General features: G+C 42.0%; 3 pseudogenes; all 3 read right to left on the reverse strand.

The window, feature by feature from the left end:
• Positions 1–23,080: 23,080 nt before the first annotated feature.
• LOC147455765 (G-type lectin S-receptor-like serine/threonine-protein kinase SD2-5) lies at positions 23,081–31,683 on the reverse strand (annotated as a pseudogene).
• A 708-nt stretch (positions 31,684–32,391) lies between these two features.
• On the reverse strand, positions 32,392–34,102 carry LOC147455766 (G-type lectin S-receptor-like serine/threonine-protein kinase SD2-5; annotated as a pseudogene).
• A 1,360-nt stretch (positions 34,103–35,462) lies between these two features.
• LOC147455767 (G-type lectin S-receptor-like serine/threonine-protein kinase SD2-5) lies at positions 35,463–38,142 on the reverse strand (annotated as a pseudogene).
• Between the last annotated feature and the right edge of the window lie 33,947 nt (positions 38,143–72,089).

Consider the following 72,089-nt stretch of genomic DNA (forward strand, 5'->3'; position numbering starts at 1 on the left):
AGAGACTTTTATCAAACGTTGAACAAGGAAAATATCTACGGTTTTTCAAGATAAATAGTGTGAACACCATTATCTCTTACAATGGCACACGTGTGGAAAGACAAAGAATTACTGATTTGTGTTAGGTACGTTACGCATTTCAGTAGAAATAAAAAACATGATATTGTTTCTTACTTCTGATAGCTCTAATACTTTTCTTGTTTCGGGTTTTTTGCCATGCGCTCATATGACTAGGAGAGATACCATACATATAGCAACATCTTATAAAGGAGCTCAACATCTTATCTTGTCATACCTTCAACACACAATTTTTTCATACATACAATTTTGTTGCGTTCCCATTGATATAGTCCTCATTTAGTTCATTGAGCTTTTTCAGAAATGGCATTTAGAGTAAGCAACGAAGAAGAAGATCATAGGAGGCGTACATATGTTGAAAATGAACTTCACGCCGCAGAAAAACGCTGCAGAAGAATTTGTTTTCACTGCAGGAGACTGTTTTTTTGATTTCTTGAAATATTTACTAAATTACCATCACACAACATTGGACCTAAGAAAACACATAATAAACAACTTCGTCGACTCATTCAATACAAATGACCTAGATGCATTACAATGCTTGCGAACATTCTTTAACTTGGATTTGCTTTCAACTTTGCACAATGTTCAAACAATTAATGAATATCTTTTTTGAATGCAATTACTAGCTTCCAAGAGAGGACTTTGGGGAGACCATTTTTGTATACATTGGTCAGCAAAAACATTCAAATGGAGTATCTCATTGTGGTCAAAACAAATGGGAACAAAATATATCACTTACTTTTCGCATTTAAAAGACACACTGTACATTCTCTTCGATGACTATCCAAATCATGTTGGCCACTTTGAACCTTTAACTCCATTTGAGAAACATATAACCATAGACAAAAAAACTCATTGCACACTAGACACTGCAACTAAACATGAGATGATTTTTGATGATCTCAAAACAACGCATAATTTTCTTACAATATTGGAGACTGTCTATTCGATAGCATTGCACACTCCTTGACACATACCATTTCCAGTCAAGAACTACGACAAATTGGAGTCACACAACTCCTACAAGAGCTTCAAAATAGTGACTCACAGGCATTGGAATGTGTACAGTTACACCGAACAACAACATTCCTTGAAGACACTCACATTATTAAAACATTTTCTCAATATATCGAACTCGTGTCAACATCCTCAAGACATGGTGGGCTCTGGGGCAATGCAGTGATTTTGTAATGGATAGCAAGAGCATTGAAATTGAATATCAATGTATGGAGCTCCTCGCTACATAGAGTTAGCTATAGTACAAAGTTCTCTCAAGAACATAAAACAATTCATTTACTGTTTCACGATGAAAATGGGAACAATGGCCATTACGAGCCTTTGCAACCAAGACAAAGCAGAGAAGGTATTGTCAAACATGTCGAACCCACAAAACATTTCCATAAATAATCTACTTTGCAGAAAAGAAAACATCAGGAAGAGGGTGCCCTATCAAGAGCAAAAACCAACCCAAACAAACCATTTAAACAAAAAAAGAACATATTTTAGATGGAACAAACAAGTCCAGAATCAATTAATACAACTCTTGCAAACTTTCAAAGACTTGGAAATTTCAATTATTTGTGATATTTCTTTGCAAGAGCATAAGGACATCCCCAGGAAAAGTGTGAAATACAAACTCTCATCTCTCATAAGAAAGGACATCACAAAAGAAAATAAAAAAATAACATTCCCAGAAATAGCTCCAAAAAATAAAACTACTATATGGATAGAAGAGCTAGAGAGTACCCTATACTCACTACAAATAGCACATCCTAGTATTTTGCACTCTATAAGCATTTCTTGAAAAACAACAAGTTGACATCAACACTTCTTGAGAGAACATGCACCCATCTCTACCGTCTCATTAAAAAAAAAAGAGGAACAAAATCTTCACCAAAACACAACACACACAACACATGACGATCACATAGAGAGGTGCCTACAAAAATTCCTCTCGAGCATACAAGAGAAACCAATTTCTCCGTACAGTTGTTGTAAACAATTGTACTTTCCATCACAATTTTCAAGATATTGCAAACATGCAATAGGACTAATCGAGAACTATACCAAAATACCATTGCAAATAGATTCTAATGGTAAAAAACCAATCTGTAATACTTGCATTTACTACTGTAATAAAGGTAAGGTTCCAAAATACTGCTCTCCCACTTTCATAAGAATGAACTCAACAAATGAGGAAGTGCAATCGTTGACAAACCTTGAAAATTTTCATGGCCATTCGCTCCCATCTCATCGGTCTAGGGTGGCACAATCGCCAATTTTTCCGTTTTGGCTTCACTAAGGGCCCAATTGTAAAACACTGGCGATTGTGCCACCGTAGACCGTCAAGATGGATTGCAATGGCCATGAAACTTTGTAGGGGTAGGGATTTTGGTTCTTTCCCTACCCTTGCAATGTTTCATGGCCATCCGCTCCCGTCTCGTCGGTCTAGGATGGCACAATCGCCAATTTTTCCGTTTTGGCTTTGCTAAGGGCCCAATGGTCAAAAACTGGCGATTGTGCCTCCGTAGCCCGTTGAGACGGATTGCAATGGCCATGAAACTTTGTAGGGGTAGGGATATAGGTGCTTTCCTTGCCCCTGCAATGTTTCATGGCCATCCGCTTCTGTCTCATCGATCTAGGGTGGCACAATCGCCAATTTTTTCGTTTGGCTTCGCTAAGGGCCCAATGGTAAAAAATTGGCAATTGTGCCACTGTAGGCTGTCAAGACGGATTGCGATGCTCCTGAAACTTTACAGGGGTGGGGATTTAGATGCTTTCCCTACTCATGCAATGTTTCATGCCCATCCGCTGTCGTGAAGCTCCGCTTCCATGATAAGAAAAAGAGCAGAGAAATGCAAGCTAAGCTTCTTTGAAGCCTACTTGATTAATGGTCAGTGATGAGGGCTTGTTAACGGGCCAAGTCTAATGATTAATGTATGCCAGACGTGGCTTTAAAGGGCCAATTGATGCCTTAATGATGCCAAAAATGGACTATACTTAAAGTGAGCACAGATAGAATATTATGATCTAGAATTGTAGTGCTTGAAGAGCTCTACCAGCATGTCTTTACAACTCGTCGATTGGAGCTACAGTGAAGAAGTTATGGCAGTTTAAAGTTCAAGTCGATTGCAGATCCGTACCAAATTGGGCAACTGCAGCTGAAGTGACAAAAATAAAATGAATGCATGGGCCTGAAGTGCTCACTTTGTGGAGCACGTCGGTCTTTTCAGATCAGCAATCGGAGTTACGATTGCCAAGATATGGGCAGTTAAAGATTCATCGGGGGCCGGTTTCGTGCCAGTCCGGTCCGCTCGGTCGGAGTGCCATCTGAGAATTTTGACTACCTCAGTAGGGTTCGTATGCGTTCTATGCAGTTTGAGAAGTCTAAAGGAATTAACGGCTCGCCAAACCGAGTCCGGGTTCATGAGATAATATGGATTGAGGCCGGTGTCAACTGCCGGCACTGTGTTGAGCTGGATAATTTTGGCATTATCTGAGAAGCTAATACAAGTAATAAACAACCGAGTGCAAAGGAAATGTCTTTCACCAAATGCAATCACTTATATTTCCATCTTGGGGACATGTGGCACTATTCTCAGGACCTTGTTACAGGTAAGTAAATTCACGATGATATTGTTAGCTGAGAGCTGCTGAGAGAAAAATTTGTGCTTAGCAGCACTGAGTTGGCCGGAATGTATACAAGATGTTGAGCTTGGCAATGCTTTAGCCGGCATGTATGCAATGTGGTGCCCACTAGGGCCGCCCGTCCAATATATTCGATGGCCGCCCGCCCAATATATTCAATGGCCGCCCACTAAGCCCACTTGGAAAATAAAAGGGCTTTGGTGTGTAAAGAAAAGGAGAAGAAAGCGTGCAGCAGCCAGGGGCGACGAGCAGAAGGAAGAAGGCTCTCGCAGCGGGCTCCAGGATGCCGGGATGGCTTCGGAGCAGAAGCGAAAAATGACGGGCAAGGCAGGGCGATTCTATTTGGTCCCATCGGCGCGCGATTCCGTGCCGGTCGAAATCTCGGCCTGCCACATCATGGGCTCGGTTCCCATGCCACGTCATTAGCGCCAGGCGCCAGTGCATATGAAAGGCACGTTATTATTAGGGTGTGGTGTGGTCTCTTTTGCAGGCGTATTGGGAAGATAACGAGGGAAGGGCAAGCCAAGGAGGGCTATGAAGGTTGGCAAGAAAACGAAGAGCAAGGAATCAACGAAGGCAAGAAGAGGAGGTGAGGGAAGCTCGAAGGCAAGGGAGGAGGAAGCCAAGGCGGATAGGCTTTCTCTCCTGAGGAAGGAGCCAAGGCGAGGTCTCTCTCTCTCTCCATCTCTAATCAAAGCAAGAGAGGATTCTCTATCTCTCTCTCTCGGCTTAAGGGAACAAGCTCGAAGAAAGGCAAAGCTTCTTTCTCTCTCGCGCGATCTCCAATCCAAGCAAGCAAGAGCAAAGAAGCTTGTCGAGGTTAAATCGTGCAAGCAAAGCGTGCAGTGATTAAAGCAAATCAAGGACAAAGAAGCAAGGCGGGACAAGCAAACCAAGGGAATTCAAAACTCGCTCTCGAGTAAGCAAGGAGAGAGGATAAACTCTCTCTACTGTATTTGGAAGATACAAGGGTATCAAGCAAGGAATTTTGTCGGATACTTACCTCCTAATCAGCTTATAAAGACTCTAATGGCGAGCATCAGTGGAAATTTTACAGTCTTGATCTAATTTGAGAGCATTAAACTCTCCTAACTCCATCAGTGCCGTTAACGGCAACCATTTGTAATCGGATTCCAATTCGGCTAATCATTAGCAGTTTAAACCATTTCGATTGTCGAGTTTTAAGCATTTAAAGTGTTGACAGGATCTGTTGCCTTGTGACGTGCGTCTTGTCTCTCCTATTTCCCACAGTAAGCAGCCCGGTGCTAACCCGGATCACCTCACGAACCCATATCCCCCGACACCTGGTGAACCCAACGCGAAACCGAGCCGGGGTGGGAAAATTGTTGAAGCATATGTCTACACCACAAGAAGCAGCCATGCAGCAGATGATGCAGTAGTTTGCAGCATACATGCAACAGCAACAGGCTGCCCAGCAGCAACATAATTTGCAGGAGCGGATTCGTAAAGCTCGTCAAAATGTTACGGAAAAGCTGCAACGGTTTGAAGGCCGAGATATTTCAAAATTTTGCAATTTGTATGAGCAGTCTATGGAAGATAATGGTATTGAAGACTAGGATTCAGTGGAAGGATTTCTTTTGATTGCAGTGCTAGAACTTAGGGCCCGGATTAAAGAAATTCAAGCGGCTGAAGGGCCGAACTGACAGGATTCTCAACGGGTGACTAGACAGAGTTTTATGAAGTGGGTGCAGAAGAAGGGTAAAAATTTATATGTACGAGAACTGTTGCGAGAGTTTGAAAAGAAGTTTGATCATTTATCGTCAGCAGAACAGCGTTCTTTGAAGGATCAAAAGGTGGAATTGTTTATTCAAGCTGCTGATCCGCGACTACAAAAGAATTTGGTGCAATTATTGGAGGATCCGGCGGGAGAATTGGGATTGACATTAGATTGGAAAATAGCATCTGAAGCGGTGAACATGATTGTAAAATGACAGAGGCGAGCTGATAAGCAAATCGTGATCGAGGTACTGGATGATGATGAAGAAGAGCTTAAAGAGAAGCCGCCCTCTACATTACCCAAAGTGGAGGGGCCTGTTCTTGACGATCTCGTTAAAGGTATTCAAGAACTAAATTTGAATTTTAAAACTATTAAATTTGAAGGGTTAGCTGCAAAGGCGTCTACTTCTGAACCTAAGCAGCAGCAGCCACCATGTAAAAATTGGGATCGATACATGTGGTGCGATAGTGAAGACCACAGGTTTGTGAGAGAGTGTCATGAGTTTGATGAAGCTTATAAGAAGGATGTGGTTTTCTGGAAAGACAAGAAGATTCATCTCAGGGCGACAAGGGAACTGCTCTGCTTGAACTTTGGCAGAGGCAGAATGAAGAAGATAGTGGAGGAAATACAGCATAATGTTGCCCTTGTGGAAGCAGCTGCATATGGGCTGCAAGTTTATGGTAAGGAAGATGACGATGGTACAGGTGCAAAGGGCCAGTTTTGGCCATATGCTCTAAAGACAGCAGAAGCAGGAAAGGTAACATACGGGAAGCTACGACAGGTGGGGAATTCAATTCGAGAAACCACTGGGTGGACCGATCCAGTGGATTCTCTTTCGGTATATGCTTATATTGCTAAAGCTCAAGCCAATGAAGCTATGGTGGAAGAGAAGCGGAAAAGAGATGAAGAGGTGGCTGGGGCATCAAAAAGGTTGATGAGATCCAGCAATAAGAAAGAAGAAGTGCCGACTCCTAAACCTGCTCCAGAGGTGGTTATGGAAGAGGCTCCGAAGGATAAGAAGCAAGGTAAGCCTAAAGGGCCCTCGTATAAACTTAAGTCTAATATTGAACTGGCTACAGATTTGAAGAAAGTTTTTGAAGAACGTATCCTAAATAGTAAAGTGGAGCTCACCTTGGGGGATATTCTTGGAATTGCTAAGCGCGAGTTCCACGAAGAGATCATCGACATTATAAAAAGAAAGCGGCAAGTACCGAGTGATCAAGAGTCAGATCCAGTTAAAAGCCAAGTGGTTCGTCACATTGAAGCAATTTTGGAAGACTATGAAGAGTACTTAGCAGATCTTGAAGAAGAAGAGCCAAAGCCTGTGGTGGTTCCCAGCCCAATTATACCTGAGGTAAGAAACATGCATTTTAATGACGGTGAAGATGAAGAAGTTATACCCAAGAGTCACTTTTCGAGGACTCATTGGGCAAGAGCAGTGGTAAATCTTGGCGACATTAAGGAGCCGGTCTTAGCCCTCATAGACCATGGTTCAGAAATCGATCTCATGGCAAAGAATTTGCACCAAAAGGGGAAGTGGCCTATTGATGTAGATCACGGGTGGCGGATTCGAGCTGCCAACATGCTTCCTGGAGATCTTTACGGTGCATGTGCAAATGTTAAGGTAACTATTGGGGATGTCTGTGATGAGCAAAACTTTTTTATACAGGAGCATTCCTCCTACCCGTTGATTCTAGGACAACCCTACATTACGGCTGTGCGGATGGAAACTAAGGTGCTGGATGATGGCTCGGCCTATGCCAGGGTTCGAAGCCGAGATGGTAAGAAAGTGGTTCAATTTCGAACTGTATGTGTTGATCATGTTAGAAACAAAGACAGTTTACGTGATCGTCCAATGCCAAAGATACGTAAGGAGTTTAAAGAACAAATATTTGCTCAGGATTTTCTTGGGGTGCCACTATAAAGTGGGACTATGGTGGTGCAAGTGAGGAGACGTTCTCGCAAAGAGAAACCTTCTCTTCAGGATTTCTAGGGTTGACATCTGAGGGTTCAGTATCTTACGGGAAATTTAATGATTTAACTAAGTGGGAGAAACAATATGTTTCAAGCATTCAAAGTGAATTGCAGGGATGTGATGTGCTAGAACTGGATGATGTGATATCAGGAATCTTCGAAGAGATCTCTTATGTTAATACTATGTCAGAGCTTGAGAATATCAAGCAGAACAGGTTAGAAAGTGGAACTGAAGTTGTTAAAGTGCACTCAATGGACATATACGAGGTACTTATGCATACTGAGGATGACTTGGATAAAGAAGTTGAAGCACAGGTAGAGACGAAGTACAAGACAGTTGCAAAGAAAGTAAGACCTGTGGCTACACCTCTACCAGAGGGAAGTGATGAAGTAATTAAAGAAGCTTCTCGACAGCCTATGCTCAGAAATCCTAAGAACATTGGGCACAAATTCACTAAAGAGACATTGCAACAGCGTAAGGTGGGAGAAGATGGTTTTCTTAACGAAGAGGAAATCAAGTGTTTTCAAGGTATGCTCGAAAAACATGGTAAAGCTTTTGCCTTTGAGCCAAGTGAGATTGGGTGTGTAGATCCAAGTGTTGTTGCACCTATGGTTATATTCACTGTTCCTCACATGCCATGGAGCTTACGTCCTATTCCAGTTCCTAAAGCTCACTTGCCAAAGCTTATCAATTTGCTTAATGAGAAGATACAAATGGAAATCTTGGAGCCATCATGTGCGCCATACTCTAACCGATGGTTCGTTGCTCCAAAGAAAAATGGTACTTTAAGGTTCATACAGGATATGCAGCCTGTTAATAAGGTAACAATCCGCAATGTGGGTACCGGACCAATTGTGGATGAATTTGCTGAGGCTTTTGCAGGTAGGTCAATTTACTCTATGGGTGACCTTTATTCTGGATATGATCAATTTCAGTTAGCTTTGGAGAGCAGGGATCTTACTACGATGCGTACACCTCTCGGATTGGTAAGGATGTGCACTCTACCACAGGGTGCTACTAATTTTGTAGCCCATATGATGAACGGCATGAATAAGGTATTAAGGGACTTTATCCCACATGTTACTATGCCTTTCATTGATGATCTACCAATTAAGGGCTGTGAGGAAGGCTCAAAAGATGAAGTAAAAGATCAGAGGGGGTGCCGACAGTTTGTTGCTCAACATATTGCTGACTGTGATGCTATTTTATCCAGGCTTGAAGAAGTTAATTTAACAATTTCAGGGCAAAAATCAACTTTTGGTGCCAAAGAGGTTCTAATTGTAGGGAACATGTGCAGTCCAGAAGGTAGAAGGCCAAGTCCGCCGCTTAAAGTTGAAGCTATTCAAAAGATGAAGGAAACATGCTCTTCGGTTACTGAAGTTCGTCGATTTCTAGGTGCATGTGTATTCTATCTTTTTTGGCTGCCACATTTTGCTCATGTTGCAGAAGTGCTTTATCAAATGTTGAGGAAAGGTAAAAGATTTGTTTGGGAAGAAGTTCACACACGAGCTATGAGGAAATTGAAGAAGATGCTCCTTGAGGCTCTGACCTTGAGGAAAGTTGACTAAAAATGCAAAAGGCCAGTAATCTTAACAGTTGACACTAGCCCGACAGGTATTGGTTGGGCTATAGGTCAAGATGATGAAGAAGGTAACAGGTATGCGGTTCGATTTGGAGCAAAAGTGCTCAATGCTCGCCAAAGAGGCTACCCACAGGTTAAGAGAGAACTTTGGGTCGTTGCTACTGCTCTAAGGTCTGATAAATAATACTTTATTGGAGCTTCAATCATGGTAGAGACAGATTGCTTGCCACTGATAGGGATGATTGCAAATTGCTCTACTCCGGATATTGCTATGCTGCGATGGATAGCCTACATTAAATCTCTTAATCCTGAATTTTGTCATATTGCAGGTAGAGATAATCCTGTTGCAGATATATTATCAAGAGCTATATTTGAAGATGAAGAAGAGATGCTGACCACAAGTGATGATGTTGGCTTGAAGTTCTATTTGTCTTCTTATCTGCATGCAAATTGTGGCAATATTGCTCATACTTTTGAGGTATTTTCTGAAGAGTTCTATGAAGGAGAATGGCTTTTGATTGGTCGCTACCTTAACACTCTTACTAAGCATGAAGGGTGGACGGATCAAGAGTACAAAAAGATAAGGAAGAAAGCTTACGGCTATTTTCTGAAGGATGGCCATTTATGGAAGTAGCCAAAATGCTCTAAAGGAGTACCACAGCGCGTTGTTTGTGATAAAGCGACTCAACAGCAGGATATCAAAGAGTTTCATGAAAGTTTATGGGTTGGACATAGAGGGGTCTGGGAAACTTTTGTCAAGATTAAGGATCGTTATTGGTGGAAAGGTATGTATAAAGATGTGGCTCAGTTTGTGGAGATATGCCTAATATTCCAACAATATTCTAATGTGCGACATCGAGATGGATTGCATCCCACCTATCGACTGGCTATGCACTACAAGTGGGTGGTAGACCTGATTACCATGCCAGTAGGTGTCTGGCAGATGAGGTATATTGTTCTTGCAAGAGAGGATCTTACTAATCAGGTGGAAGGCAGAGCTTTGCGTACCAAAGCTACCAGTTCCGTATGCAAGTTCTTGCTTGAGGATGTTATTTCCAGGTATGGATGTGTTGGTAGAATTACTGCTGATAGAGGAGAGCTGGATGCAGATGAAGCTCGGGATTTCTTTGCTTGCTTGGGCATTAAATTGGCTCTCACTACAGCATACAATCCAGAGGGTAATGGTAAAAGTGAAAGAGGGCATCCGCCTATTGTTAAAGATTTAGCAAAGGCATGCCAGGGACATATTGGTGATTGGCCTAAACTCCTACCATTTGCTTTATGGGCTGATCGAACTACACATAGTTCTGTTACAGGTTTTATGCCATTTGAGCTAATGTACGGGCAAAAACCCATTATGCCTACAAAGGAAGCAGTTATCTCTTGGACCATAATGCCATGGGAAGAAGGTATGTCTACAGAATATTTGCTTGCATTGTGCATACGCCTACTTGAGAGACGTCAAGAAGATATTGAGCAGGCTAAAGTAATGCTTAAGGAAGCAAGGTTGAAGAACAAGGCAGCGTTTGATGATAAGCATAGACTACGAACTCGTGCTATTAAAGATGGGGATTGGGTCCTTGTATATGACAGTAGCCTAGAGAACCAGTACACTGCTATGCGGAAGATGGTTAAACGATGGTTTGGACCATATGTTGTACTTCATGTTTATAATAATGCGACCTACAAGTTATGCGAGCTTGATGGCACTGAGCTCAAGGTGCCTATTGCAGGGAAAAGAGTTAAGTTGTTTAAGCAATGAGATGCATGGTGAGATTAATATTGGAGACTTCAACACAGATCAACCTCCTGAAGATAATGTTATGTATGCATCAGACGACGAGTCTGATGATGCTCTAGATTTACGCTAAGTCAAAAGAGTGTTTGGTTATGCATTCAATAAGATAACATGGCTGGCTTCCAGCTAACTTCTTTGGACAATTAATGAAGTATCTTCACATCTTTTGAGTTGGTTCTGCTAACAGAACTTGAGGTAAAGGACTTGACGGCCATTCCGTGTGCAGACAGAGTAAGGCATACTTGAGCTTGACAGGGTTCCTTAAAGAGAGCTTAATAGTCAAGTCTTGTGCATCATTAACTGGAGCACTTGAGTCTGGCGGGGTTCACTAAACAAGTTATCCATGATTAAATGCTTTGAAGATACGGCAGATACAGTTCAGAGATTTTTGATGGACAACTACCTACTGATTAAGCTAATACATTGATGATAGGGTATAAGCCTTATTTTATTTTTCATATGTTTAACAATTAAGTGAGTCTGATGATGGTAAGGAGCTTAAAGTACCTATAGCAGATGCAGATTGAAGTGTTGTTGGCACAGACAGGAGGCTGTGCAGGTTCAGAGGGGGTGGATATTGTGCAGCTGCGCTTCCATGATAAGAAAACGAGCAGAGAAATGCAAGCTAAGCTTCTTTGAAGCCTACTTGATTAATGGTCAGTGATGAGGGCTTGTTAACAGACCAAGTCTAATGATTAATGTATGCCAGACGCGGCTTTAAAGGGCCAATTGATGCCTTAATGAGGCCAAAAATGGACTATACTTAAAGTGAGCACAAATAGAATATTATGATCCAGAACTGTAGTGCTTGAAGAGCTCTACCGGCCTGTCTTTACAACTCGTCGATTGGAGCTACGGTGAAGAAGTTATGGCAGTTTAAAGTTCAAGTTAATTGCAGATCCGTACCAGATTGGGCAACTACAGCTGAGGTGACAAAAATAAAATGAATGCATGGGCCTGAAGTGATCACTTTGTGGAGCACGTCGGTCTTTTCAGATCAGCAATCGGAGTTACGGTTGCCAAGATATGGGCAGTTAAAGATTCACCGGGGGACGGTTCCATGCCAGTCCGGTCCGCTCGGTCGGAGTGCCATCTGAGAATTTTGGCTACCTCAGTAGGGTTCGTATGCGTTCCATGCAGTTTGAGAAGTCTAAAGGAATTAACGGCTCGCCAAACCGAGTCCGGGTTCATGAGATAATATGGATTGAGGCCGGTGTCAGCTGCCGGCATTGTGTTGAGCTGGATAATTTTGGCATTATTTGAGAAGCTGATACAAGTAATAAACAACCGAGTGCAAAGGAAATTTCTTTCACCAAATGCAATCACTTATATTTCCATCTTGGGGACATGTGGCACTATTCTCAGGACCTTGGTTCGGGTAAGTAAATTCACGATGATATTGTTAGCTGAGAGCTGCTGAGAAAAAACTTTGTGCTTAGCAGCACTGAGTTGGCTAGAATGTATACAAGATGTTGAACTTGGCAGTGCTTTAGCCGGCATGTATGCAATGTGGTGCCCACTAGGGCCGCCCGTCCAATATATTCGATGGCCGCCCGCCCAATATATTCAATGGCCGCCCACTAAGCCCACTTGGAAAATAAAAGGGCTTTGGTGTGTCAGAAGAAAGCGTGCAGCAGCCAGGGGCGACGAGCAGAAGGAAGAAGGCTCTCCCAGCGGGCTCCAGGATGCCGGGATGGCTTTGGAGCAGAAGCAAAAAATGACGGGCAAGGCAGGGCGATTGTGTTTGGTCCAAGCGGCGCGCGATTTCGTGATGGTCGAAATCTCGGCCTGCCACATCATGGGTTCGGTTCCCACGCCACGTCATTAGCACCAGGCGCCCTTGCATATGAAAGGCACGCTATTATTAGGGTGTGGTGTGGTCTCTTTTGCAGGCGTATTGGGAAGATAACGAGGGAAGGGCAAGCCAAGGAGGGCTATGAAGGTTGGCAAGAAAACGAAGAGCAAGGAATCAACGAAGGCAAGAAGAGGAGGTGAGGGAAGCTTGCTCGAAGGCAAGAAGAGGAGGTGAGGGAAGCTCGAAGGCAAGGGAGGAGGAAGCCAAGGCGGATAGGCTTTCTCTCCTTGAGGAAGGAGCCAAGGCGAGGTCTCTCTCTCTCTCTCTCCATCTCTAATCAAAGCAAGAGAAGATTCTCTATCTCTCTCTCTCGGCTTAAGGGAACAAGCTCGAAGAAAGGCAAAGCTTCTTTCTCTCTCTCTCTCCATCTCCAATCCAAGCAAGCAAGAGCAGAGAAGCTTGTCGAGGTTAAATCGTGCAAGCAAAGCGTGCAGTGATTAAAGCAAATCAAGGACAAAGAAGCAAGGCGGGACAAGCAAACCAAGGGAATTCAAAACTCGCTCTCGAGTAAGCAAGGAGAGAGGATAAACTCTCTCTACTGTATTTGGAAAATACAAGGGTATCAAGCAAGGAATTTTGTCGGATACTTACCTCCTAATCAGCTTATAAAGACTCTAATGGCGAGCATAAGTGGAAATTTTACAGTCTTGATCTAATTTGAGAGCATTAAACTCTCCTAACTCCATCAGTGCCGTTAACAGAAACCATTTGTAATCGGATTCCACTTCGGCTAATCATTAGCAGTTTAAACCATTTCGATTGTCGAGTTTTAAGTATTTAAAGTGTTGACAGGATCTGTTCCCTTGTGGCGTGCGTCTTGTCTCTCCTATTTCCCACAGCAAGCAGCCCGGTGCTGACCCGGCTCACCTCGCGAACCCATATCCCCCGACACCGCTCCTCTCTCGTCCCTCTAGGGTGGCACAATCGGCAATTTCTTTGTTTTGGCTTCTTTAAGGACCCAATGGTCAAAAACTGACGATTATGCTATAGTAGACCATCGAGACGGATTGCGTTTCCCATGAAAATTTGCAGGTACAGGGATATAAGTTCTTTCCCTACCCTTGCAAAGTTTCATGGCCATCCGCTCCCGTGTCGTCGGTGTAGGGTGGCACAATCGCCAATTTTTTCGTTTTGGCTTCACTAAGGGCCCAATGGTCCAAAACTGGTGATTGTGCCATTGTAGCCTATCCAGACGGATTGCGGCCCATGAAACTTTGCAAGGGTGGGGGTTTATGTGCTTTCCCTACCCTTACACAGATTCATGGTCATTTGCTCCCGTCTCGTCGGTCTAGGGTGGCATAATTGCCATTTTTTTCGTTTTGGCTTCGCTAAGGGCCCAATGGTCAAAAACTGGCAGTTGTGCCACCATAGATCATTGAGAGGATTCCGAGGCCCATGAAACTTTGTAGAGGTGAGGATTTAGGTGCTTTCCCTACCCCTTCAATGTTTCATGGCCATCTGCTCCCGTCTCGTCGGTCTAGGGTGGCACAATCGCCAATTTTTTCGTTTTGGCTTCGTTAAGGGCCACCTGGAGATTGTGCCACCGTAGACGATGGAGACGGATTTCGATGCCCATGAAACTTTACAAGGATGGGTATTTAGGTGCGTTCCCTGCCCCTGCAATGTTTCATGGCCATCCGCTCTTGTCTCATTAGTCTAGGATGGCACAATCGCCAATTTGTTCATTTGGGTTTCGCTAAGGGCTCAATGGTAAAAGAACTGGCGATTGTGCCACAATAGACCATCGAGATGGATTGCGTTGCCCATGAAACTTTACAGGGGTGGGGATTTAAGTGCACGTAATGGCACCTAGTATTCAAAAAAAGGTATTACCCACCGCTCTACCAATTAAATATTTGTAGGTGAAGACTACAAAAATGTACCTGAGAAGGGCCTCCTATATTGGATGGCCACAAGACTTTGCACGATTGGGGGAGAGTATAATTTGTTTACCCTTAAAAATTTTCCCTGCCATCCGATATGGTATGGGCAGTCAAGGCCCATACTATGTGCTAAAATGAAACATATGATTCATACAACAAATTTTAGCACATAGTATGGGTCGAGACCTCTGAAATCATATTGGATGGCCATAAGACTTTGCATGGACAGGGTTGAGTACTATTTCCTCACTCATGAAAAGTCTCACAACTATTTGATATGGTTTGCATGGTAAAAGCCCATAATATGCGCTGAAATGGACCGTATGAGCCATATGACCGAGACCACCTAAACCATATTGAATGGACATAAGAATTTATAAGGGTGGGTATGATAGTCATGTACTAGAGACAATAATGTAAGCTCATAAGACATTTATGACACTTTGCTGCCTCTTTTCAGTGGTGGAAATGCGAATGTAAACTCCAATGAGGGAACTGTCCATCCTATGTGGGTTTCTGAAAATGTTACAAATCAGCCTATTACTGATGCAGATGTACTTGATGAGAGGAAAGGGTTGAGAATGAGCAGGCTAGAGGTATGCCTGAATGGCTGGTGCATACTTTGTGTGACAGTAAATTGGATGCACCCATTATGAGAAAGTTGGACTCACTTTTGGGCCTTTTAGTTCAAGAGAGAGAGAGAGTGGCGCTCGACCAATGAGGAAGAGGCTAACGTTACATTGAAAATCGGTATTTTAGAGCGAAACTCATTGAGAAAATAAGGAAAAGAAATATTTGTTATTCAAATTATACAATGTCACACTCTCAAAGCGTAAATTCCATAAAGAGTACTAACTTTGTATCGAAGAATTTCAAAACTTGCATTGAAGGCTCCATCCAGTATCTATGTTCCCGCCCAAATGTTACTTTGAATAACTCTACTTCCCTCTCAAAACTATCTTTCTTTTTTCATATTTTCGCTAACTCTACCGTGTGTTCTATTGCACACCATGACTACCTCTCAAAGGCCTAGCACTCCAATTGACTCTGTTACCATTTTTAATAGTTATACTATAGATGATCATTCCTGGATACCATCTAGAATAACTATTGGGAGTTGGGTACTATTGTAGATGAGGAGGAGGAAGAGGAGGCAGCACAATGATTTTGTGGAGGCTTTTAAGGGTCAAGTTAAAGAGTTTAAAGTGTGTGCAAAAAGAAAGCGGTGGTGCAACTAAAGTTGGTCCAAGCTAGAAAGTGGTCTATGCCAAGCGCGACTGCAGGCAGGTGCAATGTAGAAGGCTAGAGCAGGTACCAAGTTCCTAGGTAGCCAAAGGGTAGTGGAAATATATGCTTAATGCAGCTTTTTAGGCCAAAAAGCCTTTAAGAAGGGTCAATATGGGATAGCAGGTAAAGGTTCTTGAAGTGCCAAGTCAGTGCTCTAGAATGTAGTTTTCAATGTGCTCTAGAAGCCAGTCCAGACAGCTTGTCAAATGGAGCCCTGGTGTGCAAGAAATTTCAGTTTAAAGTTAGAAGATTTAGTAGGTTTGAGATGGCCAAGGTAGCTGGGGGCAGGTGGCCCGGGCTGATGTTAGTGGATACATGTGTACTACTCAAATTATGGAGCATGATTGTCTTTCCGGATTGCGGATGGGAGCTCTAGATAGCAAGTTATGGCTAGTTGAAATTTTACCGGGGGCCGGGTCGTGCCCACTTGACCGCATGGGGAGTCATGCCATTTGCCATCTTTTGGTCTTCAATATAAATCAAGAAGGTAGTGCATACTGTGTGGAGTTGATAGCAAGTGACGGTGCATCAATCGGGTTTCCAGATGGAAAGATGTGCTAGTTTGAAAGTTGAAGTCGCCCGGGGGAGAGTGGCATATGTTTTCTTTACCTTTTTTGCGGCCTCGGATGGAAGTCTTGGAAAGTTCAAAATGTGGCAAGAAGTAGGATATTTGAAGACGGAAACGGGGAGTTTCAATGAGTCTTTATGGCTAGGAGATCGAGTCCATAGGCAAGAAATGGGAGCCTGACCAAGGGGGACAAAAAACCTGGCAAAGTGGGAGGTTTTTTAAAGTTTTCTCATGGAGAAGGGGGTCCCTGAAGGGCGTTCCATGTGAAAATGGGAGGCGGTAGCCCAGCCTATATAGGCTATAGTGCGGTACATTTGTGATGTAACAAGCTGGAGAGTGAGAGCTCCCTCCTATTGACGATGGCGGTTGCCTTCGGGCACTGCGTTGGTTGTGTGTTTAGCCGCGCTGGGTAGAGCTTGGCGACGTCTTGGCCAGAGAAGGCGACGACGCCCAGTGCTAGTGGTGGCGCGCTGACTGTGGGTGTTCGGTGGCTCTGAGGCGACATAACGGTGATGATGTGGCATGGCGCTCGCTGCTGGCCGGATTTACACACCGCCAAGTTTTTGAAGTAAGGGCCAGGGCACCACTAGCGATATCGCTAGTGATCTTGGGCACATATAGGAGGTGGTTCCCATGCGATAGAGAGAGAGAGAGAGAGAGAGAGAGAGAGAGAGAGAGAGAGAGAGAGAGAGAGAGTCCCATGAGGTCCAAAGCAAAGCCAAACTGGCCAGACAAAGCAAGCTGAAAGAGGGCATTCAGTCCAAGCATGAGTCAAAGTGAGGGAAGGGCCAAGGAGAGCAGAGCATAGGAGAGGGCCACCCAAAGGCCAGGACCAAGCGAGAGAGTGAGAAGAGAGAAGGCTGGTGGAGGATCAAGCAAAGGACAAAAAAGTCAAAGGGAAAATTCAAAGGGGTAGTGCAAGAGGAGGCCTCTCAAAGGGTGGAAATGAAGGAGAAAAAATAAAAAAATAAAGTAATGCCAAGGGGCAGTAGCGATGTTGCTAGTGCGCCCCCCTCAAGTGCAAAAGAAGAGAGAGCAAGAGTAGATGAGGCTAGAGGCGGCTACCTCCTCCCAAAATTTCTAAATGAGAGTGCAAGATGGACCAATCAATGCCCAGATGCCCAAATTGAAAGGGGCACCCCTATATCAGCCATTTTTTAGCCATTTTTCATGATTTTTGCCACATTAGGCTTCTTGTCAGGGCCTTGAGCCGGTGAGTCTACAGAGAGCCAAGATAGAGGGTGTGTGTGAGTTCTTGGGTTGGCTTTTTTGTGCAAAAGTGTGTGCCTGCAAAGCCCCAAGTGTGCATTTTCTTGCCTGGTCACCATGTGGGTGCACTGTTTGATGTAAATGAGTTGTAAAGAGTGTTTGAGCAATGGTGAAGCCTCCATTGTGTTTCTCTCACGTTGTTTCCCTTGCCCCCCTTCTCTACTTCTTCTGCTTGTGTGTGCGGTGCCAGTGTGGAAGTGTGTGCCCCCCGGGCCCCTTCTTTGTATGTGGAATGGAAGTGAGAATGTGGTTTCGTGTGCAGCAGCGGTGTGTTGCTCGAAACGAGTGGTGAAATGCTTGGGTGGCTGAGTGTGTGTGCATTTGTGCATCAATGTGTGTGCAGGCGGTGGCCTACCAGTGCATGTCATGAGTTTCGAAGGTGAACTCTAGTGGATTGGGGTGTTGTGTATGCCCTGGGCTATAGAGAGGTAGTCTTTTTTGTGCTGGGTGTGTTCCCCCATTCCCCCTCTCCATCTTCTGGTGCCTCCACTGAGGCGCTGTCTGATGCTCCTAGTGAATGTCGAAGTGATGATTTTGGTGATGCCAAAGGTGCGGCCTTTGAAGAGCAGGTACTGCTAGAGATGGCGTGGTCCGGATTTCCCATTTTCACTGGGGTCGAATATGCGAAAACCTGGCTCCAAGACTACATGTTGTTCGTACTGAAAAGCGGTTTATCAAGAGAAGACAGTGCGGTACAAGTGTTCCTGCTCCTGGTTCGTGGTAAAGCGAGGCTATAGTTCGATGGCCTATGTGATGAAGTAAAGATAGATTGTGAAGCTCTGGAGGAGGCTTTTTGAAGCAGATATGTGGCAGATGTGGAGCTAGACAAAGTGAAGCAAAAGATGGACGGTTTGAAGCAAAGCTTGGAAGGTGATTTTCAAGCGTTCTAGTGTGAGTTCGAAGACCTTTGGGGGAGATTGATCAAGGTAACTGCTGCAGAAAATGCCAATTCTTTGAAGCTGAGTAAATTCATGGATTGCCTGCATAAGGAAGTTCATGACAAGGTGGAGATAGATAGCCTGGTGTCATATGAAGAGCCAGTAGCTATAGCGATAGGGCGGACCAAAAAGGTATTAAAGAAGCGTGAAGCTAGGCAGGGTTTTCCAGGCACTATAATGCCAAGGCAGTGTGATGCGTTGGTAGCCGAGCCACAGGCGATGCAAAGGGAAGTGCAGGTGCGAGAAGAACCTAGGGTTCTTTGGCTATAGAGAGACAAGGGCCATCCAATAGGATTTAGGCTTCATTAGGGGCAACCTGTAGGAGCCTGACATGTGTCCTATATGCCCTATGTGAAAAAGGGGAGCTCTTATAGTTTGTGTGTGTGTGTGTGTGTTCTCTTTCATCCCTTATAATGAGGGCTCACCCCATGCAAGTGAGAGTGTCCACTTGAACACTTGCATCCACTTGGTGACCATAGTCCAAATTTACAAAGGTTTAAAATACCTACCCTAGGCAATAGCCACCCCTTTGGTCCTAGGACTAAAGGATTTTAACACTAACCTTTGGCTTTAATGAATCTTAACCCAAGGTCTCTTAAAGCTCCATCAAGTGCACATTGATCTTTGGTAGATCTCTCTCGAGTCTCCATTTGGATCCTTTTTTAGATAAGCTTTATCTCTCTTCTCGATTGCCGTTGAGAATAGATCTAATAGCACATCAATTTAGTATGAGAAAATCGTTTGGGATAGCTAGATATTAGATTTTATGAGAAATCATGAGAAGCAAAGGAGCCTAGAAGGTGACTTGTAAATGAATGGAATGAGTAGGTTGTTTGAGACCGGCATGGATGAAAAGAGAGGCAACCCATGCAAGGCGTGCAAGGAAGCAAGGGTGGAGATTTTTATGTGGGATCCATCATTGTAGACTCTTCATTTGAAGCTAATCAAATTAGGATATTCTCTATGCTTGAGTGAATTTTCTTAGTGTTTCTCTCTCATTCTTGTGTCTACTTGTGTGTCACATATGTGGTTTTTTTTTTTGTGTGGGACCAATCCATGCAAAGGGGATGTGAGTTTGCAAGAGAATTTGTGTATGCAAAAAATCCTGAAAGTGTTCAACGGTATTAAATAAAGTTGATTTGCATATATATGGTTGAAGGTTCTCTAGAGGGTTAAGGATTGAAGCCATGATTACACGTTTTGTGGGTGGATATGCATTAAAGTGTGTTTCACGTCAATAGTGTCTGAATTTGGATGTGTGAGAAGGAATTGGTTGAGGGTAGGTGTATTTTGGGATGCTGGGGTGTAAACATATGCAGCAGAGGCTTATCAATTGTGTACTTGTGTGTATGTTGACTAGAGGATAGGGGTATTTTGAATTTCCAGGCTATACAAAGGCAACTCTGTGTGTTCCTCATTCCCCCTCTATAGTGTTATACATACGTAATTTGGAGTAAAGAATAAATGAACCAACTGTTTTTCCTTCTCTGTGTACTTTATGTGGGTGTGTGTCTGAGAGAGAGAGAGAGAGAGAGAGAGAGAGAGAGAGGTGATGCATGTGAGAGCATATAAGACACAAAGTTGTGATTTTTATAAGAAGTACATGATACAAAACATGATTAAACCAAAGAGATCAATATACTTAGAAGTCACTCTAGCAACAAAAATCATTTTCTTATTAGACGTACAGGATACAAACATGATAAACCAAATGGATAAATATATACTTAGACAACACTCTATCAACAAAAGTCAAATTTGTAAAGTCACACTAGAACCTCTCCCTCTATCTCACATTGAAAGATACACACAAGAAACTCACACAAAGAGCTGAACACACATATCACTCTCACTCTCTCTCTCTCTCTCTCTCTCTCTCTCTCTCTCGCTAGTGGAGCCATTTTTTGACCTAGTACGATAGTAGTTTACTCTTTTGATCACAATTTCTTTCGAACTCCGATTTGGGTGATCTATAGCCTCAATCGAAGAGCACAAAACCCTCTATGCATTGATGTAAAGACATAAATTTTCAGAGTTATGGAAGGCATTTTTGTAGCAGCATTTCTGAAGTGAATAGGTTTATAAAAGTTGACTTTCATCTCTTATTTTACATACAATGTCTTCTGACACTCGCAAGGGTTCTTCTTCTTCAACAAGATCCACAACCATTGTGAAAATGTTCCAAAATCTCTTGAGTGTGGAGATAGCAACACAACCACCCCACAAAAAACATCGGAAACCATGATCATGGCATACTTGGTATCGTTGCAAAAGACTGTAAATAAACAAGGTGAATACTTACGAGTACTTGCAATGGAGAATGGCACGCTAAGGGTACTTGTGGTTGTGAATCTCAAGAGGACACTTGAGATGCTAGTTGAAGAGGAAGCCAAGGAATGTAAATGCTCTCTTGTGGACTTGAATGCTTTGAAGGAGCCCATGAGCAAAGTAGAGCATGACCAAGTATTGAAAAAGGAAAAATTTGACACCATGAGCCGGGATGTATGCGACATGAAAAATGTATACACAAAAAAGTATTGGGCTGATGTATATAGTAACAATGTGGTTCCTAATTCCTCACTCATGCAAGCTATGGCTCAAACAAAGAACATTGAAAATATGGATGTGAAGGAGTTGAAGGAACGAGAGCGATGTTCCAAGAACATTGTTATTTGTGGAATTCCAGAAGAGAAGTTAGAGACACCCCCTTCTCTTGCCATTGTTATTGAAGATTTCTTCAAGACCCACTTTGGCATGTCCGGAGTTATGGTCTATGAAGCACATAGAATGGGTAAGCCTCGGGGGGGTCCATCTCTATGTATGTAAGTGTACCATGAGAGTTCAACCAGAGGGGGTTTTTAATTCAATTTTTTTTGGTAAATTTACATAAAAATATTCAAATAAGGGGTTTTTTTATTTCACTTTGGAAAGAAACCCGTAAGTTCATAAAGAAAGAGGGGTTGTTTTATTAGTTCAAAATTCATAGATAAGGGGTTTTTCAAATACCCTTTGAATGCACGTGGTATATGTGGTTTACATATAGTGAACCCCCCAAGGCGTAAGCAAGGAGCTCCTTGCTCGGAAGAACGACCAATTGTATGCACCGTGCTGGATGAGACCAAACGAAAGATTATCCTTGATTATAGTTGGATCTATTTGAGGGATACAAAATGTTTTGTATGTGAAGATCACACTATTAAGCAACAAAATATGCGCCGCAGGGCATATGAGGAAAAGAATTAGAAAAACAAGGAGATCTCTCACGAAGAAAATGTACCCAAGGAGGAGGTAAGTCCCTTGAGCAAATAGGGATGCGTGACCTATGATACCGAATTACAACTGAAAATATGCTTTTGGAATTGTAATGGATACCCATGGAATGTGGGGGCTGGCATTGATGAACTAACAAGCAAAGCCGATGTTATACTTCTTGTTGAAGCTTGGGAGCATCATATACAAAGGATTAATGGGAAGCAAGAAAAAACGTTCAAAAGATGCATAAAAGCAAGATCTTGACGACGGGATGGATGCAAGACATAAATAAGTGGTTTGGGAGATGGGATGCATTACACTTTCTACATGATGCTTCAATTGACTCCCAAGTGAATAAAGCTTTCCTACAGCGCCAATGTATTACGGCTTGGGAGAAATCCGGTGTGTCACGTTTCATACATTACACCACCCCTCTTGCCCCCAACTACAAAACCATGTTCTTCGCTTAAAGAGGAAATTGTACTCACACTTACATGCTTGAGCATATCCCCTTGTCGGCGATACGCACTATCCCAACCATTTAGCTTAGCGCTCTCACTTCCCTCGATGCGAGACAGGGCGTTGGGGCAATGGAGAAGAGTCAAATTGAATGTGCACATTATGCTCACTGCAAGTTCGAGAGTCTGAGTACCACACGCTACTAGAGTGCTCAGCTTTCGATCACATACAAACTTGCTTCTTTCACATTTTCAGCCTTGACTTAGACCTATACACTTTTCTCTCCCAACCACAGTGTGGGCTCTCCATTGTGACTCTCATCACCACAATTTTGGAGCATCGAGAATCATTCTTCAGCCATACACATACTACATCACATGTAACTTTGGTCCTATAGGTCATATTTGACCTCCGAGGACAATAATAAAATCTCTCTCTCTCTCTCTCTCTCTCTCTCTCTCTAAAAAAAACACACACGCGCGCGCACACACACACACAAAAAAAAAAACATTCTAGAGTAGCAATTTGCTAGCTAACGTCACCCAATTTTACATAGCACTTAAAAGGTTTATCAATATGTTTTAGTAACATAGTGGGCTTCAAAGTCCAAGTATATCACATTAACTTAGCTTAGCAAACCATACGTTGAATGTAAAGAAACTAGTTGCTTTTTTGATCAAAATAGTATACATGAAAGCATCAGCTTAAAAATTTATTGTATAAGAAATAGATACATGAGATTCTTGGTTAAAGATAATTAATGGTATGATAGCTCCTCAACCATGTTTTTGAGTCCCACAAAGTTGTTTGTTTTGTAGAATTGGAGGCCTAAGGGGGTTGTGGAACATTGGGCTCATAGCCTTTGAGCCACTTCACCGTTGTGGCAGCATGGGGCCTTAGTGCAGGGTTTTCCTGGATGCACCAAATTGCTATGTCGACAAGCCTTTGTGCTTCAATCTTGTCAAAGCCACCTGCAACTAACGTTTGAACATGTCACGAGATCCTCATGAAGGCGCGGGTCCACAATATCCATCAAGCACCCTTCCTCCCCACTTCTTTTCTATCAACTTGGAAAGTGCCATGCCTCTTCTACAGATGAATTGGTGGCGCTTAATGCAATTGTTGCCACGGTGCTGAGCCTTGAGAACTCCAAAACTTTCCTACCTACCAAGTCTATCTCTAGCATGACTATCCCCAAGCTATAAATGTCACTCTTCTTGCTTACACTTCCATGAAGAAATCACTCGGGAGCTATGTATCCCGGTGTCCCCCTCAGTCCTGTCATCACACATGACTGCATGTCCCTCTGCATTTGTGAGGTCCCCACCCCGCCGTATCAAACAGCGGATCTGATGGTGAACCTGGTGGCCACTAGATCTATAGCGAAAGCAAAAAATGTGGTTCAGGGTTCAACTAGTGGACGATCTCTTATCACAAAGTGAGTCGAGCTCGAGCCTAGTAGTAATGAGATCTAGCTCCACCTCGCAGAGGAAGCATACTTAAACTATTTAGCGATCCTAAGACCCACCTTCCAAGAGGAGAGAAACCCCGAGTGCCTTTTCCCCCATGTTTCAGAGGCACGTACTCTCGAGATTTCACCGCTCTAGGGGCAATGAGTATTACTAGTATCGATTTAAACACTATGGGGACAGAGAGTTCCCGACCAATCGGGACCACCCATCTCGTAGGCATTGGCAACGTGAGCCAAGCCCCCACTTTCCACCCCCACACTCACACTTCCTTGTGTGACCTAATTACTACCACAAAGGTTGTTCAACATAGACATTCCTTGTTTTAATTCCGAAGCACATTGTTCGTTAAGACAGCCCTTCAACCAGTATTGCAAACAACACCAAGACAGTATTCTAGTAAAAATTCTACTCAAACTTATTCATTAAAATTCCAATGTTCTGGAGGTACAACATCCCCCCTCCAGCGAGAGTTTACTCCTCCCGTTGTCGCCTAGCTGCCCATACAACTAGGTATGTCCACCGCATAGAAAGCACGACATGGACATTCCCACCGCTTAACCTACAGACGTGGGTTCCCACCGCTTAACCAGCAGACGTGGGTATCCACCGCTTAACCAGCAGTCGTGGATTCAAGAGCCTTTAACCAGGAACTCTGCCCCCTGTGATCAGGAGGGGGTTCATGACTAATTCAACATTGGAAATAGAAGGAACATGCCGAGCTAAATTTTCCTTAGCAGACATTCTTTCCTATTGCAAACAGCATACCCATCGATCATTTCCTTCCTACTTTAGAACTTAATGTACAATGCTTCCAATGCCGAGGTTTCCGTTGGATTTCTCCAACATGTTTGGGGATATGAGCATTCTTAACTAGCGTATGAAATGTTAGTTTAAACAACTTGAATAAAAATATGATCTACCTCTTCCCCTTCTTCATCGATGGCCCGTGAGATGGCCGGTATTTGTTCCTCCATGGGAGCCTTCCCCTTCCCGTTGACATTGCTCGTTCCTGCCTCGCGATCGTGGGCACCACCGAAGCGAGTCCTCTTAACCGGGGCCATTTCTCACTACTTTAAATGATTAGCTTGGAGAAAGAGCTAAGGTTCGCAAACATCATAACAGTCCAATGGGTAGATTAATGACATTAATTAATCCCTCCTATATGATAGATCTAGATTTTTCATAAAGCAATCATTAAGGATGGCACATAATCCTATGGGAACCGGCTCTAAAGATAATTACTCGGCTTACATGATTAAGAATAATAGGATTTCACTAATGGAATTACCAGAGAGATGAATTAAGCACGATTAATCTCTTTCCTAGCAATTAGAGGGTGCAGAATCACCGCATGCATAGGTGTGAGAAAAACCACCTCTTAGAGACTTAATGACAGATTAATCTTACCTTAATTATATCTTAATGCATAACAAAGATGGATCTAAATCAGCTACAATATCAATGCGTGATAGAAAGGGTGATTCTCATCAATTTACACAATTACCAGCTTATCGATTAATTTCTATGCTACCTAGAGAGAGAAAATTCTAATAATCGTGCACTAATCATTAATTAAGAGTGATGAATGGCTGATAATTCAGCTATGGAATGATGATTACATAATAGAATATGGTTAAGGAGAATTTAGAGAGTGATTATAGAGAATTGCGACTAGGAATAAGCATAATAGACGAGAAATTTAGATGGTAATGAAAAGGATTTGCAGAAAGCATTAATTAAACCGTGGTTACCGTGATTAAGGGCTGATAATCCACTCGATTCTCTGATCTAATCGAGCTTCTTGAGGCGAGAATTCGACAGCACCTCCCTCCTTGCTTCTCCTTCAAAAGGTGTGTGTTCCGGCAGCACCTTCCCAGAGTGTGTGTAGGTGTGTGTGTGTGCACTGTGTGTGTATGTGAGCATATATGTCTCTGTGTGTGTGTGTGTGTAGGCCTTTAAATAGGCTCCTACAGGCTGAAAATCGATTTGTGCTGCTAATTGCATCTGGATTAGCACTCAGTCCTTGCATGGCAAGTCCAGTTGCCTACCCACCAAGTGTCCAGTTGGCTCAGTAAACTGACTCTCACACTGAGTTGCAGGCTTGGCAGCTTCCCCAAGACTCCCACAAAGCAAGAGGGCGCCCCCTAGCTGCTAAAGCAGGTCTGGTGTGGGCTGGGACCTATTCCCACACAGCCTCGAGCCCCCGGTGCCTCCCGGACAATTTTGTGAAAAATTGGTTTTAGGCTAAAACGGGTCATACGAGTCGGATTTTGATGCCGAAAATTGCTATACGAAGCTCTAACTAAGACATACGGGTCTGAGTACCTGCCATATATAGCAGCCCTCGGGGTCCGAAAATGCATTGTTTTCAAATTCGGGTACGGGTGCAGATTTTCGAGACGATCAAAACTAGACGGGTCGGGTGACCAAAAACTTACTATATTTGGAAAATTTTCACAAAAATTATTTTAATTCACATTTCGAAGCTTTATGACATTTTAAACATCATGGCACTGACAGAATTCGGAAAACTGCTAAAAATAGTAACTTTTTTCCATTATGATCATTTCATGGTACGAGGGTGCTCTTTTTGGTTGGGGTCAGAGACCTTACAACCTCCCCAATGTGAAAAATTGAGATGTCCTCATCTCAAAAATACATCTGGATAAACTCTATGCTAACTACTTAGGTACATATATCCTTTGTCTAAAGTAAAGATATCCTTTTATAATAGAGTAGTCTTTAGCTTTATGCGTCTTATTCTGCTGAACTTTGATGAGATTCTGGTGCTTGATTTATTGCTCACTAGGATTAGCAGTTGCATCATACATTGCTGCTCTCTCATCAGCTTCATCACCCACAGTTTGTTGTCTCACTGCGGCATTAGCGAAAGCTCTACTTCCTTGTCCTATGTTTCCTCTTCCTCGGCCTCCTCTTCCGTTTGGTTGACCTCGCCTGTTGACGTTCAGAGGTACATTATTAGCATCGGATGTTTGAAAAATCCTTTTTGGACATCGACTTTTGTAATGTCCATACTCCTGGCACTCAAAGCATCTTATATTGGAAAACTCGGTAGCTGTCGTGGTAGCTATTACCGGACGATGGTTGTATGCAGGGTTGATTGGTCTGTTACTCCAGTTGTCTGTCCTGGCCCTCTTTGACAAATAGTATTCACTATCTTGGGTAGTCCTCTGAATCTCTTTAGCTAACGGTTTGGCCCTTAGCAAGGCATCTTGCAAAGTTGCTGGCCTGAGAGCTTCTAGTCAGTTGTTCAGGGGGTCGATGAGTCCTTGGCAGAACCGTGCTACCTGTTGTTCCAATGTCATCTTAGGAGCATATCTCCGAAGAGTGACAAACTTTGAATAATATTCTTCGACAGATGAAGTCAGCTTCCGAAGGGAAAAGAACTCGTTCATCTTCAAGGTTTTATAGGCGGGTGGTAAGTAACGCTCCATCATAGCAACCTTGATGTCTTCCCATGACTGGGAAGATCCCTTGATATCCAAGTCCCTGCAATGTTGTTTCCACCAGATCTTGGCATCGCCAGACAAGCGGAACATTGCAAGCATGGTTTGGTTCACGGGTTGGGTTCCCGCAGCTTCGAAATAGTCATCCATTGCTTCCATCCATACTTCCGCATCTCTCTCCACATTAACCCCTTCGCCTTTAAAGGTTGGAGGCTGAGCTTGTTTAAGGAGGAGCTTCTTCTCTTGCGCTGCTGAGTAGAGAGCAGCAGGCGGTGCCTATCCAATGGTATAAAACTCATTACTATAGCACTCGTCTCAAATGAACCTAAGCTTTTCCATACTCAAGAAGAAATTTAACTTTTGGGCTTAACCAGCCTACTTAATCTGTACATCTATCACAAAGGATTTTAACCATTCCACCATTTAAATTCCATTGAATACATCCAAAATTGTTCGATAAATAATGGTAAAAACTTTACTCGAGAGCTTTGATTCATACTTATAACTTTATGTGGGCATCAACAGGCCACCTGCCCGCAGCACTAGTCGCACCAACAACTTCTCAAAAAAAAAACATCATGTGGATCCCACTGAATCCCAAGAAGCTCAACGAGTAAAACTCTTTAACATCACTCAGGAGACAATCCACTAAACAAATCCAATGTCATTATTCTGGGAAACATCATGCTCAAGCTTTGAGTACGAGCTATCCTACAATCCCTTAGTTTTCAAACAACATCATTTTCCCAGTTCGTAAACCTATAGCTCTAATACCAGGTGTGAGGTCCCCACCCCGCCGTATCAAACAGCGGATCTGATGGTGAACCTGGTGGCCACTAGATCTATAGCGGAAGCAAACAATGTGGTTCAGGGTTCAACTAGTGGACGATCTCTCATCACAAAGTGAGTCGAGTTCGAGCCTACTAGTAATGAGATCTAGCTCCACCTCACAGGGGAAGCGTACTTAAACTATTTAGCGATCCTAAGACCCACCTTCCAAGAGGAGAGAAACCCCGAGTGCCTTTTCCCCCATGTTTCAGAGGCACGTACTCTCGAGATTTCACCGCTCTAGGGGCAATGAGTATTACTAGTATCGATTTAAACACTATGGGGACAGAGAGTTCCCGACCAATCGGGACCACCCATCTCGTAGGCATTGGCAACCTGAGCCAAGCCCCCACTTTCCACCCCCACACTCACACTTCCTTGTGTGACCTAATTACTACCACAAAGGTTGTTCAACATAGACATTCCTTGTTTTAATTCCGAAGCACATTGTTCGTTAAGACAGCCCTTCAACCAGTATTGCAGACAACACCAAGACAGTATTCTAGTAAAAATTCTACTCAAACTTATTCATTAAAATTCCAATGTTCTGGAGGTACAACATCCCCCCTCCAGCGAGAGTTTACTCCTCCCGTTGTCGCCTAGCTGCCCATACAACTAGGTATGTCCACCGCATAGAAAGCACGACATGGACATTCCCACCGCTTAACCTACAGACGTGGGTTCCCACCGCTTAACCAGCAGACGTGGGTATCCACCGCTTAACCAGCAGTCGTGGATTCAAGAGCCTTTAACCAGGAACTCTGCCCCCTGTGATCAGGAGGGGGTTCATGACTAATTCAACATTGGAAATAGAAGGAACATGCCGAGCTAAATTTTCCCTAGCAGACATTCTTTCCTATTGCAAACAGCATACCCATCAATCATTTCCTTCCTACTTTAGAACTTAATGTACAATGCTTCCAATGCCGAGGTTTCCGTCGGATTTCTCCAACATGTTTGGGGATATGAGCATTCCTAACTAGCGTATGCAATGTTAGTTTAAACAACTTGAATAAAAATATGATCTACCTCTTCCCCTTCTTCATCGATGGCCCGTGAGATGGCCGGTATTTGTTCCTCCATGGGAGCCTTCCCCTTCCCGTTGACATTGCTCGTTCCTGCCTCGCGATCGTGGGCACCACCGAAGCGAGTCCTCTTAACCGGGGCCATTTCTCACTACTTTAAATGATTAGCTTGGAGAAAGAGCTAAGGTTCGCAAGCATCATAACAGTCCAATGGGTAGATTAATGACATTAATTAATCCCTCCTATATGATAGATCTAGATTTTTCATAAAGCAATCATTAAGGATGGCACATAATCCTATGGGAACCGGCTCTAAAGATAATTACTCGGCCTACATGATTAAGAATAATAGGATTTCACTAATGGAATTACCAGAGAGATGAATTAAGCACGATTAATCTCTTTCCTAGCAATTAGAGGGTGCAGAATCACCGCATGCATAGGTGTGAGAAAAACCACCTCTTAGAGACTTAATGACAGATTAATCTTACCTTAATTATATCTTAATGCATAACAAAGGTGGATCTAAATCAGCTACAATATCAATGCGTGATAGAAAGAGTGATTCTCATCAATTTACACAATTACCAGCTTATCGATTAATTTCTATGCTACCTAGAGAGAGAAAATTCTAATAATCGTGCACTAATCATTAATTAAGAGTGATGAATGGCTGATAATTCAGCTATGGAATAATGATTACATAATAGAATATGGTTAAGGAGAATTTAGAGAGTGATTATAGAGAATTGCGACTAGGAATAAGCATAATAGACGAGAAATTTAGATGGTAATGAAAAGGATTTGCAGAAAGCATTAATTAAACCGTGGTTACCGTGATTAAGGGCTGATAATCCACTCGATTCTCTGATCTAATCGAGCTTCTTGAGGCGAGAATTCGACAGCACCTCCCTCCTTGCTTCTCCTTCAAAAGGTGTGTGTTCCGGCAGCACCTTCCCAGAGTGTGTGTAGGTGTGTGTGTGTGCACTGTGTGTATGTGAGCATATATGTCTGTGTGTGTGTGTGTGTAGGCCTTTAAATAGGCTCCTACAGGCTGAAAATCGATTTGTGCTGCTAATTGCATCTGGATCAGCACTCAGTCCTTGCATGGCAAGTCCAGTTGCCTACCCACCAAGTGTCCAGTTGGCTCAGTAAACTGACTCTCACACTGAGTTGCAGGCTTGGCAGCTTCCCCAAGACTCCCACAAAGCAAGAGGGCGCCCCCTAGCTGCTAAAGCAGAACTGGAGTGGGTTGGGACCTGTTCCCACATAGCCTCGGGCCCCCGGTGCCTCCCGGACAATTTTGTGAAAAATTGGTTTTAGGCTAAAACGGGTCATACGAGTCGGATTTTGATGCCGAAAATTGCTATACGAAACTCTAACTAAGACGTACGGGTCTGAGTACCTACCATATATAGCAGCCCCCGGGGTCCGAAAATGCATTTTTTTCAAATTCGGATACGGGTGCAGATTTTCGAGACGATCGAAACTAGACGGGTCGGGTGACCAAAAACTTACTATATTTGGAAAATTTTCACAAAAATTATTTTAATTCACATTTCGAAGCTTTATGACATTTTAAACATCATGGCACTGACAGAATTCGGAAAACTACTAAAAATAGTAACTTTTTTCCATTATGATCATTTCATGGTACAAGGGTGCTCTTTTTGGTTGGGGTCAGAGACCTTACAGCATCAACCTTGACATCCCAAAATCAGATATCTTTTCCACAAATTGCTCACTCAATAGTATGGTTTGCGGCTTGATGTCGGAGTGCAAGATTGGTTGCTTGCAGTCCTAGTGCAACCCCAAGTGCGACATTATAGCATTTTCGCCAATCAAGGGATGGTGCACATGAACCATCTCCCACAGGCCCAAAAAGCAAGCGGTCTAGCGATCCTTTCACCATAAACTCATAGGTGAGAATATGATGTGATCTTGCCAACAAAAGCCACCAAGGCAGACTATGTTATGGTGACCTATATGTCCTACAATGGCTATTTTTGCCAAAAACTCTTTGGCTTGATGTGCTCTTTATAGGACGCCCTTGAGTACTTTCATTGTCACTCTCCTCCCATCCAGGAGTGTGCCTTCACACATAGAGCCACCTGCACCCCAACCAAGGAGCTTGCTGAATCTCTTTGTTTCTTCTTGAAGCTCTTTAATGAAAACCTGGTGGGCAAGAGAGGAAAGATGTCATGAAGCTCCGCCACAATTCCCAAGCGGTTGACTCCCTCTTATTTCTCAACACATGGGTCCTGCACACATTGTTGCGCTTCCACCTCACTGCTCCTCCCTCCACACGCTCTTGTCCATGATCCGATCTCCATGGAGCTCCGAGAGAGAGAGAGAGAGAGAGAGAGAGAGAGAGAGAGAGAGAGAGAGAGAGAGAGAGAGAGCATGCAATGCCATGAAACTCACTCCTCCATAGCTCCTCCCTTCCCCTAAGCTCTAATACCAGCATGAGACTGAGGGGACTGAAGCTTGCAACTCTTCACTCACCCATGCCCTATATAGGTCCTACCTTGCGAATAATAGGGTCCCCTTGACTGCATGGCTCCGACTTGGCCCTTGGCCTGCCCAGTCTTACCCTAGACCTGAAACTCTATAGCATTATACATATGTAATTTGGCCTAAGCATAAATGGACCAACTGTTTTTGCCTTCTCTGTGTATTTTGTGTGTGTGTGTGTGTGTGTGTGTGTGTGTGTGTGTGTGTGTGTGAGAGAGAGAGAGAGAGAGAGAGAGAGAGAGAGAGAGAGGTGATGCATGTGAGAGCATATAAGGAAGGGAGTTGTGATTTTTATTTGACGTACATGATACAAAACATGTCAATTAAACCAAAGGGATGAATGTATACTTATAAGTCATTCTATCAACAAAAATCAAATTTTTAGTAGATGAACATGATAAAAACATGATTAAACCAAAGGGATCAATATATGTACTTAGAAGAAACTCTATCAACAAAAGTCAAGTTAACTCACACTAGAACCTCTCCCTCTATCTCACACTTAAAGATACACACAAAGAGATGCACACATCTCTCTCCTCTTCCCCTCCCCTTCCCCCCTTCTCTCTTTGTCTCTCTCTCACTCACTCACACACACACAAACACACACACACACACACACAAACATTCTAGAGTAGCGATTTGATAGTGTCACCAATTTTAAATAGCACTTAAATAGGTTAATTGATATGCTTTAGTTACATAGTGGGCTTCAAAGTACAAGGATATCACATTAACCTAGTAGGCCATGAGTTGAACATAAAGAGACTAGTTTCACTTTTTAGCAAAATAATATACATAAAAGCATCAGATTAACAAATTATTATATAATTATATAGCTCAAGTGATGAGAGAAATACATGGGATTCTTGGTTATTAAAGATAATTACTGGTACTATAGCTCACGAGCCATGTTTTTGAGTCTCTCAAAGTTGTTTGTTTTATGGAATTGGAGGCTTGAGGGGGTTGTGGAACATTGGGCTTGCAACCTTCGAGCCACTTCACCACCGTGGCAGCATCGGGCCTCAGTGTAGGGTCTTCTTGAATGCACTAGAGGGCTATGTAGAGTCGCCTTTGTGCTTCCACCTTGTCAAAGCCACATGCACTAACATTTGAACAAGTCACAGGCTCCTCATGAAGGAGCAGGTCCACAATATCCATTAGGCACCCTTGCTCCCACTTCTTTTCTGCCCAGCTAGGCAAGTGCCATGCCTCTTCTGCAGATGAACCATCGGCACTTAATGCAGTTGTTGCCGTGGTGTTGAGCCTTGAGAACTCCAAAACTTTCCTGCCCACCACTATCTCTAGCATTACTATCCCTAAGCTATATATGTCACTTTTCTTGCTTACACTTCCATGGAGAAACCACTCAGGAGCTATGTATCGGAGCGTCCCCATCAATCCCGTCATCACACATGACTGCATGTCCCTCTGCATCAATCTTGACATTCCAAAATCAGATATCTTTTCCACAAATTGCTTACTCAGCAGTATGTTCTGTGGCTTGGTGTCAGAATGCAAGGTCGGTTGCTCACAGCCCTTGTGCAGGTAAGCTAATCCTCGTGCAACCCCAAGTGCACCATTATAGCGTTGGGACCAATCAAGGGCTTATGCACGTGAGCCATCTATCGGCGGCCCAAAAAGCCAATGGTGTAGCGATCCTCTCACCATAAACTCATAAACGAGGATATGATGCGATCCTTGCCAACAAAAGCCAACAAGATGCACTATGTTATGATGACATGTGCGCCCTATAGTGGCTATTTCTACCAAAAAATCTTTGGCTTGATGTGCTCTTTGTAGGACACCCTCCATTACTTTCACTGCCACTTTCCTCCCATCTAGGAGTATGCCTTCATACACTGAGCCACATGCGCCCAAACCGAGGAGCTTGTTGAATTTCTTTGTTGCTTCTTGAAGATCTTTAAATGAAAACCTGGTGGGCAAGAGAGGCAAGATGTCACGAAGCTCCTCCTCTTCTTTAGCTTGTTGCAGAAGCCTGCTCCTCCTTTTCCTGAAATGATATAATCCTAGTCCAAGCAAGAAACACTTCACAATGCCGAAGGGAATGATTCTAGTGAGGGTGATTAGAGGAAATGGAGTAGGTGTATAATTAGACATAGGCGTAGACACATGCAAGGCTACTTTCAAGAGTGTGAGAAAGTCATTTTTACGGACAATAGCCCTTTCCCGTACTAATGTGTCTTCTGACGTTGCTGTGTAGTTGAAGACAAAGTAATTATTGGAGACATTCGTGATGGTCAATAAGCTGATGTTTTGGGTGATGAGGAAGCAATTGGATGTGCTGTGTTGGTAGGAAATGCCTTGGCAAGAGCAGTTCAAGGAGCAAGCCTGCTTGCAAGCCAAGAGATTCATGTTAGTGAAGAAGGTCCAGCCAGTGAGGAGGAAGATGTGGAGACCATCTTCGACCTTCTTCCACCTCCAACTTTGGATGAGGTGGAGAAAGAGGAGAGGGAGGTCGATGAATCAAGTCCGGCGGCGGCAAGTCTTAGCGAGGATGATTGTCATGAGATGAAGATGATGAGATGGAGGATTACAAATTCAAAGATGATGAAGCCAACTCATTCACAAACGACAATTTCGTTTCTCCCTTTCTTGATTTAGGAGCAATGGGCTTAGAATTGGATGATGCCTCATGTAGGATTGTTTTGGAAGATGATTCATAAACATCTTGCATACTTTAAGTTATGAAGTTTTTTGGTCGTGTAATCCATTCATCTCTCTCTCCCCCCTCTTCCTCTCTCTAATTTTGTGAACATGCTCAATTATGTTGATCAAGTGACAGTGATTATTTTAATTGTAACTAAATGTAATCTTATTATCCCCCGCCCCCCCCTCTCTTCCCCTTTCTCTTTCTTTCTCTTTTCTTTTTTAAACTTTAAAAATTTCATACAATATTTTTTAACTTTTATTGAGAGGAAAGAAACACCAAAATTTGAACATGGGGAGGGGAGGGGGGGGGGGGGGGGGGGGGGGGGGAGGGGATGTTTAAGCCAAAATTTGAAAGTTTAGGCACTAAATTTCCCCTCGAAAATAAATGCGGTAATATCAGTGATAATAATTGAGGTAATAAACGAGGTAATAATAGAAAAACAATCGTGCTAATAGTTTAAATACGAGAAAATCCCCCTGCCCTCCTCTCTCTTCCCTCTCCAGCTGAGTTTGAAACTTCTCTCTACAAAATGCGGTAAAAGACTGCGGTAAACAATTAGAGATTTTCATGGTGGTCCATGACCCGTCTCCATGGGATTGTGTGTGTGTGTGTGTGTGTGTGTGTGTGTGAGAGAGAGAGAGAGAGAGAGAGAGAGAGAGAGAGAGATCATGCAACACCATGAAACTCCCTCCTCCATAGCTCCTCCCTTCCCCTAAGCTCTAATACCAGCGTGAGACTGAGGTAACTGGAGCTTGCAACTCTCCACTCACCCATGCCTATATAGGTCATGCCTTGCTATAGGGTCCCCTTGACCGCATGGCTCCGTCTTGGCCCTTGGCTTGCCCGGTCTTACCCTAGGCCTCACACTCTATAGCGTTATACATATGTAATTTGGCCTAGGAATAAATGGACCAACTGTTTTTCCTTCTCTGTGTATTTTGTGTGTGTGTGTGTGTGTGTGTGTGTGTGTGTGTGTGAGAGAGAGAGAGAGAGAGAGAGAGAGAGAGAGAGAGAGAGAGAGGTGATGCTTTAGTTACATAGTGGGCTTCAAAGTACAAGGATATCACATTAACCTAGTAGGCCATGAGTTGAACATAAAGAGACTACTTTCACTTTTTATAAAAATAATATGTACATAAAAGCATCATCTTAACAAATTATTATATAATTATATAGCTCAAGCGATGAGAAAAATACATGCGATTCTTGGTTAAAGTTAATTACTAGTACGATAGCTCACGAGCCATGTTTCTGAGTGCCTCAAAGTTGTTGGTTTTGTGGAATTGGAGGCGTGAGGGGGTTGTGGAACATTGGGCTCGCAACCTTCGAGCCACTTCACCACCCTGGAAGCATGGGGCCTCTGTGCAGGCTCTTCTTGAATGCACCAGAGCGCTATGTAGAGTAGCCTTTGTGCTTCCACCTTGTCAAAGCCATATGCACTAACGTTTGAACAAGTGACAGACTCCTCAAGAAGGACTGGGTCCACAATATCCATTAGACACCCTTGCTCCCACTTCTTTTCTGCCCAGCTAGGCAAGTGCCATGCTTCTTCTGCAGATGAACCGTCGGCACTTAATGCAGCTATTGCCGTGGTGTTGAGCCTTGAGAACTCCAAAACTTTCCTGCCCGCCACTATCTCTAGCATTACTATCCCTAAGCTATATATATCACTTTTCTTGCTTACACTTCCATGGAGAAAGCACTCAGGAGCTATGTATCCGGGTGTCCCCCTCACTCCTGCCATCACACATGAGTGCATGTCCCTCTGCATCAATCTTGACATCCCAAAATCGGATATCTTTGCCACAAATTGCTCACTCAGTAGTATGTTTTGTGGCTTGATGTCAGAATGCAAGATCGGTTGCTCACAGCCCTCGTGCAAGTAATCTAATCCTTGTGCAACCCCAAGTGCGACATTATATCGTTGCCGCCAATCAAGGGCTGATGCATGTGAGCCATCCGCCGGCGGCCCAAAAATCCAACGGTCTAGCGATCCTCTCACCATAAACTGATAGATGAGGATACGATGCGATCCTTGCAACCAAAAGCCAACAAGACGGACTATGTTATGATGACCTGTGTGTTCTACAGTGGCTATTTCTGCCAAAAAATCTTTGGCTTGATGTGCTCTTTGTAGGAAGCCCTCCAGTACTTTCACTGCCACTTTCCTCCCGTCGAGGAGTGTGCCTTCATACACTGAGCCACACGCGCCCGAACCCAGGAGCTTGCTGAATCTATTTGTTTCTTCTTGAAGCTCTTTGAATGAAAACCTGGTCGGCAAGTGAGGCAAGATGTCATGAAGCTCCTCCTCTTCTTTGGCTTGTTGCAGAAGCCTGCTCCTCCTTTTCCTGAAATGAAATAATCCTAGCCCAAGCAAGAAACACATCACAATGCAGAACGGAATGATTCCAGTGAGGGTGATCAGAGGAAGTCGAGCAGACACGGGCGTAGACACAAATGGAGTAGGCACAGGCAAGGCTACTTTCAAGTGTGTGACGAAATCTTTTTTACGGACAATAGCACTTTTCTGAATTGTCTCTTCTGAAGTTGCTGTGTAGTTCCAGGCCCAGTCATTGGAGTCATGCGTGATGGCCAATAAGCTGATGTTTTGGGTGATGAGGAAGCAATTGGATGTGCTGTGTGCTGGTAGGAAATGCCTTGGCAAGAGCAGTTCAAGGAGCAAGATCAGGTCCAGCCAGTGAGCAGGAAGATGTTTGCGACGAACTTCAACTCCACAAATGTGGTGTTGCCGCATAGATCAATTAAAGCCTGCCTGCGCTTGCAGCCAATTGAGAGATCTGATGCGTTGCGAGGCTCGAAGGATGACTCCAAGCATGAGCACATGGTTGGGGCATTAGGTGTACAAACGCCAAGAGGTCCACACCGCACTGGAACATCACATAGCTGTCGCCCTACTACGCCCGGAAACGAACCATTATCAGAGTCCAATGGGACTCGATAATATAAGGGAGGGTGATAATTAGGGTCAATGTTGACTGTATAGAGGTAAAGCTTACCATCGTTTTCTAGCCTTAGAAAGCCGAAATTCTGGGAAGCATTGATATTCACAGGGCCACTATATAAACTATTCACAGGGCCACTATAGCTGCAATTAGACCCTGAGCTAATCAAAAGAGATGCCGCCCCCGTGTCATCAGAGATGCTCTGACCAGGTACTACAGAAATGTAAGGTGGAATATATAATTGATGGCTGCGGATGCATGAATCATTGGGAGGTGAAGAATGCAGCAGCTGATTAAGGGTTATAGGTCGATGTGCAGGAGAGTTAATGGGGTCAGGATTTCTGAAGAAGGGGAAGACCCAGTAGGGAGCAGCTGGGGCATGTCCCTGGCGCATGCTGTTGAGATAGAGAGCTAGACCCCCCTTTTCTACTCTGGCGGAGTAGGCAGAGTCATTGCTTGTGAGCTGCATGCCCACAGAAAGCCTCTGCCCCTGCACCAGAGTGTCTGTGAGCCTCTGCCCCTGCATCGCACTGAACAGGGGTGCCCCCGCCGAGTTGTAGATGCGGAAGTCTCCCGAATTCGACAACTCCATCTGAGCAGCATCTCCACACCACCTCACCATGGCCATCCTTCAATTGCAAGCTCTGCCCTACATTAGTTGTGTTGTCGTGCGTGACCAACACTAGGGATGCCTTTGAGAAGGCCTTGATGGGGCGATCCAAATTCGCAAACCACACAGGAACCACGAAGCCATCGTCATAAACTGGGCCATCATACTCTACGCCTCTACCATCGAAAATTTGATAATATGTTAAGGCGCCGTTACTCTTACCCGACGAGCCTGGGCACACCGCCAAATACATTAATGGATGAAATATGTCTGATATAGAGTGGTACCAGAAGTAGAAAGCAAGAAGCCGGGGTTGTCAGCCGAGGAATTCCATGTTTTGAAGGAAGGAGAGCTGAGGATGGGGAAAAAATAGCTAGAGTCAAGGTTGCGAATGGCGATGTTGGAGACGTTCATGTTGACGGGGGGAAGAGGTGAGAAGTTGAAGGCAGGCGAGTGGCTGAGGCGCATGAAGGAGCTGTTATGATGAGCTGCAGACTGCTGCTGCTGGGCTTGCACGGCTAAAGAGGCAATACAATATATAAGGAACTGGGCTATGCAACACTGCAAGCGGAGAGGAGCCATTAGCGGGGCAATATGCTAGTAGGCAATGGTTATTTGCAGCAAGATTTTTCAAGTATTGAAATTGAAGTTAGAGAACTGTTTATGTATTGGCAATGGCGAGCTGTGAAGAATGCAGCTGAAAAGTGGTTTTTGGGGGGCGGGCCGCGGGGGCCGGGAGGACGGGTGGAGTGGATCATCTCACGGCAGTGGATCCTCGCACCTTCCCCTCTCTCTTCCGGTGCCCCGTCTGAAGTTCTGAACCGTCACTTGGGGCGTCAACAAAGGGTCTACCGTATTCCGTCTTCTTTAAATAAAATCCACATATTTTCCAAGATTATCAAAGGTTCTAAGGCTCTTTAAGGTTCAACCTTCAGCCCGCTCAATATCGCAAGGAGCGAGACACCGAGATAGGCTAGGCAATCGCACACATTCCACAGAATGCACAAGTTATGGGTTGAGGGCACATAAGTGCACACAAAATGAGCTGAGTGTCGATGGATTGAGTGCATGCCTATTAGGAATTCTAGAGAGTTGTGGAATATGTCAAAGGTGCAACAGAAAAGTGTGAATCGAGTGATGATCTCATTTGCAACCGCAAGAAAACCTCCTCTCTCGATCAGACAACCAATGGAGCTTCGATCTAATGCGATAGATCTCCTCGTACAGAAGCTCCTTGCAGGAACTGTCGCCCACCGTACAAGCACCACAACCAAATGACTGCGATAGTGCATATCACCGACAAGGGGATAGTGCATGTAAGTGTGAGTACGGTTTCCTCTTTCAGCAAAGAACATGGTTTTGTAGTTGGGGGCAATATGAGTGGTATAATGTATGAAGTGTGACCCACCGGATTTCTCCCAAGCCGTAATACATTGGCGTTGTAGAAAAGCTTCATTCACTTGGGAATCAATTGAAGCATCATCTAGCAATTGTAATGCATCCCATCTCCCAAACCACTTCTTTATGTTTTGCATCCATCCCGTGCTCAAGATCTTGCTTATTTGCGTCTTTTGAATTTTTTTGCTTGCTTCCCATGCAATTATAAGAAGTGGATGTGATGGGTATTGATGAATCTTTATCATGTACTCCACAACTCTTTAACCTCAATTGGAGGAGATCTAGACTCAAGAAGTAGGAGCATATAAGGTGTTTGTGTCCTAACTTGGATAAAGTTGTAAGAAAATGCTTTTGGACATTCTTAAACTCTTTCCAAGTAGACTTTTAGATGCTCCCTCCCCACACTTAAACTCCATAAAGAAGAAACGGTGTCACCAATGCATCAAAAAGGTACTTCTTGAGAACCCAACACTTGATGTTTCCCCCATTACACATGTTTTCAAATGCATAATATGCTCTCTTTCCCGCTTCCAAACGATGCATAGCACATTCATGCCACTTGTAATTCGACGGAACCTCAAGGCCAAGGTACTTAAAGCTCTCAGCAACTTCAAGTATCTCATTGTTGTACAAAATGCATGGCTTCTCTTTATGGTTGGTTTTCACAAGCATAACCTTTGTTTTAGAGTCATTCACAATCAGCCCACTATGCAAGCAAAAGTTATCAAGGACAATCGTAAGCTTGTGTGCATCTTCTAAAGTGTGTGCTAGAAGCACTACGTCATCCATATACAATAAAAGCATGATTACCGCATTGCAAATACTAACCTCTTCAATGCCTTCTCTTCAATCATTTGTTCCAATTGATCAATGCATAGACCAAAGAGAGTTGGTGACAACGAACATCCTTGTTTAACCCCAATAGTACTTACAATTTGTTTTGAAATTTCTCTTTCCATGCGTAATTGACACATCACCTTCTCATAGATTCGAGAAACGCAAGCGTAAACTCACTTGGCACTTGGAGTTCTTCAATCGGCCTTATCCACAAATTTTTATGTGGAATCATATCAAAGGCTTTCCTAAAGTCCACAAAACAACAATACAATCGCTTGCGTTTCAACCAACTTTCCTCCATGAGAACACGAAGAGTGATAAGATGATCAATGGTGCTATGGTATCAACAAAAACCTCCTTTTTTTCTTTTGCACGCTTTTCATTCTCTTCAGCCCAATCACTCAATTTCATCTCCATTACGCACCCAAACAACTTTGCCATAAGAGACCCAATCATTATAGTCTGGTAGTTGTTTACATTCTTTACATCCCCTCCTTTATGCAAAGGCTTAACTTAATTAGTACTCCAATCATAAGGCATACCATGTTGAAGTGCAAGGTTGAACATATCACACATCCAATCTCCCATCCATTTGATCATCTCCGGCTTGATACCTTGAAAATATCTCGCTTTGCGAGTGGCCAGCTTTTCAAGCTCACTGCATACATCGTCAATAGTAATAAAAGAGGGTATACATGGGAGTGAACCACAAAATGGTATTTTTTTCAGTATTTGGTTGTTTATATGATTGCTTAGGATGTGTGTACATATCCACAAGACTAAAGCTACCTAAATTCTCAACCCACTTGTCCCTCAAGTTTCTCCAAAATCTTCCACATGCACGTGCCTTTTCTTGGACTTGAGAAAGTTGTTACTTTACTTTCCATCTTCTTCTCTTCTTTTGAATCAATGCCTTGTATATATGCAAATGACTTTGATAGTTGAGTTTGTCCATAGTTGCATTAAGCTTTATCAAGAAATTTTGAGCAACTTGATATTCTTTATTAAACCACCTTTTGCGTGATCTATTTTTGTTGATACCATGGAGATGGTTTATGGCAAAGCATTCTTCGGCACAAGAACAATTAACTTTAATGAAGGCTTTCCATTTAGTTTCCAATGGTGCATCAAATTGAAGTTCATAGTGATCCGGCTCTTTCTCATCCATTGAAGTACGATCATACAAGTAAACTTTCTCCAACTCCCTTGAAATGTATGGCATATCAAATTGCTGAGTATCATGTTTTAATGTTTATTTGCGAGCATTCATATCCCCAAATACAATAACACACCTTCGCCTTTGAAATAGGAAATGTCCTCTTCAAAATAAAAAAATGGATGATTTCATGCATGCAAGCATAAAACGGGGAATCATGAGAGGAATGTAGCAACCGGCTAAAAAAATGGGTGTCTTTTTGGTGTCATAACTTTTAGCCATACATAATATTTGTACTTGTCATCTTTCACAATTGATACAAAATCTTCCAACCCTTTCTTAACCATACATGCTACCCCTCCTTGCCCTCTTCGTTCCTTGAGATTCTTTGACCACATCAATGAATGTACATTGTAATCCTCCAAGCCATTAATCCTTTGTGTATCATGCTCCCAAGTTTCAACAAGAAGTACAACATCGTCTTTGCTTGTTAGTTCATCAATGCCAACCCCCGCATTCCATGGGCATCCATTGCAATTCCAAAAGCATATTTTCAATTGTAACTCGGCCTCATAGGTCGCACATCCCTATTTGCTTGACAAACTTGCCTCCTCCTTGGGCACATTTTCTTTGTGAGAGATCTCCTTGTTTTATTATTCTTTTCCTCATATGCCTTGCGACACATATTTTGTTGTTTAATAGTGCAATCTTCACATACAAAACATTTTGTATCCCTCAAATAGATCCAGCTATTATACTTTATCAAGGATATTGATGGCTTTCTTGAGAAATTTACCATTACATAGGTTGCTAATAACTGCGTGTTGATCAATCCACTTTCCATAGCCTTTGGTTGGTGTTGTTCATGGTTCTTGCCTCGCACTTGAGTAGGGGGGGGGGGGGGGGGGGGGGGGGGGGGGGGTCAACTCATGTGTAGAGAGTGCCGAGTAGCTCTAAAAATAAAAACATCGTACCGGTTCATGTCGTTGTGAGAGCGCAAGCTCAAAAGGAAGTTGAGGAGAAGCAAGAGATAGAGAAAAACAAAAATTGACTCAAGTCCAGAGATGAGTGAACCAAAGACCAACGCACCTAGTAAAAAAACCAAGAGCAAACGGATAGTTGGAAAGCTAGAAAGGCTATGATGAAAGCACATAGGGAACGAGAGCAAAAATCCCTGGCTGATAAGCTTACCCAAGCTAAAGAGAAGATAAGACAACATGAGGAAAGGGTTGCACCTTCTCTTACAGAGGCAAATCAATATCCAGAAGAACCCTCCACAGAAGAGAAATCGAGAAGTGTGAGTTCGAGAGGATCAACATTGGTAGAAAAGGTTAATGAGCCATTAGATGCCCTCCTGAAAGCCTATGAAGCACGTTTAAAAACAACCAAACCCAAGAACAGAGATGGATGATATATCCATATGCAAACCTAGAAAAGGACAGGCTTGAAATGTGCAAGGAAATATTTCAAACAACCCATGCTTTACTATAACCACTAGCTAAAAAACCTGAGGATGTAATCCTTGTCCCACCTACACCATTAATCCCACCAAACCAGGAATGAAAAGAGCCAGATTCCAATCACGAGCATGAACAAAATCTCAAGGACCCCACATTAGAGCCAAGGATAGTGTTGAATACCACGGATATCTCTTTCGAGGGATTTAATGTAGCTATACCTTACATTTGTAAAGAAATAGATGGTCTTGATGAATTGTGGAAACAACTAAGAGAGGCCTATGAATCAAGTGAGAAACGAAGACGAGTAAACCAAATGGGTGATGGAAGAGGAGTGTCTCTTTCACCAATAGAGAAATTTGACGCTGGATCTCAAATGAATCTAGAAGTGGAATCATATTGGGGAGACAAAGTATCTGTATAGTCTATAGACAATCAACCCCATTCTCTAAGAACAGTACCATCTTATACGGGAGAGTACGAGGCCATGTCAGATGTTGTTGCGGTCCCATCACAGACACTATCTCCCAACAAGGTGTTGACCGTGGGTCAACAACACGACATAACTCAACGAAGCCTTTTTTTTTAGAGTTATGAAATGCTACGGATTATGGTTAGAAACATCATTTATAATAAGTAGGTAGTCTAGTTGCAGAGATGGGGGTGCAATGGCACTTCTAGATTGTAAATACCAAGCAATTTTACCCCTCAAACTCTATTTTTGGTCAACCTAAGGTAGCCTTAGTATATAAGCTACCTAGGTCACTTTTGTAAGAACACTTAATCATAATCATAACTTTCAAGCTGCCGTTGAGTGTGTGTGAGAGAGGAAGAGAGAGTGTCATAAAAATCTAATACCTAACCAACCCAAATGATTTTATCATATTAAACTAATCATTTAATGTGGAAGAATAAACAGGAACAAGGGCTAGAATATAGACATGTGCTTATGGATTTGTCGCAACATAGGGCCAAGGTTAAAGGGGACCAAATCAGAGATGGTCTATTAAAGAGCAATGCTACCTAATGGAGCTTAAAGACCTTAGGGTTATCTTCATTAACGACCTACAAAAGCTAGTGTTAAAAAGTCCTTTGATCTTAGGCAAGCTAGGGTTGACCTTAAGGTGGGAGTCCTACCCAAGCATGAGGTGCTTGTCGGCTTGCTAAGTGTTAGTGAGAACCTTGCCCAAAAGCTTGAGGTGTTTCTCACATGATTAAATGACTAAGGTTCTTGAAGTGTTCAATTCAAAGATACACTCTCAAGAGGCATCAACGTTTCCATGCTTGATTGACTAAGTGCTTGAAGTATTCAATTCCAACCAAATGACTTAATAAGCATAAAAGACACATGTTCAAATGATCCTCCACATGTGGCCCTCATGATCATGTGCTTAAATGCTATTGGATAGGTTTTAAAGGGGGGCCCAATGAGACTTTATATACATAAAAAAAAATAATGAAGTTCTTTCTCTCAAAGAAGAAAAAGAGGACACATGTCCAAATGAAACAATTAAATAATACGAGAGAGAGAGAGAGAGAGAGAGAGAGAGAGAGAGAGAGAGAGAGAGAGAGAGAGAGAGAGGTGTGGACCAAGCATGAGAGGGGGGGTATGCTCTCCCCCCCACACACACACATTCTCTCATTTTCTGGAGTGCAAAGTGCAAGATGTCCATCTCCTTCTCCAAGCTTGTGTTGAGAAGTGGAGAGCCTACACCAATACTCTTGGCTATGGAATGCAAATCCAACCAAGAGTAATGCTTCAATGTTTAAGCTTTCCATCTTATTCATCTTCATTACTATGCTAAGCAAGAAGAGTGATGAAGAGTGAGGAACTATTTCTTTCTCCTATGGATGATTCTTCTTTCTCTTCCCTACCCTCATTCCCCGCTAGCTCTCTCCACCTTCGAAGGTGTTTGAGGCCTTGGGATAGTTAATGCTTTTTGAAAAGTTTATGTTAAGTTCGTGATGCATGAAGCTTTCCATCTTCATGGCATCACCAAGGTCACAAGGAACACAAAGATTGTATTGTAACAAGTCTCTCTTGATGGGAGAATCTATAATACAAATGCCTTTTGGAGGGGGTACCAGCTCCAAGTAAATCCGGTCCTCAACTATTGTCATGTTCTCTAATGCTCTCTCTCTTGCAAAAGTATTGTTCAAGATAAGTTAATTAAGTACTATGTTCATGTTTCTACCATCAATTAAGTTCACCCTCTATGTTCTCAAAGTAATCTCACAAAAATGCTCACTCTAATTCTCTTAATTCCACTTTTCCCAACGTTCATATGCCATCTCCATTACATTGGTATCAAAGCCTTTGGTTTCTCTTTTTGGCTCAAGAAGAGAGGTCTTGAAGTAGCCTATTAATGGTTGATTTTTTTAATTATATTAGGGTAAGTGGGACTGGGATCTATTACCGGTTTTTTTGAGTCCACTATGTGGGATATGGTGCACACCTCGGGAGCTTTGGACTTAATAATTGGTTCTTTTTAGACTTGCCTACGGCTTTACTATTCTTGAGCCATAAGGAGTCCGAAAGGAGCTATGCCTCGGTAATTTTTCTATGTTAGACCCACCCCACTACTCTCCATAATTAACCAATTCGAGCCGTGGGTGTAGATACTTAAGTGCTTATTTTCAAAGGCTAAGAGGAGTAGCAACTAAAGGTTTGAATTGCCAAAGAATACACTAAGTAAACATATAAGTATAATTAGCATGGTTGACAATAACCAAGAGAGTAGAATGAACATTTATACCTTTGATTTTGCACATGAAGGAGCTAATGATGATGCCCCCATGTTTAACAACTAGCTTGTTACTAGGTTGCATCAAGCTATGGGCAATCCTACTTTGCAAGACAAAGTTACTCAACAACTTCGTGCTTATGGGATTTCCCTTTCTCTACAAGAGGAGAGAGATCTTAGGAGGCCTCTTGATGAGACCCCCAAAAGAAGACTCTCTCCCATAGAGAGGAGGAATCCAAAGAACAAGAAAGTAATCAATCCCTAAGTTCCTCTGAAGATGTGGATCCACAAAGACGGAGGTCTAAACGACCACCAACTCCTCCCATGAGGAACCGGTCAATGCAAAGTCCTTCTCCTCGTCACTCCAAAAGGGAAGAGAGAAAACAAAGGAAGAGAAGTTCAAGAAAGAGATCACCCTCTTCTCCTTCTTCTTCACCTTCCTCCTCTCCTAATGAAAGCTATGGCTATTCTCCTAGAGAATACAAGAGGAAAGGACATCGCAAATCATACCCTATGTGGCGAGTATCACAAAAGCTCAAGAAGTTCAAAGAGGGAGGAAAGAGTATCGCTTTTCTCACATATGATGGCACCTTTGGTACCACCAACAAAGTATTGGACTTCATCCAACAATTTGATGTGGACTTTGGAGACGAGGGCTTCACGGAGTCCTCCAAGCTACACTATATAGCTATGCACTTCCAAAAATCGGCTCGCTAGTGGTGGGCTGCCTTCGTGGAAAAACGGTGAAGGCCCAAAGACATGGAAATCTCTACGAGTTTCCATCATGAAGCAATTTCTTGCAAGCAATGCAAAGGACAAAGTACTTACCAGATGGTGCAGTTTGAGGCTTCTATCGCATGAGTCTATTCACAAGTATGTGGACAAGTTCTGGGATCTACATCGCAAGGCTACTGTCTTCCAAAAGATAGACTTTGTTGAGCAAACGCAACAAGTTTGTGTGGGATTACCTGAAGAAAGGGCCCAATATGTCAACTCCCAATGGCTTGGTTCTGTCACTTAAGTAATCCACCACACCATGGTTGCTTCCAGAATCAATTTCTAACAAGGGGCTAGACGGAATGTCAAAACCATGGAAAACAAACACAAAAATGATGCAAAGGGAAAAACCAATGCCCAAAATTCTTCCAAAGCACTTCCTACAGCAACAATAGGTCCAAGGAGAAGGGAGTTTACAAAGGTTAAAGCAAACTCTCTCATGAAGCAAGGACAAGGCTACTGTTCTTGCCCCAAGAAAAATGCTCGCAATGAGACTCCTAGGGATTCCACCATCAAAGCTCCAAAAGAGGATGATCATTGAAAAGGATCATCTCTCTCCTATGCTTGGGGAAAGGTAAGGGAGCATGATGCCTTCATCTTGTTTGACCTTGACTCTACTCACAACTTCATATCAATGGAGTTGGCCACCAAGTTGGGCATTCAAGCTTTCGAGATGGGAGATATTGTAACGGGTGATGCAACTTTCAAGGGACAGCAAGCCTCCGTTACTCCGTTGATTGGGAAGTTGAGGCTTCATGTCCAAAGCTATGTCGACAAAGAAGACTTTTTCATCTCTCCTCTCCAACATGAGGATGCTATCCTAGGGACGCCATGGTTTGATCACATGGCTACCAACATGAAGTTCCCTGAAAGGAGGATCTAATTCATCTACAGGGGAAAGAACATGTATATAGATGCTAATGAGTTTGGTCGTACTATACCACTTGTAAATTCACCAGCTTTTGATAAGTCAATGAAAAGCTTTATTTTTGCGGACATGATTTTAAGAATCCACTAATGACGCTAATGGTTTATCAAATGAAAATGGTAGGTACCAAGAAGAGTTATACTTGTCTACTTTTCTAAATGAATTCCAAGATGTTTTCATCGATGATATCCCTATGGACTTACCTCCAAAACGAGGGGATGATGACCATCGAATTGAGCTCCTACCAGGAAGCTCTCCGTCTAACGAGCCTCCTTATCGAGTTTCACAAGCTCAACAAGAGGAGATCATGAGGAAAGTACAAGAATTGGTAGACAAAGGGATGGTGTGGCCTAACTCCTCTCCTTTTTTTTCTCTAATCCTTTTAGTGCAAAAGAAAGATGGTACATAATGTATGTGTGTGGACTATCGAGCACTAAACCATATCATTATCAAAAAACATTTTCCTGTGCCTCGGGTAGAAGGTCTGTTTGATACGATACAAGGCTCTACCTACTTCAGTAGGATTGACCTAAAAAGTGGCTATCATCAAATAAGGATAGTGGATGAAGATATCCTAAAAGACCCCGTTTCGTACAACGCTTGGTCTTTATGAATATCTAGTCATGCCTTTTGGCTTGACCGATGCACCAGCCACATTCAATCATTCGATGGAGAAAATATTTAGACCCTATGGAAAGTTCACTGGAGTGTTCTTTGATGATATCATCATCTACTCCAAGTCCTTGGAGGAACACAAGCAACATACCCAAGTTATTTTTCAAGCATTGAGGGAAAAAAAGCTTTTCCTCAACCAAAAGAAAAGCAAAATTTTCCTTCAAGAGATTCAATACTTAGGTCATATTATCTTTCAAGATGGTATCCGTATGGATCCATCAAAGTTAGAGGTAATAAAAGCATGGCCCAATCCAAGGAATCTACATGAGGTACGAAGCTTTATTGGTATGTGTACATACTATAGATGCTTCATAGAAAAATTTTCTCAAATAGCAGGACCTTACATGACTTAACAAAGAATAACATTAAGTATTCATGGAATGCTAAGGAGCAAAAAGGTTTTGACAAGCTCAAAGAGAATCTTACCTCTCAACCAGTCCTCATGCTTTTGGATTTCTCAAAGCCATTTCAAGAAGGGCATGCCGTAGCATCTAAGAGACAAAGGCTCAATACGGATGAACAGGTCTTGGTCATTTATGAGAAAGAGCTTTTAATTGTTCTACATGCCCTAGACACATGGAAGCACTATTTATTGATTACTCCATTCATTTTACGAACAAACCACCAAAGTCTCAAATACTTCATGACACAAACCAAGCTTCCTGACAAACAAATGAGGTGGATAAATTTTCTTTCACAATGCTATTTTCATATTGCTCACATTGCTGGTGAGCACAATCAAGTGGCCGAGGTACTTTCACGACAACCAAAAGTCAATACGGTGTCTATAGCAACTCACAATGATCTATCTTCTATGATAGATGAGTATGCTATTGACCCTAACTTTAAAGATCTAATGTCAGCCCTTGCTTTGGAGAAGAAAGAGGAATCATTCACCTTGCAGAATGGTTATCTTCTCCATGGCAATAGGCTATCATGTGTTACCCACTCCCTTGGTGAGAAATCATGTATGAATCCCATGCTCCTCCCTATGGAGGTCATAGAGGCACTCAACCTACTCTTCAAGGAGTAGAGACGTACTCTATTGACCTACCATGAAAATGTACATACAAGAGTATTTTTAAAAATGTGTGGTATGCCAAAAGATTAAGTATGATAGAGGAAAGAAACCTGGATTACTCTAGTCATTGCCCATCCCTAATTCACCATGGGAGAGTATATCCATGGATTTTATCTTTGGATTACCCAAGTCTATCCATGGGAATACGGGAATATGGACAATAGTCGACAGGTGTAGCAACCAATCACACTTTATTCCTGTCAAAAACATTATTAAGGCACACCAAATGGCAACCATCTTCATATCTCAGATTATCAAACACCATGGATTACAAACATCCATCGTGTCAGACAGAGATCCTAGAATGACCAATAATTTTTGGAAAGGTCTCTTTGAAAATCTAGGTACAAGATTGAATTTCTCTTCGGCCTACCACCCACAAACGGATGGCCAAAGTGAGATAGCCAATCTTAAAATACTCGATCTACTAGAGACTTATGTTACAGAAGTAGATCAACGATCACAATGGGAGAAGTACTTACCCCTTATAGAGTATGCCTACAAGGATACTGCCCATACTACTACATGAAAAGCACCTTTTGAGATCATAGAGGGAAGACCTAAAAGTCCTTTTCTACTTAAAGTACATGGGAAGATCTTCACTGCAGATGAGTATAGCTGTGACCTACAAGAATCTTTTCAAAAGGTTAAGGAGGCTATAACCATCTCTCAACAAAGGCAAAAAGCTGCTACTGACAAGCATAGAATGGCATTAACATTCAAAGAAAATGATTGGGTCTTACTTAAGTTTCCCAATGCTGGATTGAGACAAATGACGGGCAAAAATCCTTTGGGCCATCAAAAGTAAATATTATGCTAAATCAGCAAAAAGATACTATGGTCCTTTTCAAATCTTGAAGCCAATCAATGACATAGCTTATCAACTCAAGTTTCCCAACCATTGGCTCATACACAATGCTTTTCATGTGAGCCTACTTAAGCCCTACAAAGGGGAGCTTCCAATAAAACCAATTATTGAAGACCCTCCAGAAATCGAAGACAAAGAAGAGGTGCTACAACCCGAAGCTATTCTTCGGCATGAAGACAAGGTACTACGGCATGATAAGATTATTGACGGTATCTTATTAAGTTCAAAAATTATCCATTTGAAGATGCTAGATGGATGCAAGGAATACAACTTAAGGATAGTATGAACCTTGTCAATGCTTACAATGCTGCAGTAGAGTAAGCAAATGTGAACGCTTTCTAAATGAACAATGTTTTTGTCTTATAAGGCCAATTCTCTTTTGTGTAAAAATATAAATAGTATACATACTTTGAATCATGTTTGTGATGACAATGTCACTCAAACACCAAGTAGAATTTGCCATGCTACTTTGGGAGTATAATATGGACTAAGCGCAGACATGCTTGCGGCAGCTACATCTCCCAAGCACCAAATGGACTAGTTATCCATTCTGGAATGATGTTGTAGGGTGAAAAGGGATCCTCTATCCGCTAAGAAACGTAGACTAATGACTAAGACTTCATCTCTTCTACCTCATAGTTGAGGACGACTACGCTTTCAAGAGAGAGGTAATGTCATAAAATATAACATTCTAACCAACCCAAATGATTTTCTCACAAAAATGCTCACTCTAATTCTCTTAATTTCGCTAGTCTCAAAGTTCATAAGCCATCTCCATTACATTGGGAGTGTGAGCTTCATCCTAGCGTTACTCCCCTCTCTTTCATCACATTGGAGATCGCATTGTATCAATGTGCTAGGCTGGAGGAGATCTACACATTGATGCCAAGCATTCCTCACGAAACGGAGCGAACGCCCCCGTGCATCTATGAGCTATTTACGGCTGTAAGTATATCAAACAATTTATGTTTTCTACTTATAAGTAGTTTTTAGAATTGTAGCGACACAAGCTACACATATGTCCTAATACATTTTAGTCTCGGGCATTTTTAGAATTTGGCTCTGTCTTTATATGCAGTTTTTGCAGATGGGTTTAGAGCTAGGTTTTTGAGTGTAGAGGCTTTGGGACAGGTGCCACATATTCTTGTTCTACACACTAAGGGGCCTCTTTGTTAGAAACAAAACTAAAATATGAGCAAAAGACATCATACATGTATGATGTCTTAGAGGCCAGATTTGACATCAAAAGATACAACTGAGTGCACACTTGTAATCTACATCATTTAGGAATCATATGGGCCAAATTTCATCCAATTTGAAGCAATTTTGAGCTTTTAAAGAACATAAGATGCTTTTAGGCAAGTAAAGGCTTAAAGTGATCATACCTGCTCAAAAAGGGTCATAACTTGCTGTGAGTTGCCAGTATAGAGAGGAATCTCTAGAGTGAAATTCGCTTCATTTAGACCAATTAGACATCATACACATATGATGTCTAAAGGGCACTTTTAGGGACCAAAGTTGAAATTTGAGCTTACCAAGGTGTTAAGCACAACAACACAAGCTGACGATTTGGACCAATTATGAGCACAGACACCATACGTGTATAATGTCCCAAGGGTAGATCTGGCAGTCCAATTGCACTTTTGACCACATAGGGGGTCGGGAAATGATTTTTAAGCTTACTTGCAAAATTTTATCTCATTTGGACAAATACTTTTGCATTTAAAGAGAATTTTGCAGATACAAGATTGTGAAGGTGAAAAAGAGGTGATTTTGAGCAATTTTCACATCCAATATTTGTTGTAATCACCTATTCTTGTTGTATGCATCAAGGACTACCTTGGGTAGAAATCTAAGTGAAATCTGAGCAAAAAGACATCATACGTGTATGATGTCTCCTAGGCCAGATCTGGGTCGAAAGAGACATTTGAGTATACCTCAGTGTCCTAGAGCATAAAAGAAGTCCCTAGCCAAAATTTCATTGCATTTGGAGCTCATTTGGAGCTTGTAAAGGTCAGAAGACAGATCAAGAAAAATTCATGCTTATATTGATCATAACTTGCCCAAAAAATGTCCAAATTGAATTCTGAAAGTTGTTGAGAGTTTATTGAGTGATAAGGAACCATTGGGATAAAAGTAACCTTATTCTACCACAAAAGACATTATACGCATAAAATGTCTCAAGTGTCAAAATAAAGGTCAGAATAAAAAACTGAGACTTGCAATGGGTAGAAGACATCAAGGGAGTCTACACCTTAAGTTTGGAGAAAATCTGAGTCAGGAGACATTATACGCGTTGATCCGAGCCTATCACAAATTTTTGTTTATTATATTTTGTTGGTTTTCCTTGCTTCTAGAGGTTTACAATAAAAGAAAGAGTGAGAAGAACCTCTTGGGAAAAAAAAAAATGATTTGATAGGAATTTTTTCTTGACTAGTTCACCGGAGGTGAAAGGTAGAGGGAGAACCTAGTGGTAAAGGGAAGGGAAAATATGTAAATGTGAAAAGAAAAGATATGATGTGGTTGTGGAGCCATGCACCCATGATTCAAGGGTCATGAGTGGCTCATATCATCATGGCTTTGGAGCCATATGATGATTCAAACAAATGGGACCCAAGTGGAAGACTTGGTAAAGGAAGGAACCAGACACATGATTTTGCTGAATTTTTAAAAAATACTTCCACTCTGATCCAAGAAAATTTGTCTTCATCAAAGTTGTAGCTGATGAGCAGGAGATTCTGGCCATATTTTTTTTATAATTTTTGCATCTACGGTGTAGGAGATATGGCCAAAATGGCGGACGCTAGTTTTTTCAACTGTGGTGGAGACCACCCCCTCTACCTTTACACACACACACCCTTCCTTTTCCACATTGAGACCTTCTCTAAAAATCATTCATTAGTCTTCTCACCCTCCTCTCCTTCCTCCTCTCTCTCAACCTCAAAAACCCATCAAAATTCCTCTTCTAATCACCTCTCAAGTCATGCTTAATCTTGTTGTAATTCATAAGTTCTCATTCAACCCCTTTCTATTATTACTAGATATGTATTGATTTTATGTAGATTCTTTACATTTTAAAATAAGGAAGCTCTTGGACTCAAGCTATGGAGGAAGGAGTGAAGACAACACAAGTGATGATGGAGCTAATTGGTCAACAAATCACTTGGAAGGAGCTTCTTCATTGGTTGAATGTCCCTAATCAAGCTTCATTTGTACAAATTACACTTGGATCTTAACCTCACTCCTAATCACTCTCTTTCCTATATAAAGAGGCCTTCCCCTTTGTAAATTCAAGCCTCCCTTATCCCCATTGAGTCTTTGTATCACTCACCATGAGCCCATAAGCTCATTCATTCACTCTATTCTTGCACATTCTAGAGTGCAAATTGTTTCATGCTAGTAACCTCTCCTTCTCTTACTTATGTTAATTAAGAGAAATCTTTTATATATGTGTGAGGGTTCTTGATGTGATCTTGGCTAATCCTTGAGTGGTTGTTTGGTAATCTACATGCTATTTGTGTTGGGAGTGTTTGAAGTCATCCATTCCTTGTACACACACTAAGGTTAATGCTTCATTCATAGTGATCTCTCTCTCTCTCTCTCTCTCTCTCTCTCTCTCTCTCTCTCTCTCTCTCTTTGTGTAGCGGTCCTAGCCCACGCTTCCAAGACTAGGTGGTGCCCTTATCTCATTTCCCTTGTGGCACAATGGAGTTTTTTTTGGTGTAGAGGTCGCCATTCCAAATTTCCTTTGTCATAAATTGGTGCCCCCACTGAGGAGTTCTCAAGCAGCGCTCTGTCAATCCTATGAAGGAAGATCCATCAAATTCTTCGAGACTTCCACTATGGTCTCCCCAAGAAGCTCGAGAAAAGAAGCGTCTTTATTGACAAACGGCACGTATGCGGGTAAAGAGAGTTAACTACACACACCCTTCTTTGCTTCAAGGAAAATCTTGTAGTCATCAAGTCCCTAGGTCAAAAAATTGTGTTGAGTGCTTTGTGGCTAGTGTGAAGACACTTCCTTTGAAGCCTCGACTTCAGGTGGTGAAAGCACTCTCAAACTCAGGTATTAACAAGTTTTTGGAGGGGGAGCTACACATCAATGGGGTGCGGTATTGGCAAGAGGCTACATATGGTGATGCAATCCAACTACTACTAGCAAGAAGGCTCAAGGTGGTTGAGAGGGTAGCCATCGAACCCTATGAACTCTACAAAGCTGAAGATGGTCACACCAAATCTAGGCTAATCACTGGTGAGCAAATTCTTCGCATCTCTCAAATGGTGGGATCCAAGAGAGCTCAACTTCAATGAAGTGCTTCATGGAAGTTTGTATTTAATGCACCAATGAATAATCCCATTTTCTACAACTTTCAATCAGTTCAGAATGTTAGGGTGAATGTGCGCATTGATAGAAAGTTTTTTTTCCAACAAAGATTGGTCTTCTATTTTGGAGCTGAGAGGTTGAGAGAGATATTGTTGTCCCCTGACCCTATAATATTTCCTATTTTGGAGTATAATGTATCTTTTGATGTTCACATCTTCATCTTGCTTTAAGAATACTCCATGAATCATAGGGATTTATATGGACCTTTCCAACCTCTTGCTAGACAAACTGTGCATATAATAGCTAGCACAAATCTTAGGTTCCAAAACATCATAAGGAACTTACTAGGCCCTCGTCGTCTAGCTGAGATTAATGCATCTATCAATCCATTTATTCTACCCTTAATAAGATATGATTTGGGCCTAGAAGTTTTCATCTTTGTGCTGTATTGAGAGGAAGGCAACCCATTTTTATGATGGCTTTCCCAAATTTTTTTGGGCGTAGTGGGGAAAATGCTGGGGATTTTTTGGATAACTTGGAGATGGCTTTCCTTGTCTCTGGGAGGGATGACGAAGCATTGAAATTGAGAGCTTTTCCTTTGATGCTCAAAGAAGAAGCTAGGGTATGGTTCCAGGCTCTAGATCCAACCCAAAGAATTGATTGGGAGGGATTGAAGGCGGATTTCCTACGAAGATTTCAACGAGCCAATTTGGTAGAAGAACTTCATCAAGTTGACCCTCATGGTTATGCAACCTATGAGGAAGGTTTTCTGAAACTTTGGGGGCAATGGTCAGACTCACTAAACCCTGGTGAGCGAGCTCCCAATTGCCTCCAAAAGGATCGATTTATCTCAGGTTTGTACCCCTTGCTAAGGGAGAAGGTAAAGAGCAAATTTCCAAATGCTTTTGAAGATGCCTTAAGAATTGCTAGGGAAAAGAATAGAAAGATTCTCTATCAAGCCCAAGCTGGCCAGCTAGCTTTGGGAGACAATATCACAACTATGGAAGCTTCTCACATACCTCCAAATGTGCCTAATGCACCAGACCTCAATAGAGGTCAACAAGAAGATATGCTCCAACAAATAAACAATCTCACAAACCAGCTAGAGGGGTTGAGATTAAATATTGTGCAGGGTGCAAGAAGGCCTATTGAGGGAAATGGTGGGAATCGGCCACCAATGCGACGTCAAGCAAGGGAAATGTTGTGTTACAATTGTGGGGAAAATGGCCACGGCATGTATAATTGCCCTCATCCCAGAAGATATGACTACCATGTCAGAGGTCCTCGACAACAAGTAAGTCCTCCCTGTGCTAGAGCTCAAGCACAAGAGCAACCGCAACCTCAAATTTTGCAGCCACCTCGTGCTCAAGCTCAAGCCCCTGCTACTCAACCAAATGTGAGCATCATAAGGATGGAGGAGGTCCTCAAGGGCACAAGCAACCAGGAAGAAATAGCTAAAGGGAAGATGAAGATAGATGAAGTGGCTACAATGCCTATCAAACATGTGCGTGTCCAAGATGAAGTAGGTAAAGAAACAAGCAAGGATGCAAGCAATGAAGCAAGTACATCTCGGGCAACTAAAGATGACGCCAAGAAGAGAAAGACCCGTACTAGGTCTCAAATTGACATCTCTGATTTCCCTATGGGATCTCAGACACAACCTTATGACTTGACAACTGATGTGAGTTCTCAAGGACCAAAGATTAATTGGCCACAACTACTTCATATCTCCCCAAAGCTTTGACGACAATGGTCAAAAATGGTGAGCACGAGGGCAAAGCGAAGTAAGCTAGTAAGTGTAATCAAAGCATATGGTCTCAAGGATATAGTGCCTTTGGTGGAGGCTCAAATCAAGGGACAACGGATTCCAAAAACTTACATTGACAGTGGAGCAGAGGTTTGTGTCATGACAGAAAAGCTAATGCATCAATTGGGTTTAGAGGTAATGGAATCATCAAACTTTAGGGCAAAAATGGCCAATAATGTCTCTGTCACTTGTGTGGGTGTAGTGAAAGCTTTGAGAGTTTCTGTTTTTGGAATCACTACAGAGGTTGATGCTTATGTGATGCCAGTAAAGGGAGAAGGATACCCCCTTATTTTAGGACGACCTTGGCTCATGGGTATAGGAGCTAGGCAAGATTGGGCAACAGGAGACTTGGAGTTGAGGCCTCGCATGGGTGGCCATAGTCGGAAGGTGGTTTATAACCTAAAGAATGGGCGACAAGAGAACCTTGAACTAGAGACGTCAGCTGATGAGTGGAGCTCAAGTGGATGCTCCTCATCTATGGACGATGAAGAGAGTTCAAGTGAAGAGAGTGATAGCACTCTCGAAGTCATGGGCGTCACCATAAAGGAAACTACCTCATCAGAAGACAAACCAAGGATCCAAATGGAGAATGTGTGGGATGCCAGCCTAGAGGAGATGTTTTCCAAGGATATAAAGGAAGAAGAAAAGGAGGGTTATGTAAATGTTCTCAAGAAGCATGCATCATTGTTTATTTCTGATTACACTCACATTACAGGTGTCACTGGAGTGAAGCACCATATCCATCTAAAAGAAGGGAGCAAGCCAGTAGTACAAAAACTAAGAAGATTAGGAGTTGTGCAACAAAATGCACTGTTGTCTGAGGTGAAGAGACTCTTAGAAGCAGGATTCATATACCCAGTAGAAGATTCAGAGTGGGTCTCCCCAGTAGTGGTGAGGCCAAAGAAGAATGGTAAATGGCGAGTGTGCGTGGATTACAAGCCACTAAATGCTGCAACAAAGAGGGACCACTTCCCTCTCCCATTTCAAGATGAGATTCTAAATGAAGTAGCAGGCCATGAGAGATACACAGTGTGTGATGGCTACTCTGGCTACTTTCAAATGCGCATTGCAGAGGAAGACCAGAAAAAGACTACTTTCATCACACCATGGGGATGTTTTGCATTTCGAGTCATGCCTTTTGGTCTCACCAACGCTCCAGCCACCTTTCAACGATTCATGAACATGGTCTTCCAACCTTACTTTGGTAAGTCCATAAGGGTTTTCATAGATGACTTTTGTATTTACAGCTCCAAAAGTATGCATCTCGGCAAGATTGATGAAGGATTTACTCGTTTAGCTAAGCTGGGTGGACAACTAAACAAGGACAAATGTCACATTGGGGAAAGCAAGGTTACACTATTAGGGCATGTAGTGTCCATTGATGGAATCGAGGTAGATCCTGAAAAGATAGAAACATTGCTAAATCTACCTTCCCCAACTTCCATCAAACAATTAATCTCTTTCTTGCAAAAGCTAAGATATTTGAGTAGATTCATACACTTACTCTCCCAAGTGATATTTCTTCTACAACTGCTGACTCGTCAAGAGACGCTTGTTTGGAGTGAAGAAAGTGATGGGCATTTTAGAGAGATTAAAAAAATGTTAGCTCTCATGTTTGCGGTAACCAAATTTCGGCCATACTTGCTGCCGAAGAGGTTTGTAGTTATCACTGTGGAGGATATGTTTCCCTATGCACTACAACATATGGAAATCTCTGACAAAATAGCAAAGTGGGTGGTGCGACTTCAAGAGTTTGATTATACAATACAGGTTGAAAGAACAACTCGAGCATGCTTAGCCGACATTTTAACAAACAAGTGCTATGAAAAAGTTTTCCATTTGAAGAGAAAGGAACTTCCACCACCTCCAGCTCCAGAGGCTTTGGTCAATGCTTATAGCCTCTACTTTGATGGAGCATACAAGAGAACCAAGGATAAGGCAGCTGCAGGCATCGTGGTCTTATCTCCATTGGGAGAGAGGATCCATGGTGAAGGGATCACTTTAGAAGATGTCCACTCCAACAATGAAGCAGAATATCATGCTCTAATTCATGGCCTTTGTTGGTGCCTCGATAATTCAATTAAGAGATTAAACGCTTTTGGTGACTCCATGCTTTTGGTAAGGCAAATGCAAGGTATATGGGCTTGCAAAAATGCCCGTCTCTCTATTAAAATGAGAGAAGCCAAAGCTCTTATGAGGAGATTTAGGGAGGCACAAGTACATCATGTTCCAAGAGACCAGAACAAGGATGCAGACCACCGAGCATCATCAAAGTTAAATGAGTCAATAGTGGGAGCAGTGGCCATCAAACTTCCACTTCAGCAAGGCAAGGAGGACTTGGAAGATATTATGCACATTATGGAGCAAGGAGAGGCTCCTAAACACTTGAATGCAGGGGAAAGGCGATGGTTAGCTAGGAAGGCTACCAGGTATCGCATAGTAAATGATGACTTGTATTGTCTTGGTAAGGATGGTGTGCTTAGGAAAGTGCCTTTGAAGAGTGAAATTGAAGAGATTTTAAAAGCTTGTCACGATGATATGTGCGGAGGACACTTTGCACACGACGTCACTAGTAGAAAGGTTCTACAAGCTATAGAACCTCCTTCAAAACCACATTAGGGTACACACCCTTTCATTTGGTTTATGGAAAGGAGGCGCTTTTGCCCATTGAAGTGAAGTTAACAAGTCTTCGAATATTGGGTAGCCAGGTAGGCTCTCAAAAGGAGAAAGTACATCAAAGGATCATGGATCTAGAGAGGCTGCAACTGGATCGTGAAGAAGCCATCAACCACTATTCTCAAGAAGCAGAGAAGCGCAGAGAAAAGTTCAACAAAAATCTAGCATCCAAAGACATCAAAAAGGGATCTCTGGTGCTTCGATATGACAATCGCTTCGACACTCGTAAGGATGGAAAGTTTCTTTTCCGATGGGAAGGCCCGTTCTTGGTCACCAAAAAGTTCAAAAATGGCTCTTACAGACTTCAAGACATTGATGGTAAAGTGCACAAGATCAGGACAAATGGATGGCATCTAAAGCCTTATTACATCAGGATAAGGTCAGCTCAAGATCAAAGAAAGTAGGCTAGAGGCATAAATACCCCTAGCCAGGTTTGGGGGGGCTATGATCCGAGCCTATCACAAATTTTTGTTTATTATATTTTGTTGGTTTTCCTTGCTTCTAGAGGTTTACAATAAAAGAAAGAGTGAGAACAACCTCTTGGGAAAAAAAAAAATGATTTGATAGGAATTTTTTCTTGACTAGTTCACCGGAGGTGAAAGGTAGAGGGAGAACCTAGTGGTAAAGGGAAGGGAAAATATGTAAATGTGAAAAGAAAAGATATGATGTGGTTGTGGAGCCATGCACCCATGATTCAAGGGTCATGAGTGGCTCATATCATCATGGCTTTGGAGCCATATGATGATTCAAACAAATGGGACCCAAGTGGAAGACTTAGTAAAGGAAGGAACCAGACACATGATTTTGCTGAATTTTTAAAACATACTTCCACTCTGATCCAAGAAAAGTTGTCTTCATTAAAGTTGTAGCTGATGAGCAGGAGATTCTGGCCATATTTTTTTTATAATTTTTGCATCTGCGGTCTAGGAGATATGGCCAAAATGGCGGACACCAGTTTTTTCAACTGTGGTGGAGACCACCCCCTCTACCTTTACACACACACACCCTTCCTTTTCCACATTGAGACCTTCTCTAAAAATCATCCATTAGTCTTCTCACCCTCCTCTCCTTCCTCCTCTCTCTCAAGCTCAAAAACCCATCAAAATTCTTCTTCTAATCACCTCTCAAGTCATGCTTAATCTTGTTGTAATTCATAAGTTCTCATTCAACCCCTTTCTATTATTACTAGATATGTATTGATTTTATGTAGATTATTTACATTTTAAAATAAGGAAGCTCTTGGACTGAAGCTATGGAGGAAGGAGTGAAGACAACACAAGTGATGATGGAGCTAATTGGTCAACAAATCACTTGGAAGGAGCTTCTTCATTGGTTGAATGTCCCTAATCAAGCTTCATTTGTACAAATTACACTTGGATCTTAACCTCACTCCTAATCACTCTCTTTCCTATATAAAGAGGCCTTCCCCTTTGTAAATTCAAGCCTCCCTCAGCCCCATTGAGTCTTTGTATCACTCACCATGAGCTCATAAGCTCATTCATTCACTCTATTCTTGCACATTCTAGAGTGCAAATTGTTTCATGCTAGTAACCTCTCCTTCTCTTACTTATGTTAATTAAGAGAAATCTTTTATATATGTGTGAGAGTTCTTGATGTGATCTTGGCTAATCCTTGAGTGGTTGTTTGGTAATCTACATGCTATTTGTGTTGGGAGTGTTTGAAGTCATCCATTCCTTGTACACACACTAAGGTTAATGCTTCATTCATAGTGATCTCTCTCTCTCTCTCTCTCTCTCTCTCTCTCTCTTTGTGTAGCGGTCCTAGCCCACGCTTCCAAGACTAGGTGGTGCCCTTATCTAATTTCCCTTGTGGCGCAATGGAGTTTGTTTTGGTGTAGAGGCCGCCATTCCAAATTTCCTTCGTCAGCGTATAAAGTCTCCACGCATAGGTTGAGTAAATGGTTTTTGTTGTGGTAATAACTTGAGCTTCTGATATCGGATTCAAAAACTTTTTTTTATCAAAATGAAGCTCCATAGTAGCTCTACAATTTTCAGTGTCCACCTTGAACAACAATAAAAGACATCCATTGTTGGTTAGCGCTAAAAACAAAACGTCGTTTAAGACCTCAAAATTCATCCGGAAGTCAGGGGTGTCTAAAATTGACACTTTGAGAGAATTGTGAGAAAACGGTCATGATTTTGGACATAGTTTCGATTTTTTCCTAACCAAAGCACTTGAACACATTGGTCAAAGTCTTCATACCTCAATCTAAAGCTTTTAAGCCCAGAGATCATGTACTCTTTAGAGTCAAACTCAGCTTATACAAGCTTCAGGATCCCAGCGATAGAGGAGCATCCACCCTCAATGGATCTTCCAAACTTGCAGGTGATAAAGACCAATCTTGTTGAGAGATTTTTGATGGAAAATCATGAGAGTGAAGGACTATATAGATACATTGACAACATAGAGGTCAATATTTATAGGTGCATAGAGCCCTACCCTGAAGAGCTGACAAATTACAAGTTCTTCCATGTCTATACATACGGAGTCGACTACCAATGGAAATCTCTAGTTGTTGACAAATATGGAGGAGAATACAGAGCTGCAAAAAGCACAAATCCATGGACTACATTAGATATAGGTGCATATTTGGTCAATGAAGGACCATATATACCTCCACCAAACACGAGGATTCCTACAAGAATTCCAAAAAGGGAGCCAGCTGGATTCCCTTCTAGAGAGATAATGAGAGATGAAGTGAATCGTCCTAATGGACCAATCTCTAACATAATGACTTATCCCTTCAAAGACGAACCTAGGCATAGTAGAAGACCCAAATCAAGAGAAGGATTGGGAGAGTCTATGGTTAGACTTGTAGACACTCAGTGAGTTAGATCGTCCCAAATCCAAAAACGGGTAAACAGGAAATACGTTGGAGATAAATATTCGAGAGATCACGTAGTGGCTTTCAAAAGAGTTACTAGAGCAGAGGAAGTTTTGGATTTTGCAACACAGTTTGCGGGATTTGGTCTAACTATGGAAGAGGACACATGTACATGGTTCAACTTAGTGGAAAGACATGATTTTGAGACTCTTGACGAGCTATTTGAGAAATTCATCAAAGAATTATTGCAAAAAGTCATAGATCACAATACGATCTCGCAAATTCACAAATTCAAATAGCAAGAAGGAGAGTCAGTGCGCAGAGCGGCATTATGGCTCCAGAGATATGTCAAGTTCTATCCAAGAGTGGAACTTCCTATGCAAGCACGATTAATGTTGACCTTTATCCAAGGAATGCGATAGAAGATGAGAGAAACAAATGGAGTGGTGAGGCTAGTACAACCTCCACCTCCTGTGTTTCGACCTGAAGAAAGAAGGTACGAGATGGACAAAAGGACATTGTGTTTCCTCGTGAATAGAGGATTAGCTAGGTCAGAGCCTGCTTATAGCCAAGAGGAACTGCAAGAAGAAGCTCCTCAACCAAAGATAGAGTGTAACAAAAGCCGTGACAGCTACTTGGCCAAACAATGTCCTCAACGGAGACCACAAAGTAAATTCCTATTGTCTTGATCGTGGTGTCATTCATTTGATCCCCAATTGTCCAAAAAATCCAAACCGAGTCAAAAAGATCACAACAAATGTCTCAAGAATTGTTCAGCTACCCATTAGCTCGGATAATGAAAACGTTGTATCAATTCAAGTAGTTACAAGAGCACAAGCTCAAAAGGAAGCTACGGAGAATCCAGAGACAGAGAAAACGAAAACTAACACGAGTCCAAAGATGGGTGAGCCAAAGATCGACGCACTTAGTCAAAGAATCAAGAGCAAATGGAACAGTTGGAAAGCTACAAAGGCTAGGATGAAAGCACGTAGGGAACAAGAGCATAAATCCCTAGCTGAGGAGCTTACCCAAGATAAAGAGAAGATAAGAAACATGAGGTAATGGTTGCACCTTCTCTTACACAGATGTCTCAACCTCCAGAAGAACCATCCACAAATGAGAAACCGAGAAGTGCTAGTTTGGGAGGATCAGAATTGGTAAAAAAGGTTAATGAGCCATTAGACACCCTCCTAAAATTGTATGCAACACGGCTCAAAACAACCAAAACCAAGAACATAGGTGTATTACATATCCATATGTGGAACTAGAAATAGATAGGTTTGAAATGTGCAAGAAAATGATTCAAACAACGCAAGATTTACTAGAGCCACAAGTTGAAAAACCTGATGGTGTGATCCTTGTCCTACCTACACTAGTAATCCCACCAAACTAGGAACAAAAAGAGCCAGAATTCCAGTCACGAGCACAGACAAAAGCTCAAGTACGCCACATTAGAAGCAAGGATAGTGCTGAATACCACGGATAACTCTTTCAAGGGATTTCACATAGCTATACCTAATAGCTGTAAAGAAATAGATGCTCTTGACAAATTATGGAAAAAATTCAGAGAGGCCAATGAAGTGAGTGACCTAAATAGATGAGTTAACCAGACGGGTGTTGGAAGAGAAGTGTCTCTTCCACTAATAGAGGAATTTGAGGCTGGATCTCAAATGAATCTAGAAATGAAATAGTATTGGGGAGATAAAGGATCTCTATAGTCTATGGAAAATCAACCCCATTTTCTAAGAACACTACCGTCTTATACAGAACAGTACGAGGCCAAGTTAGATGGTATTGCGGTACTATCATAGAGACTGTCTCCCAACAAGGTCATCAATTCAAAAGGATTGATAGACATTTTGTCGAGACCAGTCACCTGTACAATAACGCTAGCAGAGTTGCTCAGAATACGACCAAATATGTGGGCTATTGTGGAAAAATGCCTAGAGAAATTTGGTGTTAAAAAACCACTGGCTCAAATCGAGGAAGGGATCAAAGAGCTAGAAATGCCTTAGCTAAATACTAGGCCACTGCCGTTAAACAAGGTAGGCAAGTACTATGAGGGAGAAAATGGGAACACTGCTCTTCTTGTGGAATTCCAAGGTGTAAAAACCATGCCAATCCTTGACATTGGAGCTGGTGTTTCCATTGCAACAAGAGAGGTTTAGAAAAAATGGGGAAAACCAGCAATGAAAGCTACCATGACAAAACTGCATCTTGTAGATGAACACATGGAAAGGCCCATAGGAAAATTAGAAAAAGCAGTTGTTACTTCTTATGGAATTGAATATGAGCAAACCTTTGCTATTGTTGACTTTGGCAAGAAGAACAACTATGACATCATTCTAGGAAGGCCATTCATACGACAATTGAAAATGGTCCAAGATTGGGGATATGACTATATCTACCTGAGTCACATGGAAACCACGACAAGGATAGGCTTTAAGGACATAGTTACAGTGATGTGATGAGAACACCTATGAAGGAGTTACAGGGATGTGACGAGAACACCTATGGAGGAGTTTGGTTCCAGTACTATAGCAGGATCAGAACTTCTAGAACGGTTGGGTAAGCCCGGAGAGTTGTGGATGTGTGGATCTTTGCAAAGCGAGAGGAAGGCATCCTAGAAATGGAAATTGAAGATATGGATTACATCTAGAACCCTTTTGCAAGGAAGAATTAGAGCCACTTGAATGGGAACACATCTTGGCTATTCTTGATATGTGCGCTATTGAAGACGATCCAACAACAAAGTTTTATGATGAAAATGGCTATGATATTGTTCCTTACTTTATAGTGAGTGTGATCCAAGAAAACAAAGATGAAGAATAAGACGAGTTCTATGGCTCTGTAGAACACTTGGAGCTTCAAGAAGATGCCGACATTGAAAAATCAAACAACCCAGTAGGTGACATGAACAACATTTTAATAAATGCATGGTTTTATGATTGTCCATATCAAAGACCTAGGAAACAATGTCATTGGTACAAGAATAAAGTGCATCAAAAGTGGATTCCAAATTCCTCAATGGAAACGCAATTGCAACAAGATCCTCATACGTGGCTCTGATATATGAAGAAGAAAAAAACAATAAGAACACAGCCATGTCAACGAGCTACCAACACTCTAATCAAGTGAGTACCAAAGTCATTCCAAAAACAACAATCCAAGAGCAAACAAACAATAACTTTCCATAACAAGTTAAACCACAAGAAAGTGCTAGAATGCAACCTTGTGGAGGGTAGCATTGACAATGATGATTCTTATGACATTCCCTACCAGAAACTCAGGTCATCGCTAAACAATGAAGGCCAAAAGAAAAGAACAACAATTCAGAACCAAAAAATTTGACAAATCTGGATACCAAAGAGCCAGATTCACCAAAGACAAGTGTGGATCAAGAAGATGAAGATTCTTGATGACAAATCACAAGATCCAATGTCAACAGAAAAATAGTCAAAGCCTGCAAAAAAATTTAAGAAAATCACAAAGTTGCAAGCTTTTGTAAATCAAATTTGGGTTCCAAAGAAGTTAATTCAAGCATAAAGACGTTAGGAGTTCCTTTGTATTCCAAAACAGTTAAAGCATCAACTCCCAAAGTCTGAATCCAACCCTCAACCAAGAGTGCAAAAGCTAAAAGAAAGACCGTTGAAGACTCACACAAAGACAAGGTGGATCACAAAGAAGTCTCTTCAAACACAAACTAAGCAGGGACAAGTATGGGTTCCTAAATGAGAAGCATCAACAAAACAACGAGTAATCACAAAGAAGTGGGTCCCAAAGGAAACCAATAGCATTGCTATTACTGCAAAAACGCTTGAATTCTTTCAATTTCTCCTACGATTACAGTAGAGTTAGAAGAGAACCCACTACGGAACAATGCCAAACACGAAAACCAACTACGAGGCTAAACTAGATTCCAAAGAAGAATCAAACATATAAGTAAGCCTTTGAAAAATCTCTACAACCTTCAATCAAGCAAACGACACAAGAGTTTCAAAGACCATCATATTTCTTGGAATAGGAAGCCTTGCCAGCAAATGCCAATAAGCAAATTGCTTATACCCACATCTTGCACATCATAAATCTTTTCCATGAATTGACTGTGTATGCATAATTGGGCTAGATTACAAGGCATGAATAGGCACAATTTTTAATTGCCCAAGCACAACACCTACCCTTGGTGATACCCTGTCATTAGAGAGGAATCCAAATAGGAGGGGGGAAGGCATTCTAAATGCAAATCTATTATATGAATATTAGAGGGCAATGTTTTGTGAGTTTTATTGAATTCTTGTATTTGATTGTGACATTTTTTTTGACAAAAATCAGAGTATACGCCCTCATAATAGAGTTACAAGAGGATAGCAGGGACAAAAGACATATATGAGCCCTTAGGCACATTATGTAGTGTACATAACATCTAGAATTGTATTCAAATGATTTTGCTTTTTGCGAAGTTGATTTTTTGTTTTATTTAGTCATTTTTTGAGATATTCTTGAGAAAAACAAAAAAAATCCATAATCCAGATGAAGAAAAGACTGAAGAGATGTCGAGCAGTTCAAAGAGAAGTTGGCACATGAAAATGACGTATGTCTCAAAAGCCACATACACAATGGTAAGGTCAGAGGTAAGAAAAGAACATTGATCAACCTTCGACAACAACATGAGCCCAAAATTGAATGAGAATGGTCATCAAACTCCAAGATGGCCTATAAGGACAAAAGAAAGTTGGTGATCAACTAAATGAAAATAGCCATCAGACATTTCATGCGACTACAAGGCTGTATACAAGAAGTAGATCTTTATACTGTAAATCTTCTATCTTGTATGTTACTTAATGAAGCCTAACAAACAAAAGGTACTAACAACATTGACAAGAACAAAAGGGGAAAAAATGACAGCTCATTCATCTTTTGTGATAGATGTCTGCAAGAAACCAGGGATGAAGCCCAATTTTAATCATCACCATTGGTTCTACATGTCTTTGGCAGCCAAAAAATGCTAGCGAGGCCCATCAGTCATTTCCAAGACTGAAATCCAAACAGTGAACTTAGAAAGCCAAATGCAAGTCCAAATCAAGCCAAATTTTGTTAGGAGGCTATGAATAGAGGATACAAGCTACGGGTTTTTTTAATATAAAAAAACCTAGCTAGCCAAAGCTGCAATTTGTTCAAATTTGAAGCCATGATAGACATCTAAATACCATGTACATCATGTATATGAGGTTTGGGGATAAATAGACAACAATGATAGCTCATTGATGGTTATCTATCATGCATGATGTTAGAAAAGCCCTTTTGTGAAGCAAGCTACTAACTTGGGAAAATTAACTGAGGTGTGTCAGGCTTTAATTAAGTCATGTATCAAGTAGAAGTAGTATAATGATCTACACATCAGACAAAAGCTAACAGGGCAAATAAAACTTTGATCACCTTGATGTAGGAAGAAAGGACTCACCAACAAAGAAGAGAAAGCACAAGTGGAAGACAACCCAACTTTCACAGGGTTACATATCTTGCCTTGGTGAGGCAAATTGAATGCTAGACATGGGTTTTGAACCTCAAATAAATTAAAAAAACCTCCCAGATTTGGCCTGACAGACAAACTTTGTATTGAAGTGCAACTTGGCCTAAAGAAGTTGAAGGTTTAGCCAAACAATTTCTACATAATCCTTACAAAGTTGTCATTGGCTCACAAGATCTCAAAGCCAATCATTCAATTTTATAGATTGTAGAAGTTGTTTCTTAAAATTAGAACGACGTAGAATTGGTAGATGTTCATCATCAATTAGGATTTTTGTGAATCATGTGAACACTATGTACATCGAATTGGACGAACAACACGAACTCCTGCAAAGGGTACAACCCTATACTTTCTTTACATATGAAAAAAAACAAGAAAGACCACACCGACATCAACAACCAAGTCATGTCAAGGACGACATGAATACGGAGGGGGGGAGTATTGACTATGGGTCAACAACATGACATAACTCAACAAAGACTTATTTTTTGAGAGTTATTAAATGCTATGGATTATGGTTAGAAACATTATTTGTAATAAGTAGGTAGTCTAGTTGCAGAAGCCGGGGTGCAATGGAACTTCTAGATTGTGAACACCAAGCCATTTGACCCCTCAAGCTCTATTTTTGGTTAACCTAAGGTAGACTTAGTATATAAGGTACCTAGGTCACTTTTGTAAGAACACTTAATCATAATCATAAGTTTCAAGTTGTCGTTGAGTGTGTGTGAAAGAGGAAGAGAGAGACCGTAAGCTTCATCTTGGCACTACTCCGCACTCGTTCATCACATTGGAGATCCAACTGCATGACGTGCTAGACTCGAGAAGAGCTATGCATGGATGCCAAGCATTCCCCGCAAAATGGAGCGAACGTGCCCGCGCATCTACGAGCTATTTGTGGCTGTAAGTATATCAAATGATGCCTATTTTTTGCTTGCAAGTAGTTGTTAGAATTGTAGTGACATAAGCTACACATAGGTACTCATAGATTTGAGTTTCAAGCACTTTCAAAATGGCTATGTCTTTATATGTGTTTTCCATAGATGGGTTTAGAGCTAGGGTTTTGAGTATAGAGTCTTTGGGTCAGGTGTATCCTAGTGAGGGGGTGGTGTGCCTTAAGTTTTGTATGATTTTGGTACGGTTTAGTGAGTTTCTTTCCGCTTGTGTGTATGCGGGTTGGATGATGTAGTTAAGAGTAGTGAGATTATAGGTTGTGGTTTAGTTCGCCTTCCAGAGTGTTGTATATGTGAGATGGTCTCAGCTTGACAAGCTAAATAGATTACCTCTGTGTGCCTATCGTGTCATATGTGTCCTCAATTGACATTATTTTGATCTACGACGTGCTGCATGCGCTTTATGGCTGATGTGATTCACTCCTGCAACACAAGGTCATCGATTCAGAAGGGCTAATAGACATTGTGTCGATGCCAGTCACTTGTACAATAATGTTTGCCGAGTTGCTCTGAATATGATCAAACATGTGGGCTACTGTGGAAAAATGCATTGAGAAATTTGACGTTAAAAAACCAATGACTCAAATCGAGGAAGGAATCAAAGAGTTAGGAATGCCTCAGCTAGACACTAGGCCAATCTCATTAAACAAGGTAGGCGAGTACTATGAGGGAGAAGATGGGAACACCACTCTATTTGTGGAATTTCAAGGTGTGAAAACCATGGCAATCCTTGACAGGGGAGCTGATGTTTCCATCACAACAAAAGAGATCTAGAAAAAATGGGGAAAAACAAAAGTGAGGGCTACCATATTGAAATTGTAGATTGTAGACCGACACATAGAAAGGCCCCTAGGACTCCTAGAAAAAGAAATTGTTACTTCTTGTGGCATTGAATATGAGCAAAGCTTTGCTATTGTTGACTTTCACAAGAAGAACAATTATGATATCATTTTAAGAAGACCATTCATGCGACAATAATAAATCTTAAGGGCCATAGTTACAAGGATGTGACAAGAACCCCACCGCTACGGTAGTAGGATCAAAACTTCCAGCGTGGTTGGGTAAGCCTAACGAACTGTGGATGTGTGGAGCTTCGAAATGCGGAAGCTTAAAGCGAGAGAAATGCATCCTAGAAAGAAAAATTGAAGATAAGGATTATATCCCAAAACCCTTTCCTGAGGAAGCATTCAAGCCACTTGAATGGGAATAAATCTTGGTTACTCTTGATGTGTGTGCTATTCAAAACAATCCAAAAACAAATTTTTGTGATGAATATGGCTATGATGTTGTTCCTTACTTTGTAGTGAGTGTGGCCCAAAAAAATGAAGACGAAGAAGAAGATGAATTATATGACTCTCTAGAACGTTTGGAGCTTCAAGAAGATGCAAACAACAAAAATCGGATGAACCAGCAAGTGACAAGAATGAAATTTTAAGTAATGCACAGTTTTATGATTGTCCAATCAAAGACCCATGAAACAATGTCATCGCTACAAAAATAAAGTGCATCAAAAGTGGATTCCAAAATCCTTGATGGAAATGCAATTGCAACAAGCATCCTCATAATGTTAAGTATGGAGCCTGATTACCCCTTGTAATTTTTTCTATTAAAAATGCACATTTGTAAGGCCCCCATTATGAGGAGAAGTCATCGTGCGTAAAGAGAAATCACTCATCAAAAACCAAAATTTTAACGGCCAATCTCGAGCTTTGCTCAAGACTAGCTTCACCATAATATTCCTTTTTGCAGGAATATTGTGGCCGATTGTCCGCCGGAGATCGAAAAGTGGTCCGAAAACGGACGATTGTTTGGCTAGTGGCCAGTGGTTGGAAGTCAGTGGTCGGTGTCTGATGGCCGAATTTAATGAGTGGTGGCCAATTTCAAAGGCTGACTTGTCTTCTCAAGGGCGGCCGCCACACATGGACGGATTAGAGGGTCCAATTTGGACTTGTCAACACAAGGGTGGCTACACATGGTTGCCTCTCATGAGAGAGGGCAACCCTTTTGGCCTATAAACGGAGGCCTCTTCTACACACAAAAAGGGATTGTGAAGCATTGTGGTCCATTATGAAGTTGATGTGAGGGGGTGAGAGTGAAGCAAGGTGAGAGCTGCAAAAGGGTATAATCCCTTTGTAACTTACTTCTTGTTTGAAGTTCTAAAGCCATTAAGTGGCTGATTTCCCGTGGATATAGCCCAGATTGGATGAACACCGTATATTGTGATCTCTCTCTCTCTCTCTCTCTCTCTCTCTCTCTCTACTCTACAATATCTCGTGTGTGAAAATTTCTCTGTCTCCATTAAGTAAGCTACTCAAATACCTATTTAGCTACGTCATATTTTCTAAAAACTGGTATAAGAGCAAGGTTTGCTTGTAGCCAAAGTATCTCAAGGATAGGATTTCTTGATTGAGTGGGAGTAATGGTGGAGGAATGGAAGCTCAAAATTGAGAAGTTCAATGGTAAAAACTACCAACATTGGAAGATGCAGATTGAAGACTATCTCTACCAAAAGGACCTCTATTTTCCAGTAGGTGATCTTGTAAATAATCCCACAACGATGACATATGAAGCATGGATTGTCCTTCACTAAATGGAATTAGGAACAATCTGGCTAAGCTTGGCATCAACGGTGGCCTTCAATGTTTTGGAGATGAAGACCACGGAGGACTTGATGAAGTCACTTTGGCCTCTACAAGAAACCATCGGCATCCAATAAGGTATTTCTCATGAAACGCTTGTTCAATCTAAAGATGGTAGAAAATGATTTAGTTGCAGATCATTTGAATGACTTTAACACCAACATAAGTCAACTTCAATGGAAGAAAATCAATTTTGATGAAAGTGCGAGCTCTCCTTATACTATCATCTCTACCGGATAGTTGGGACAACTTTGTGATGGTTGTAAGTAATTCTATCTCTAGCACAAATACCCTTAACTTTGGTGATGTTGTGGGTGTTCTCCTGAGAAAGGAAATGCAAAGGATAAGCACATGTGAATCATCAAGTGCTGCACTATAAGTGGAAACAAGAACAAGGCCTAAGAAGAGGCTCAAAAACCAAAAGGGTCGTGATCGTTCAAGGTGGAGCAAGTAACGCACGAAGTCATTTCTTGAATGTTGAAACTGCGGCAAGAAGGGCCATGTCAAGAAGGATTGTTGTTCTAAGAAGAAGAAGGAGTCGGAATCTTAAGACAACAAGCCAACATTGGAGGCCAATGTGGCAGAGAAAGTAGAGCAAGATTCTCTAATTATCTCACTAGAAAATGTGCCTAATTCTTAAGTAGTAGATCCGAGGGCTTCATTCCATGCGACACCACATAAGGAACATTTCCAAAATAACACCAAAGGTAGTTTTGGGTATGTATACTTGGGAGATGATGAAGCTTGTGAAATTTTTGGCAAAGGTACAATTTGTGTCAAAACTGCTAGAAAAAATTAATGGAAGCTTAAAGACGTTAGGTATGTTCCTTCTCTTCGCAAGAATTTGATCTCTACAAGATAATTGGATGACGAAAGGTCACAACATTTCATTTGGAAATAAACGGTGGAAGATATCAAAGGGATGTTTGGTGGTTTCCAAAGGAGAAAAGGTTGGTACAATTTACTTATGTACTATCATCTCGCAATCTTTAGCTTGTGTAACAACTATAGAAGTCGATAGTGCGGTGTGGCCCTATCGGCTTGGGCATATGAGTGCCAAAGGAATGCAAATCCTTCAAACCTAGAAGCTTCTGCTAGGTTTAAACAAGTGAACTTAGAGTTCTGTGAAGATTGTGTTTATGGTAAACAAAAGAGGGTAAAATTTCAAAAAACAAGAAATGAAAGAAAAAAATAAAAAATTTGAGTTTGTTCATTCTGATATTTGGGATCCTGCAAGTACACCATCAATTGGTGGCTCATTGTACTATGTAACATTTATAGAAGATGCAATTAGGAAAACATGGGTTTATGTAATGATTTATAAATCCAATGTGTTTTCCATATTTCAAAGGTGAAAAGCCTTTGTGGAGAATGAAGCAGGTACTAAGATTAAATGCCTCAGATCCGACAATGGAGGGAGATATTGCAGCCAAGCTTTTGAAAGATTTTGTGCTAGCAATGGCATGTGGAGGCAAAAGACAACCCCAAGGACACCTCAACAAAATGGGATTTTGGAA

This window comes from Adiantum capillus-veneris, chromosome 6 (assembly GCF_014529385.1).
Source record: "Adiantum capillus-veneris isolate H3 chromosome 6, ASM1452938v2, whole genome shotgun sequence".
NCBI lineage: Eukaryota > Viridiplantae > Streptophyta > Polypodiopsida > Polypodiales > Pteridaceae > Adiantum > Adiantum capillus-veneris.